This window comes from Anomaloglossus baeobatrachus, chromosome 3 (assembly GCF_048569485.1).
Source record: "Anomaloglossus baeobatrachus isolate aAnoBae1 chromosome 3, aAnoBae1.hap1, whole genome shotgun sequence".
NCBI lineage: Eukaryota > Metazoa > Chordata > Amphibia > Anura > Aromobatidae > Anomaloglossus > Anomaloglossus baeobatrachus.
The window spans coordinates 700726060-700777154 of NC_134355.1; the positions used below are offsets into that span (position 1 = coordinate 700726060).

At 49.2% G+C, this 51095-nt stretch overlaps 1 protein-coding gene across 2 annotated transcripts; it reads left to right on the top strand.

Annotated features, from left to right (window-relative positions):
* The first annotated feature begins 12171 nt into the window (after nt 1–12171).
* Nucleotides 12172–50494, top strand: LOC142297108 (uncharacterized). Of its 2 annotated transcripts, XM_075341372.1 has the most exons (11): nt 12172–12300; nt 27493–27634; nt 31519–31822; nt 32066–32235; nt 34076–34234; nt 34621–34684; nt 40100–40176; nt 42280–42334; nt 42427–42563; nt 42692–42800; nt 49931–50494. In XM_075341372.1, the coding sequence occupies exons 3-11, from the start codon at nt 31540–31542 to the stop codon at nt 50395–50397; spliced, it is 1521 nt and encodes a 506-aa protein (XP_075197487.1). In that variant the 5' UTR covers nt 12172–12300; nt 27493–27634; nt 31519–31539; the 3' UTR covers nt 50398–50494. The 2 variants fall into 2 exon arrangements, with proteins under 2 accessions (XP_075197487.1, XP_075197486.1); XM_075341371.1 differs by lacking the exon at nt 27493–27634.
* The last annotated feature ends 601 nt before the right edge of the window (nt 50495–51095 follow it).

Genomic DNA, 51095 nt, shown 5'->3' on the forward strand with positions numbered 1-51095 from the left:
TGTAGACTGTGAGCCCTCGCGGGCAGGGACCTCTCTCCTCCTGTAGACTGTGAGCCCTCGCGGGCAGGGTCCTCTCTCCTCCTGTAGACTGTGAGCCCTCGCGGGCAGGAACCTCTCTCCTCCTGTAGACTGTGAGCCCTCGCGGGCAGGGTCCTCTCTCCTCCTGTAGACTGTGAGCCCTCGCGGGCAGGGTCCTCTCTCCTCCTGTAGACTGTGAGCCCTCGCGGGCAGGGACCTCTCTCCTCCTGTAGACTGTGAGCCCTCGCGGGCAGGGTCCTCTCTCCTCCTGTAGACTGTGAGCCCTCGCGGGCAGGGTCCTCTCTCCTCCTGTAGACTGTGAGTCCTCGCGGGCAGGGACCTCTCTCCTCCTGTAGACTGTGAGCCCTCACGGGCAGGGACCTCTCTCCTCCTGTAGACTGTGAGCCCTCGCGGGCAGGGACCTCTCTCCTCCTGTAGACTGTGAGCCCTCGCGGGCAGGGACCTCTATCCTCCTGTAGACTGTGAGTCCTCGCGGGCAGGGACCTCTCTCCTCCTGTAGACTGTGAGCCCTCACGGGCAGGGACCTCTCTCCTCCTGTAGACTGTGAGCCCTCGCGGGCAGGGACCTCTATCCTCCTGTACCAGTCTGTGCCTTGTATTGTTTATGATTATTGTACTTGTCCCTATTATGTATACCCCTTTCACATGTAAAGCGCCATGGAATTGATGGCGCTATAATAATAATAATATATACAGTACAGACCAAATGTTTGGACACACCTTCTCATTCAAATACTTTTATTTTCATGACTTTGAAAATTGTAGATTCACATTGAAGGAAACAAAACTATGAATTATCACATGTGGAATGAAATACTTAACAAAAGAGTGTGAAACAACTGAAAATATGTCTTATATTCTAGGTTCTTCACAGTCGCCGCCTTTTGCTTTGATTACTGCTTTGCACACACTTGGCATTCTCTTGATGAGCTTCATGAGGTAGTCACCGGAAATGGTCTTCACTTCACAGGCGCGCCCTGTCAGGTTTAATAAGTGGGATTTCTTGCCTTATAAATGGGGTTGGGACCATCAGTTGTGTTGTGCAGACGTCTGGGGGATACACAGCTGATAGTCCTACTGAATAGACTGTTAGAATTTGTATTATGGCAAGAAAAAAGCAGCAAGTAAAGAAAAACGAGTGTCCATCATTACTATAACAAATGAAGGTCAGTCAGTCCGAAAAATTGGGAAAACTTTGAAAGTGTCCCCAAGTGCAGTGACAAAAACCATCAAACGCTACAAAGAAACTCAGTCTGTATATTTCCCTGTCTGTCTCTTTTCCCGTGTGTAACACAGCACACCCCATATCCCATAGGATAACATGGGGATTGTCCGTACATGCTGAAACCTGCGGATTTATCTGGAAAATATAATAATAATAATATTTATTCATTTATATAAAATCCAGATAAATCCGCAGGGCAAAATACACGGGTACAGAGTCCTGTGGGCACATAGTCTTAAAGTTATCCAGCTGTTTGGCAACGTTTACATGAAAGAGTCCAGGGGAGACACAAGACCCCTGAAAACTTAAAGAACTGTGCGGCGGTTTCAGTTTATTGTTTCGCATTTTGCGGTAGGTTGTGTTTTTTTTCCCAAGAAAAAAATAACCTGGAGGCCTGAACTGTCAAGTTAATCTTGACCCCAAGGGTCTGGAGTTCCCGTTGAGTATGTTATTAAAATATTTTTATATTGACGAGTATATGTGTACTTTTAATGGAGATAGAAATCTTATGTATTTACATATCTAATTTATAGAGCCTGATGACAAAGAGTGGATCTTCAGATCCCTTAGGCAGCAGGAGGGGAGCGGCTTGGTAAGTGAAGAAAAGGGGAATCGTATTGTAATATTTAGGGATGATTATTTGTTTCAGGCAACATAGAGGTGTACTCCATGGAGTGTTTGGCCGGGGACGGCCAAGGTTAAGGAGGAGGGAAAATGTAGGGGGTCGCAGATGCCACAACCCCTGTACTAATGTCACATTGCACTGTTCCTGCATTTGTATTAATAAAATGAAGTATGTATGTAGATGTGACCACTAGGTATCGATATTACACAAGGAACTCCACCCCTGGATTCTTGGGTTGTAAAGGGTTAAGATCAGGGAGGGCAGTAGTGCATATAAGCAACAGGAGAAAGGAAGAGAGCAGGAGTGTCCCCCAGTAGGAGCAAGACAAAAACCAGGATAATTGTGGTCTACTCCGTGCTGCTGTACAAAGAAATACTCCAAAAAATAAAAGCAATGTGGATGGTTTATTCTACGCGTTTCAAAGAGATATCCCCTCTTCTTCCGATATCCCTCTTCTTACTTATATCCACAGCTTGTTTCCTCTCTATTCCCCCAGTAGGAGCAAGCATACAGAGCCCAAGTCATAGAAATTGTGCTGACCCTCAGGGTCCCTCCCGTCACGGTCTGAGGCCTGGAACTGAGCCCTGTTGAGGGTAGATTTTGGACAGCGGGAACTGTATCCTGAAGAAGCTACCCTCTATTTTCCTGGTGCAGAAGACAGACGGTCAGTAAGCCCTATGATAGAGTGGGAGCCCACGTGGGAGCAGTCAGTGAGCTTGCCGTGTGTGGCGTGCACAGAGCAGGGGATAGTGGACGTGGAGGTGTTCTAGGAACCCCAGGAGCTGGGGGAGCAGTCAGCCAGTAAAGCGTACAGATTATGAAGTAATGGAGTCCCTAATGAACCCCGCTGGGGTTAGAGTTGACGCCCTTAGGGTGCAGGAGAAGAAAAGTGTGATGCAGCAAGATGAATGTGTTGTACAGAAGTTGCACAGTAAAGAGTTGAAGTTTGAAAAAAAGCTTCTTATCTCCAAGTCATTGGAAAAATTAGTGTGTGAACTGTTTTCAAGAAGAGCGGGGTGCGAGGGTTTAAAGTCCAGCCACGCTTCGGCCTCGCAGCCCCTGTGTAACGCCTGCCTGGATCCACAGACTCAGACAGGCTGTAAAGGATAGGCTAGAGGGAAGCCACTCACCAAGCAGGACCCCCAGAACCCTGAAACCCTTTAACCCCTATACAGGGATTTGGAATTACACAGGGCCCTGTAGATCACTACCTGTGGAAGGCTGCAGTCTGAGAGAGTAGTCGTCAGGCAGGGTTAAACCAGGAATTGCGGAACAGGGACAGAATCGGCAGGAAAAAACGTAATCAGAAACAAGCAGAGGTCAAAACCGGATCGGGCAGCGAGGTACAAAAACAGCAGCAGGAGGGTAATCAGGAAACAAGCGGTAATCAGCACACGAAATCACAGGACGAAACAGGAGCCAGAATTCTCAGAACTATCTCTGGCAGAGGTCAGCAGACAGGAGGGGAATTAAAAAGGGTGTGGTGTCTTCCCATAGGCTGTAGCTGAATGATGGTACCTCAGCTGGGAGACACCCGCCACCTACAGTCAGCCAGTGGCACTGCAGATGCCCAGGAAACCCAGCCCAGTGGATGAGCAGAGCCTGCACCCACTGGCACCGCTGGCATCGACTCCTCTCCCATCACCAGCACCATCCACAGCAAGAACCACGGCGTCGCCTGGCGATCGGAGCAAAAGTCGATGGAGCGAACTCCGGTGGTGACGTAACACCCTGGGAGAATGACTAGAGGAGCTCCCACTAGTCACCCGTACAAGGTCCCCCAAAAGCCGTGTGAAGACTGGTGGAAAGCGGCCAAGATGCAGGAAAGCTGGGATTAATAATCATGGTAATTCCACAGAATATTGATTTCTGAATCTTCCTGAGGTAACACATTATTATATTGTTGTGTGTAAATGATGATGACCTTGTGTTCTTTGCATTATTTGAGGTGAGAGCGCTGCGCATTCTGTGCATCCTGTGCATTCTGTGCATCCTGTGCATTCTGTGCATTCTGTGCATTATGTGCATTATGTGCATTCTGTGCATCCTGTGCATTATGTGCAGTGTGTGCATCCTGTGCATTCTGTGCATTCTGTGCATTGTCTGTTATTGTCACCATTTCTCATCTTCAGAAAATAAATACAGAATGAATGACATTTAAACTCGGAGACGTCGTCAGTAGATTATAGAATAAAGAACAATTCACATTTTACTCAAAAATATAAAGAGAAAAATCAGAAAAACTGAAAATCTGGAAGTTATCTCTTAATTATTGCCAGAGCTGTAGTTGGCGTGCCCGCACCTGGGCCGTGGGGTCACTCATTACCGGGCTGCGGTTCTGGTCGTGTGGATGCCGCGGTGGCCAGGCCCGGTTCCGTGACCCCGGCGATGTCGTTATAAAGAAAGGGGTTATTTACAAGGGATGATGATAGTTATTTGTGACGCCACCTGTGGTACTCGGACAGAGATGGGACCTCTGGGGCAGATGGTGACGCAGCTTGGCTGGTATAGCTCTCCACAGGTAGAGCTGTTGAGAGTAGTAGTCTATGATGGCGGGGGTGGAGGGCCGGAGGCGCAGGCAAATAACGGAGCGACACAGGGATGCAGTCTCAAGGTTTTTACTCACTGTAGCAGGTTCCAGGGTAACATGACATCAGTGACCGCCTTTGGAGTGCTGAGCTCTACTGTGATGGACTTCAGCCGATCCCGGGTAGTTTGGAGGTCAAGTCCGGTGCACCTTTCTTATGCTCCTTACCTGGTCGTCTTCCTGCGCTGACTTCTCGCCCACCTGTCTTGCGCCTACGCACACAATGCCCTGAGCCGGTGTCCACAGACCCTATAGGGTGGCTTGAAGCTCTATCCCTTGTCGCTATGTGGTCATCTTCCAGCGGATTCGAGTGTGGAGTTGGCTTCGGTCCTTGAAGTGTCCTTAGCCTTCGGTTTTACTAGCGGAGCACGTTGGTTCTTCTCGTCTAATCTAGAGTCCAGTCCCCATTCTGCGGCCAAGTCCTTCCACTCTGATGCTGTATGTGGAACAAGGCCACAGAGTATGGCACACTTCCCATGGTCTCTAGGACCCTTTCTCTCCTGTGCCTGGGCTGAGCTGCACCAGCTCGAGACCACAGGTCTTCACTCCTCCTTCCAACTGTCTAACTTTCTACAGGTAACTATAAATGCAAACAGTTGCACACTGAAAAAAAGCCAAAAATGTACTAGGGAAATATGGCACTGCATTACTGCAAAAGAGAGCTATTTAGTTTATGTATTGGCCAATGCATGTAAGCCCGGAAACCAAACGGCAAGGTGATCTCTGTAATCCGGGAACCTAACTTAAATGCCACTATCTAGGTTAAAAACATCCATATCTGGGAAAAATGCCACTATTTGGACTACAAACCTCCATGTATGGGCAGCTAGGCTCCTGCTATAATGGTTAGGAACAGTCAGGTCTTAGGGCGGAGTGCCCAGTCAGAAAAAGACTCACTAGAAATGTTTTTAACCTAGATAGTGGCATTTAAGTTAGGTTCCCGGAATACAGAGATATACCTTGCCGTTGGTTCTGGGCTTACATGCATTGGCCAATACATAAACTAAATATCTCTCTTTTGCAGTAATGCAGTGCCATATTTTCCCTAGTACATTTTTGGCTTTTTTTCAGTGTGCAGCTGTTTGCATTTGTAGTTACTATGTTTTTTCAGTTATCACCTGTTCACATTTGTTGGATGTGCGGGTCAGTTTTTTGATATTTCTAACTTTCTACAGGCTCCTCCCACTAAAGAGACTTCACCCCCAGGGATTAGGGGGATGGAGAAGCCATCACCAGTGGAGGCTATACATAGCATTAATGGCACCAAGCCCTAACCCTGACCCGGTGGAGAGCTGCTGAGAGTGTTGTGTGTTTTATGTGAACTGGTGGATGACCTTCTCTGTACCCAGGATGGAATACCACACCTTTGGCTGAGGTACAGTACCTCTATGGTAACTGAGGCCTCAGGGGCGCCACACCTCTGGCTGAGGCGCAGTACCTCTGTTGTGACTGAAGCCTCAGGGGCGCCACATCTCTGGCTGAGGTTCAGTACCTCTGTGGTTACTGAAGCCTCAGGGCAGGCCCGGCGTCAGCATCCGGCAAACCTGGTCAAATGCCGGGGCCCTGGGCTGCTGGGGGGGCCCACTCACAGCGCTGTCACCAGCCTCCCCCCACTGAGGATCACACTTTCAATTGTATCGGCATCGCAGTTGCCGATACAATTGAAAGCAATGAGGAGAGACGGAGCGGCGCACTCCCTCTCTCATCATTCTCCCTGCTGTGACTTTCGGCGCCTAATGCTATCTGGGTTTGCACTCTGCTATATGTGGGCTGTATACTACATGGGGGTGCCTAATGCTATTGTGGCGCCCTGGACAAGCCAGGACGTCACAGGTACTGCAACAACACACCCCACACCCCGGTTAGGCACATCAGCCGCACACACAAAATCCTTGTTGCCTCCCTCCAGGGACTGATGTCCACACCAGGTGGGGTGGAGCCAGGCGGTTGGCCCCACCCACTGAGGAGTTCACAGTCCTGGAGGCGGGAAAAGAGTTCAGTTGAGTTTGAGAGTTGAGTTAGGACAGTGAAAGTGAAGGAGTGAAGTGGTAAAGGAGCAGTCTGACCGTGTCCGGGTACGTGGCCCGGGCACAGAAACAGCAAGGTTGGCAGACGGTGGTGACCATCTGCAGGCGAGGCCGATTGAAGCACAACCGTAAGGACCGGGGACGGGCGGTGGCCCGCCGGTACCGGACCGGGGAGCGAAGAGAGGCCAGCACCATTCGTCAGGGCCTACGGACCCCGACCAGGCTTGGAGTCGCCGTTAAACCGGTCAAATCCGTCAGCGACGGGAACCTCCGGGGTTTCCCAGCAATAAAGACCCGACTGAAGGCAACCACTCAACCGTGAAGGGAAATACAGCTACCACCACAGCTAGAGTTCCCAGGGCCAGCGCCTGCGGGCAAAAGGGGCTCCTCCGGCAAACATACCGCTGGGGAGCGGGTTACCGGTGGGAAGCCATTGGGGCTGAGAACATCACATAACGGTGCAGGGAGAGACAGTTACCGCCAACCTACCGGGAGTGACCGTCGCAGCCGTCTGTGGGACTCGTCCATCCAGCCGTTTGTTTTACCAGAGACTCCGTGTGCGTTACTGGCTGAGTAAGTACCACCGTGCCGTCTGGCACTGCGCTGCCCCACGACCCTGCACCTGGTCAAGCCCCGCAATCCATCAAACAGCCAACCACTCCGGGACTACCACAACCCCCCTACCCACGGAGGGGAGGAAAACATCCCATCTGCTCCCTGTCACCGCTCCCGGGATCCTCGTACAGAGCAGCGGTGGTGCCCCAACCTCACCACACACCGTGGGTGGCGTCACAAACCGACACCCCAAACACCAACAAAACACCCCTTTCACTCACGGGCGAGGAGCGCCGCTCGAGTCCCCGGATCCGGCCCACCGTTCGAGCCACCGAGCAGCAGCGCCGGACCCGAGCGTGGTGAGCGCAGCGCCCCGCCGCCCGCGACACTATCTGGGTCTGCACTGTGCTATATAGGGGCTGTATACTACATGGGGGTGCTTAATGCTATCTGGGTCTGCATTGCGCTATTTGCGGGCTGTATATTACATGGGGGTGCCTAAAGCTATCTGGGTCTGCACTGTGCTATATGCGGGCTGTATACTACATGAGGGTGCCTAATGCTATCTGGGTCTGCGCTGTACTATATAGAGGCTGTATACTACATGAGGATGCCTAATGCTATATGGGTCTGCATTGTGCTATATGCGGGCTGTATACTACATGAGGATGCCTAATGCTATAATGGGTCTGCATTGTGCTATATGGGGGCTGCTTAATGTTATATGGGGGTTGCATAGTGCCATATGTGGGTGGCATTGTGCCATATGTGGGCTGTATAGTGTCATATGGGGGCTGCATAATACTACATGGGGGCTACATAATATTATATGGAGGACTTTGGGGGCTTCATAACACTATATGGAGGAATATGGGGGCTGCATACTACTATACCCTCAGAGTTGTATGGCACCTCCACCCCGGTGCTGTATACCCCCTCAGAGCTGTTTGTCAGCCCAACCCAGTGCTGTATACCCCCCCCCCGAAGCTGTATACCCCCAGAGCTGCATGTCACCCCCCCACCTCAGAGCTGTTTATCCCCCCACCCCAGAACCATTGCCCCCCCTAGAGCTGTATGCCCCCTCTGGAGCTGTATGCCCCCCATTGCGGTATACCCCTTTCCTCGGTAATATGTATGCCGCCCAGTAATGTGTATGTCCGCAGCCTCTCTTGTGATGTATATACAGCAGTGTCAGTGTGCTCTATGTGCGACCATGTCTGTTAGTGACGGCCACCAATCAGCGTGGCACAGACACATGCCCAGGAGGAGCTGGACGGAGACAAGCGGGGGAGGGGAATGAGGCTGATGCCGGCTTCCCAATGTTAGAATTTCTAGAAATAGATATAAATATATAAAAATATAAAAATAATGTGTCTGTGTGTGCCTGTATGATGTATATATCTATGTATGTCAGTGTATGTGACTGTCTAGATTTATGTCTGTTTTTATGTGTTTTCGTGAATTTCTCTTTAAATATATATGTGTATGTATCTGTGCATGTCTATGTGTGGATGGGGCCCACTGAGACTCTATCACCCAGGGCCCACAAACACCTGAAGCCGGCCCTGCCTCAGGGGCACCATATCGCTGGCTGAGGCGCAGTACCTATGTGGTGACTGAAGCCTCAGGGGCGCCACATCTCTGGCTGAGGCGCAGTACCTCTGTGGTGACTGAAGCCTCAGGGGCGCCACATCTCTGGCTGAGGCGCAGTACCTATGTGGTGACTGAAGCCTCAGGGGCGCCACATCTCTGGCTGAGGCGCAGTACCTCTGTGGTGACTGAAGCCTCAGGGGCGCCACATCTCTGGCTGAGGCGCAGTACCTATGTGGTGACTGAAGCCTCAGGGGCACCACATCTCTGGCTGAGGCGCAGTACCTCTGTGGTGACTGAAGCCTCAGGGGTGCCACATCTCTGGCTGAGGTGCAGTACCTCTGTGGAGACTGAAGCCTCAGGGGCGCCACATCTCTGGCTGAGGTGCAGTACCTCTGTGGTGACTGAAGCCTCAGGGGCACCACATCTCTGGCTGAGGTGCAGTACCTCTGTGGTGACTGAAGCCTCAGGGGCGCCACATCTCTGGCTGAGGTGCAGTACCTCTGTGGTGACTGAAGCCTCAGGGGCGCCACATGTCTGGCTGAGGTGCAGTACCTCTGTGGTGACTAAAGCCTCAGGGGCGCCACATCTCTGGCTGAGGTGCAGTACCTCTGTGGTGACTGAAGCCTCAGGGGCGCCACATCTCTAGCTGAGGTGCAGTACCTCTGTGGAGACTGAAGCCTCAGGGGTGCCACATCTCTGGCTGAGGTGCAGTACCTCTGTGGTGACTGAAGCCTCAGGGGCGCCACATCTCTGGCTGAGGCGCAGTACCTCTGTGGTGACTGAAGCCTCAGGGGCGCCACATCTCTGGCTGAGGTGCAGTACCTATGTGGTGACTGAAGCCTCAGGGGCACCACATCTCTGGCTGAGGCGCAGTACCTCTGTGGTGACTGAAGCCTCAGGGGTGCCACATCTCTGGCTGAGGTGCAGTACCTCTGTGGAGACTGAAGCCTCAGGGGCGCCACATCTCTGGCTGAGGTGCAGTACCTCTGTTGTGACTGAAGCCTCAGGGGCACCACATCTCTGGCTGAGGTGCAGTACCTCTGTGGTGACTGAAGCCTCAGGGGCACCACATCTCTGGCTGAGGTGCAGTACCTCTGTGGTGACTGAAGCCTCAGGGGCGCCACATCTCTGGCTGAGGTGCAGTACCTCTGTGGTGACTGAAGCCTCAGGGGCGCCACATGTCTGGCTGAGGTGCAGTACCTCTGTGGTGACTAAAGCCTCAGGGGCGCCACATCTCTGGCTGAGGTGCAGTACCTCTGTGGTGACTGAAGCCTCAGGGGCGCCACATCTCTAGCTGAGGTGCAGTACCTCTGTGGTGACTGAAGCCTCAGGGGTGCCACATCTCTGGCTGAGGTGCAGTACCTCTGTGGAGACTGAAGCCTCAGGGGCGCCACAGATCTGGCTGAGGTGCAGTACCTCTGTGGAGACTGAAGCCTCAGGGGCGCCACATCTCTGGCTGAGGTGCAGTACCTCTGTGGAGACTGAAGCCTCAGGGGCGCCACATCTCTGGCTGAGGTGCAGTACCTCTGTGGAGACTGAAGCCTCAGGGGCGCCACAGCTCTGGCTGAGGTGCAGTACCTCTGTGGAGACTGAAGCCTCAGGGGCGCCACAGCTCTGGCTGAGGTGCAGTACCTCTGTGGTGACTGAAGCCTCAGGGGCGCCACATCTCTGGCTGAGGTGCAGTACCTCTGTGGTGACTGAAGCCTCAGGGGCGCCACATCTCTGGCTGAGGTGCAGTACCTCTGTGGAGACTGAAGCCTCAGGGGTGCCACATATATCGGGCTGAGGTGCAGTACCTCTGTGGTGACTGAAGCCTCAAGGGTGCCACATATATCGGGCTGAGGTGCAGTACCTCTGAGGAGACTGAAGCCTCAGGGGCGCCACATCTCTGGCTGAGGTGCAGTACCTCTGTGGTGACTGAAGCCTCAGGGGCACCATATCTCTGGCTGAGGTGCAGTACCTCTGTGGTGACTGAAGCCTCAGGGGCGCCACATCTCTAGCTGAGGTGCAGTACCTCTGTGGAGACTGAAGCCTCAGGGGTGCCACATCTCTGGCTGAGGTGCAGTACCTCTGTGGTGACTGAAGCCTCAGGGGCGCCACATCTCTGGCTGAGGCGCAGTACCTCTGTGGTGACTGAAGCCTCAGGGGCGCCACATCTCTGGCTGAGGTGCAGTACCTATGTGGTGACTGAAGCCTCAGGGGCACCACATCTCTGGCTGAGGCGCAGTACCTCTGTGATGACTGAAGCCTCAGGGGTGCCACATCTCTGGCTGAGGCGCAGTACCTCTGTGGAGACTGAAGCCTCAGGGGCGCCACATCTCTGGCTGAGGTGCAGTACCTCTGTTGTGACTGAAGCCTCAGGGGCACCACATCTCTGGCTGAGGTGCAGTACCTCTGTGGTGACTGAAGCCTCAGGGGCACCACATCTCTGGCTGAGGTGCAGTACCTCTGTGGTGACTGAAGCCTCAGGGGCGCCACATCTCTGGCTGAGGTGCAGTACCTCTGTGGTGACTGAAGCCTCAGGGGCGCCACATGTCTGGCTGAGGTGCAGTACCTCTGTGGTGACTAAAGCCTCAGGGGCGCCACATCTCTGGCTGAGGTGCAGTACCTCTGTGGTGACTGAAGCCTCAGGGGCGCCACATCTCTAGCTGAGGTGCAGTACCTCTGTGGTGACTGAAGCCTCAGGGGTGCCACATCTCTGGCTGAGGTGCAGTACCTCTGTGGAGACTGAAGCCTCAGGGGCGCCACAGATCTGGCTGAGGTGCAGTACCTCTGTGGAGACTGAAGCCTCAGGGGCGCCACATCTCTGGCTGAGGTGCAGTACCTCTGTGGAGACTGAAGCCTCAGGGGCGCCACATCTCTGGCTGAGGTGCAGTACCTCTGTGGAGACTGAAGCCTCAGGGGCGCCACAGCTCTGGCTGAGGTGCAGTACCTCTGTGGAGACTGAAGCCTCAGGGGCGCCACAGCTCTGGCTGAGGTGCAGTACCTCTGTGGTGACTGAAGCCTCAGGGGCGCCACATCTCTGGCTGAGATGCAGTACCTCTGTGGAGACTGAAGCCTCAGGGGCACCATATCTCTGGCTGAGGTGCAGTACCTCTGTGGAGACTGAAGCCTCAGGGGCGCCACATATACCAGGCTGAGGACCTATACACCAGGAGGGGCGCAGTTTCCTGCCGTCACCTGATCTCATGGCTTCTATTTCTTAAGGCATTTAGAACATTGTGATGAATGATCACCACAGAATGGAAGCTTTAACCACATCAGCGCTGGATCACACCATCAATGCAGCATTCACTTCTGAGCTCCGCCCTCAGTCACATGATGTGATGTCACCACAGGTCCTTTTTCTACATTTTTCGATTCTGAGCTCCGCCCCTCGGTCACATGGTGTGGTCACATGGTGTGGTCACATGGTGTGGTCACATGGTGTGACGTCACCACAGGTCCTTTTTCTACATTTTTCGATTCTGGGCTCCACCCCTCGGTCACATGGTGTGGTCACATGGTGTGGTCACATGGTGTGACGTCACCACAGGTCCTTCAGCTCTGTGCAGTGCAGGCTGTTGTCTCTGGTGTCAGCCGCTGTATCCCGGGTATATAAGCAGCTCCGGCTCTTCTGTATACAGAGGACGCACAGGCTCCGGGGGAAGGTAAGAACCGCAGAGGATTGTGGGAATGTGACAGGAAGAAGCCAGAACCCACTCACATCTATAGAGGAGTGTACACACCCCGCTCACATCTATAGAGGAGCGTACACACCCCGCTCACATCTATAGAGGAGCGTACACACCCCGCTCACATCTATAGAGGAGCGTACACACCCCGCTCACATCTATAGAGGAGTGTACACACCCCGCTCACATCTATAGAGGAGCGTACACACCCCGCTCACATCTATAGAGGAGCGTACACACCCCGCTCACATCTATAGAGGAGCGTACACACCCCGCTCACATCTATAGAGGAGCGTACACACCCCGCTCACATCTATAGAGGAGTGTACACACCCCGCTCACATCTATAGAGGAGCGTCCACACCCCGCTCACATCTATAGAGGAGCGTACACACCCCGCTCACATCTATAGAGGAGCGTACACACCCCGCTCACATCTATAGAGGAGCGGACACACCCCGCTCACATCTATAGAGGAGCGGACACACCCCGCTCACATCTATAGAGGAGCGTACACACCCCGCTCACATCTATAGAGGAGCGTACACACCCCGCTCACATCTATAGAGGAGTGTACACACCCCGCTCACATCTATAGAGGAGCGTACACACCCCGCTCACATCTATAGAGGAGCGCACACACCCCGCTCACATCTATAGAGGAGCGTACACACCCCGCTCACATCTATAGAGGAGCGGACACACCCCGCTCACATCTATAGAGGAGCGTACACACCCCGCTCACATCTATAGAGGAGCGGACACACCCCGCTCACATCTATAGAGGAGCGGACACACCCCGCTCACATCTATAGAGGAGCGGACACACCCCCGCTCACATCTATAGAGGAGCGTACACACCCCGCTCACATCTATAGAGGAGCGTACACACCCCGCTCACATCTATAGAGGAGCGTACACACCCCGCTCACATCTATAGAGGAGCGGACACACCCCGCTCACATCTATAGAGGAGCGTACACACCCCGCTCACATCTATAGAGGAGCGGACACACCCCGCTCACATCTATAGAGGAGCGGACACACCCCGCTCACATCTATAGAGGAGCGGACACACCCCGCTCACATCTATAGAGGAGCGGACACACCCCGCTCACATCTATAGAGGAGCGGACACACCCCGCTCACATCTATAGAGGAGCGTACACACCCCGCTCACATCTATAGAGGAGCGTACACACCCCGCTCACATCTATAGAGGAGCGTACACACCCCGCTCACATCTATAGAGGAGCGTACACACCCCGCTCACATCTATAGAGGAGCGTACACACCCCGCTCACATCTATAGAGGAGCGTACACACCCCGCTCACATCTATAGAGGAGCGTACACACCCCGCTCACATCTATAGAGGAGCGTACACACCCCGCTCACATCTATAGAGGAGCGTACACACCCCGCTCACATCTATAGAGGAGCGTACACACCCCGCTCACATCTATAGAGGAGCGTACACACCCCGCTCACATCTATAGAGGAGCGTACACACCCCGCTCACATCTATAGAGGAGCGTACACACCCCGCTCACATCTATAGAGGAGCGTACACACCCCGCTCACATCTATAGAGGAGCGTACACACCCCGCTCACATCTATAGAGGAGTGTACACACCCCGCTCACATCTATAGAGGAGCGTACACACCCCGCTCACATCTATAGAGGAGTGTACACACCCCGCTCACATCTATAGAGGAGCGTACACACCCCGCTCACATCTATAGAGGAGCGTACACACCCCGCTCACATCTATAGAGGAGCGTACACACCCCGCTCACATCTATAGAGGAGCGTACACACCCCGCTCACATCTATAGAGGAGCGTACACACCCCGCTCACATCTATAGAGGAGCGTACACACCCCGCTCACATCTATAGAGGAGCGTACACACCCCGCTCACATCTATAGAGGAGCGTACACACCCCGCTCACATCTATAGAGGAGCGTACACACCCCGCTCACATCTATAGAGGAGCGTACACACCCCGCTCACATCTATAGAGGAGCGTACACACCCCGCTCACATCTATAGAGGAGCGTACACACCCCGCTCACATCTATAGAGGAGCGTACACACCCCGCTCACATCTATAGAGGAGCGTACACACCCCGCTCACATCTATAGAGGAGCGTACACACCCCGCTCACATCTATAGAGGAGCGTACACACCCCGCTCACATCTATAGAGGAGCGTACACACCCCGCTCACATCTATAGAGGAGCGTACACACCCCGCTCACATCTATAGAGGAGCGTACACACCCCGCTCACATCTATAGAGGAGCGTACACACCCCGCTCACATCTATAGAGGAGCGTACACACCCCGCTCACATCTATAGAGGAGCGTACACACCCCGCTCACATCTATAGAGGAGCGTACACACCCCGCTCACATCTATAGAGGAGCGTACACACCCCGCTCACATCTATAGAGGAGCGTACACACCCCGCTCACATCTATAGAGGAGCGTACACACCCCGCTCACATCTATAGAGGAGCGTACACACCCCGCTCACATCTATAGAGGAGCGTACACACCCCGCTCACATCTATAGAGGAGCGTACACACCCCGCTCACATCTATAGAGGAGCGTACACACCCCGCTCACATCTATAGAGGAGCGTACACACCCCGCTCACATCTATAGAGGAGCGTACACACCCCGCTCACATCTATAGAGGAGCGTACACACCCCGCTCACATCTATAGAGGAGCGTACACACCCCGCTCACATCTATAGAGGAGTGTACACACCCCGCTCACATCTATAGAGGAGTGTACACACCCCGCTCACATCTATAGAGGAGGGTACACACCCCGCTCACATCTATAGAGGAGTGTACACACCCCGCTCACATCTATAGAGGAGCGTACACACCCCGCTCACATCTATAGAGGAGCGTACACACCCCGCTCACATCTATAGAGGAGCGTACACACCCCGCTCACATCTATAGAGGAGCGTACACACCCCGCTCACATCTATAGAGGAATGTACAGACACCGCTCACATCTATAGAGGAGGGTACACACCCCGCTCACATCTATAGAGGAGCGTACACACCCCGCTCACATCTATAGAGGAGTGTACACACCCCGCTCACATCTATAGAGGAGCGTACACACCCCGCTCACATCTATAGAGGAGCGTACACACCCCGCTCACATCTATAGAGGAGCGTACACACCCCGCTCACATCTATAGAGGAGCGTACAGACCCCGCTCACATCTATAGAGGAGCGTACACACCCCGCTCACATCTATAGAGGAGCGTACACACCCCGCTCACATCTATAGAGGAGCGTACACACCCCGCTCACATCTATAGAGGAGCGTACACACCCCGCTCACATCTATAGAGGAGCGTCCACACCCCGCTCACATCTATAGAGGAGCGTACACACCCCGCTCACATCTATAGAGGAGCGTACACACCCCGCTCACATCTATAGAGGAGTGTACACACCCCGCTCACATCTATAGAGGAGCGTCCACACCCCGCTCACATCTATAGAGGAGCGTCCACACCCCGCTCACATCTATAGAGGAGCGTACACACCCCGCTCACATCTATAGAGGAGCGTACAGACCCCGCTCACATCTATAGAGGAGCGTACAGACCCCCGCTCACATCTATAGAGGAGCGTACAGACCCCGCTCACATCTATAGAGGAGCGTACACACCCCGCTCACATCTATAGAGGAGCGTACACACCCCGCTCACATCTATAGAGGAATGTACACACCCCGCTCACATCTATAGAGGAGCGTACACACCCCGCTCACATCTATAGAGGCGCGTACACACCCCGCTCACATCTATAGAGGAATGTACACACCCCGCTCACATCTATAGAGGAATGTACACACCCCGCTCACATCTATAGAGGAGCGTACACACCCCGCTCACATCTATAGAGGAGCGTACACACCCCGCTCACATCTATAGAGGAGCGTACACACCCCGCTCACATCTATAGAGGAATGTACACACCCCGCTCACATCTATAGAGGAATGTACACACCCCGCTCACATCTATAGAGGAATGTACAGACACCGCTCACATTTATAGGGGGGGAATGTACAGACCCCGCTCATATCTAAAGTTGAAACCCTTAGTTTCCCTCCACTCTGTATAAAAACACATCTACAGGTTTTTCCCTCTGTGACTGGGTATGTGACAGAGCAGGCAGGGTCATTAGGCCGAGAAACAATCTAACGAGATTTATTGAGGCCGAGACCACACAATCCCACGTGCCAGCCGATCTTCACTGTTCAATATTCCATACACAGGCACCAGGACCTGCCCTCAGCACAGATCCTTGACCCTTCACCAGAGACTGCATCAACTAACTAACAAAACATGTGGCTGATTTGCTCACACCCACCCCTTTAACATTTGCTACTTGTAGCTCCTAATATAAAGAAGTTTCCAGAAACTACAGGCTTGTATTGGATGAGTCCCATGCGGAGAAGAACAAAGACACGGTCGCCCACTAGATGTTGACCTAGGCCTGATTACATTAAAGTCCAGACACATAAGGTACATTCACACATAGCTGCTGAGTCAGAGATTCAGATTGGAGGTCGCCGCTCGCTCCGGCCTTTTCAGCTTTGTCCGTACATTTTCCATAGGATTGAGATCAGGGCTTTGTGATGGCCACTCCAAAACATTGACTTTGTTACCCTTAAGCCACTGTCTAACCAGATTGGCAGTAGCTTCTGGTCATTGTCCATTTGGAAGACCCATTTCCGCCCAAGCTTTAAGTTCCTGGCTGATGTCTTGAGATGTTTTTCAGTATTGCTACATAATCTTCTTTCCTCATGATCCATCTATTTTGTGAAGTCACCAGTCCCTCCTGCAGCAAAACAACCCCACAACATGATGCTGCCGCCCCCGGGTGTCACAGTTGGGATGATGTTCTTAGGCTTCAAAGCTTCTCTCTTTTTCCTCCAAATGTAATAAAAGAGAAAAGGAGTGCCGCAGCACCCCCTCTCCCAAGCACAGGTTTTCAAAGTCAGTGGAGCGGCCGGCAAATTGAGCATAGTAAGGAAGGGATCTAAGAAAGTGCTTAAGTTGCCTTGATCTCCAGCCCCCCCAGAGTGACTGGCACCGAGCTCTCCTCAATGGACCTCAATGAAGGCTAGTCTCCCTCCATACCCAAATGGCGAGCACGGAATCCCCCCCCCCCCCTTTCCCACTGCCAAAAGACAGGCTTGGGTGAAAGTCCAAGGAACCGATCACAGGTGAGAGAAGAGAGGGCAAAAGAAGCAACAGCAAAGAACAGCACTCCAGTGTGGCCCCCCAAGGTGGGGTGATGTCTCAGACTAGGAAGGGGCAAATGCAATATCCAAGGGGCAGCCGAGAGAGGGACCTCAGTGAAACTTTACTCCAGAGATACCCAGGGCTTCACAAAGGAATGCCAACACCAATCAATAACTCTAACCATGTGAGAAGCCAATAGATCTTCATATCTGGGATTCCCCAGCCTCCTCTTCTCTTAGACCTACTCAGCAAGGAGCGGGAGAGTCAAGCTGGCTTATTAGCCCAAATGAATTTAGTTTGGAGAGACGCCAGGTCTCTAAAGAAGGACAGGAATCCTTATAGGGAGAGCCTGGAGAAAATATAGGATGCGTGGAAAGACATTCATCCTAAAAATATCACATCTCCCAAACCACATAAACAGACCTTTGGCCCACCTCGCGCAGTCCTCGTGGACATTCTGGAGAAGGGGGAAGAAGTTCAGTTTGAAAAGAAGATTGGCATCAGCCACCAGGTGAATCCCCAGAGGAGGGAGAGTTATATTCAGGGCCTCAGACTTGGACATATTTATTTTGAAGTTGGACAGGACAGAATATTTTTAAAATTCCGGCAGAAGGTTAGGTAATGAAACCCTGGGCTTAGTAAAGAAGGATAGGAGATCATCCGCATAGGCCGCAATTTTAAATTCATTTTTTTTTTTACCCAGGGTCCAGAGATATCCCCATTTCCCCTAATATGGCATAAGAGAGGTTCCAGAGTCAACACAAATATCAGAGGAGAAAGGGGGCACCCCTGTCTAGTCCCGTTAACAATAGGAAACCTGTCCGATAAGAGACCATTCACCCTGACCGCCGCAGAACGAGAACTGTACAGAGCCAATCCATCTCAGCATGGATCCACCCAACCCCACCGCCCTCAGAACTTCAGACATGAACGTCCAATTGATCCTATCAAAGGCCTTTTCCTCATCTGTGGAGAGAAGCATCATAGGTAACTTCTCCAAGTGGGCCTTATGCATGAGATTCAGGGCTTTGGTTGTTTTGTCCCTCGCTTCTCTATCCCCCATAAACCCAACCTGATCAGGGTGAATGATCTTCCTCAACAGTGGGGACAAGCTATCCAACTGAATTTTTGCAAAGAGTTTCAAATCTGTGTTGAGGAGGGAAATAGAGCAGAAACTTGCATACTGTGTTAAGTCCTTGCCCTCCTTGGGAATTACCACTATATTTGCCGCCGACAAGTCACGAGGCACCGAAGGCACGGCAGAAAGGGCAACATTGGTGAAGGCCCGTAAAAAAGGGGCAAATAAAGTGCCCAACATTTTATATTAGACTAAGGCCCCTTTCACACGTCATTGATTCTGGGACGTTTGTGCTTTTTTTTAAACGTACCAGAATCACTGACATATGCAGACACATTATAATGAATGGGTCTGCTCACACGTCAGTGATTTGTCACTGCACGTGTCTCCGTGCGGCGTACCCGCGTGTGCGTGATTGCTGCATGGAGACATGTCCATTTTTTTCTGGCATCACTGATGTCCCACGGACCACGCAGTGGTGTGGTCCGTGAGACACGTGCCAGAAAAAAACATGCTTTTAAAATAAAAAACATTTTAACTCACCCGGCGTCCAGCGATGTCCTCTGCAGCCCGTTCTCCCTGCTCCTTCTGAGCCGGCTGATTACTGTCGCGCATATTCATTATCCGCGACACAGCCGAACCGGAAGCAGCTCCTGCAGGGGTCACCGCCGGCCGGCTGCTGCGTCGCGGGAGCGATCAGCACCAAGGACAGCGGGAGCGCGCACAGGTGAGTGAATCTCTAAGTGCAATTACGGGCAACGGAGAACGGAGCCCGGATTGCACTTAGACAACCCACGTGTGCCGTGATTTTCGGCACACGCAGGGACATGTGCGTGTTTTACACGCCAGTGAAAAACGTCTGTTTTTCACTGACGTGTGAAACGGGCCTAAGGGAAGTCCGTCCGGACCCGGGGCCTTCCTGGTGGGCGAGTTTTTAATGGCCTCGAGGAGTTCTGCCTCGATGATCGGTCTTTCCAATAGCGCCACATCCTCAGACTTGAATTGCTTCAACCCGAGCTTTGAATGTAGTTCTGTATTCGGGAGCGGAAGTCCACCAAGGCATGTCTGGAGTGGGGATTATCAATAGAGTAAAGAGAGGCATAAAAATCTCCAAAAGCAGAGGCAATATCTCTTGGCCTAACGGCCATTGTACCTCCCTGTAACCGGATCCCTGGGACATAACTCTGTGCCCTCTGCGCACGTAGCGCTCTCGCCAGGGTTCTGCTACTCTTATTTCCGAACTCCTAGAAATGCCTCCTGCACTTTACTAGGGCGCCCTTTGCTTTGTGATTCAATAAGGTTTGCAATTCCTCTAGTTTTTTTTTAATCAAAAAAAGGCCAACCGTAGGATCTCGAGTCCCCTTGTGCAGGATTTCCAATCGGTGATTTTAGGAAATCAGAGCGTCCGTCTCAGCCGTACGTTCCCTCTTCAGATGCGAGCCATGCTTAATAAATAGCCCCTGAACCACACACTTGTGTGCCTCCCACACTATGTTAGTGGACACCTCCCCCGACACATTGGCCTTCAGGTATTCAACCAAAGGCGCACAAACCTCTCCCATCACCGTCGGATCTCCCAGCAGCGAAGCATTCAAAATCTACTGGCACTGTCAGTTGGGCTGCGAACAGCAAGTGTTTATAGTTATCAGTGCGTGGTCTGAAAAATAGATGCACTCGATCGAAGCAGCACCAGAGAATGAATATCGCCATGTTTGACGAAAAGATAGTCCAGACGAGAATAGCTATCCTGGACCGCTGAATAGTACAAAAAATCCTTCTCCGATAGGTGCAACAACCGCCATGCATCTATCAGCTGAGAATCATGGAGACCCTGCTTAATCCGACGCAATGCCCCCTGTGAGAGGTGGGATACCCCTTAAGAACTGTCCAACTGTGGATCTAAGGTGACATTGAGGTCTCTTTCGAGGACTAAGGTACCCTCTGAAAATTCATCTACCAACTCAAGGTATCACAAGCTTGTTCTTAGCAACATCAAAGGTCAGGGACCCGTAACCAAGGAGGATTGGATATCATGCAGAAGGGCAGATTGTACAATACCCTGTGGCGAACTGATAGGCCAGGGCGTCACAGGTTCAGCAGGACTAAGCGCTTCTCAGGATTGTGCACACCTTTCACATTCAAGGAGCCAATCCGCACCTCCGCTCTCGGCTGCTGCATCTTGGAATGTTGAAAACCCCCGGAGGACCTAGCAAAAATGATAGAGGGAGGAAGGAGAGGAACCCCGGAAGGGGGGAAAAAAGTTGGATCAGGCAAAATGTTCACTCACTAGGAAAAGAAGGACTGAAGAAAGATACAGCCAAAGATCCACTAGGGAAGAAAAAGATGGGGACAAGCACAGCCCCGTGGAGAATTACAAGCCCTGGCCTGCCCATATTTAAACCAAACATTTCCCCCCACCCAGCCCACCCACCGACCACGCTTAAGTCCAGGAAAACGTATATATTTCCCCACAGGAATAAAAACTAAGGCAGATTAACAAGAAGAGATATATGCAAACTCAATTTACGCCGACGTCCCCCGAGATAGGGACATCAGGTCGGCCCGCTAGGACAAACCCCAGCACAGTAGCCGAGCCGGCCCTGGAGGACAGCTGGCCGCCAGGCCCAGGTAGGGGGCCATATTGGAACTCTCCCATCCTGAGGAGTTCTCAACCCTGCTCGACGGTCATGGCTGAAAGGTCTTCTCCTCTCCTCTTTTCTCTCTCTGAATGGAAGGGTCCACCGGCTCCCAAGCGAGCCAGTCCGGAGGTGACATTGCAGAAGACCCCAAAAAGTCAAACAGGCAAGGCAGATTTGAGGGCTGCTTTAGTTGTTATACAGCATCCCCTTTACGGACAATAAGGTGGAAGGGATGGCCCCAGCGATATGAGGCATTCTCCTCCTTGATCCGAAGCAGAAGTGGGTGTAGTTGCCGTCTCATAAAGAGGGTGCGACCAGAGACGTCCGGAAACAGTGACACTGTAGCTCTGTCCAGTTCCACTGGGCCATGTGCCCAGGCCCCTTGGAGAATCTGCTCCCTGTCCCCATAGTAATGTAAGTGGCACAGAATGTCTCTGGTAGAGGAGGGTGCCCGGGTGTTGGGTTTGGCCACCCTGTGGATCCTATCAAAGAGAAAGGTGGCGTCCAGAGGTATGTGCGTGACCGTATTGAAAATGGCCAGGACGTTAATGCGGAGGAGATCTTGACAACAGTCTTCCGGAATGCCCTTTTAGCCTTATGTTGTTTCTCCTGCTTCTATTCTCCTGGTCATCTAGAAGCGGGGCTAATTCTCGCATGAGATGGTCGTGGGATGCACAGTCTCTCTCCAGCCTATCCATGCTTTCCTCCAGGGATCTCTTGAGTCTGCTCTGTTGCCTTAATCCTGTCCTCAATCACCCCCATGTCCTCACTCATGAACGTCAGAGCATTAAATTGCGACTGCTCAATTCTGGCCACTACCTCCTAGATGTCGTTTACTGGGGAGGGCCATGATGAGCTCTTTAAGGGCCCAAACGCCCTGTGTATTGCGGGGGGTGCATTACAGGGGTTATAGAGCCTCCCTGTGTGCCCTCCCATGAGTTGGGGACCCCAGAGGACCGGAACACCGCCAGTATTCCAATGTCAAGCGTGCTGCCTGAATCCAGATTCCCGTTGCCCCCAGACTGCAGGCCGGCCTGTGTGATGACAGCGAACTGACCCATTGGGGAGGAGGGGGGGGGCGGCCATCTCACCCACTGGCTGTACAGGTGAAGCGAGCCCCTTCGTCTCCAGCGGGCTCCTGGGCAGGGGATCTGCTGGGATTTTCCCTGAGGTGTGCGCTTAGCTCCGGCCGGCGCCATCTTGCTTCTGCCTGCTCCTGAAGTACTCGGGGCAGAAGGAGATAGCAAGCCAGCCCTCCCGGAGGACCTCCACACACCGGAGACGGGGGCCAGAACGGACACCAAAGCAGGCTTCTTCTTAGGGGACATTGGTAGCGTGGTCGGTGAGGGGAAGAAATTTATGCGGTGGTCACGGTGGCTCCGAGGTAACGCGTCCTCACTCCGCCATGTCCAAGGCCCGCCCCCCAGTGAACATGTCTTAAACACCAGGTCCTTCTGTCATGTCGGCCGTGTGCCTGTGACATTTCTCCAGTGTGCTCCAGCTTGTCTTTTTCTCTTGGAGATCTCCAGTGCTGTCTGCTGCAGTTTGTCTGCTTTTTGGATGCAATTTTTTGCATTTTTTCTTAGTCATCCTGATCTCTCCTTTGGAGCGTGGGATAAGTACTTTGTTTTCTTTGCTGTGACTGAGGTTTTCCTGCATTTGTCTCTTTGGTGCAATGTTTATTTGATTCTGCTTCAATTTGTTTTGAAATGCTATGGAAACTGTTCATTGTCAGTGGAAAAACACTTTGTGGAGTTTTTTTTTCTGTCTGAACATTGTTCTGCGTTTTTTTTCACTTAAGCCCACTTTACACGTTGCAATTAGTTGTACAATCGCATTTGCGATGTGACACGCCCAGGTTGCATACGGGATCTATGAGATTTCACGTTGGTCGTTCATTTGCTGTCACACGTGCGTTAGTAGTCTATGTTAAATTGGTCAATTTTGTGTGCGATCCTTTAGATCATGTGTTCTGTGACGTATGCATTGGACACCTTTTTTTTTTTTTTTTTTTTTTTTTTTTTTTTTTTTTTTATTTATTGACTTGCCAAGCGTGTGTAATGTGTAGGGATGCGTTTTTACTATGTCATCTGCCATTGAGCTCTGCTACATGGCCGCTAACAGCAGACACAGACAGCCATGTAGCAGAGCTGAATGGCAGATGACAGCAGACACAGACAGAGCCGCACAATCAGAATGAACTCGGGTGAACTTCACCCGACTTCATGGTCATGCTGCGGCTCTGTCTGTGTCGCGCCCTAATTAGCGGTCACCTGTGAAGGACTCACCGGTGACCGCTAATCTCCTAAATTACTGAAGTTAGCAGCCCTCTCTCATACTCACCAATCCCCGATCCCCGGCGCTGCACGGCATTCACACTGCTCCGGCGGCTTTTACTGTTTTGAAAAAGCCGGCCGCCCATTAAACAATCTCGTATTCCCTGCTTTCCACGCCCACCGGCGCCTGTGATTGGTTACAGTGAGACACGCCCCCCACGCTGAGTGACAGGTGTCACACTGCACCCAATCACAGCAGCCGGTGGGCGTGTCTATACTGTGTAGTGCAATAAATAATTAAATAATTAAAAAAAACGGCGTGCGGTCCCCCCCAATTTTAAGACCAGCCAGATAAAGCCATACGGCTGAAGGCTGGTATTCTCAGGATGGGGAGCTCCACGTTATGGGGAGCCCCCCAGCCTAACAATATCAGCCAACAGCCGCCCAGAATTGCCGCATACATTATATGCGACAGTTCTGGGACTGTACCCGGCTCTTCCCGATTTACCCTGGTGCGTTGGCAAATCGGGGTATTAAGGAGTTATTGGCAGCCCATAGCTGCCAATAAGTCCTAGATTAATCATGTCAGGCGTCTGAGACACCCTCCATGATTAATCTGTAAGTGACAGTAAATAAACACACACACACCCGAAAAATCCTTTATTAGAAATAAAAAACACACACATATACCCTGGTTCACCACTTTAATCATCCCCAAAAAGCCCTCCATGTCCGGCGTAATCCAGGATGCTCCAGCGTCGCTTCCAGCGCTGCTGCATGGAGGTGACCGGAGCTGCAGCAGACACAGCCGCTCCGGTCACCTCCACACAGCTAATGAAGACAGCCGCGCGGTCAGCTGCTGTCACTGAGGTTACCCGCGGCCACCGCTGCATCCAGCGCTGGATCCAGTGACAGCGGGTAACCTCAGTGACAGCAGCTGATCGCGCGGCTGTGTTCATTACGTGCGTGGAGGTGACCGGAGCGGCGGTGTCTTCTGCAGCTCCGGTCACCTCCATGCAGCAGCGCTGGAAGCGACGCTGGAGTCACCTGGATTACGCCGGACATGGAGGGCTTTTTGGGGATGATTAAAGTGGTGAACCAGGGTATATGTGTGTGTTTTTTATTTCTAATAAAGGATTGTTCGGGTGTGTGTGTGTTTATTTACTGTAATTTACAGATTAATCATGGAGGGTGTCTCATAGACGCCTGACATGATTAATCTAGGACTTATTGGCAGCTATGGGCTGCCAATAACTCCTTATTACCCCGATTTGCCAACGCACCAGGGCAAATCGGGAAGAGCCGGGTACAGTCCCAGAACTGTCGCATCTAATGTATGCGGCAATTCTGGGCGGCTGTTGGCTGATATTGTTAGGGTGGGGGGCTCCCCATAACGTGGAGCTCCCCATCCTGAGAATACCAGCCTTCAGCCGTATGGCTTTATCTGGCTGGTTTTAAAATTGGGGGGAACCGCACGCCGTTTTTTTAAATTATTTAATTATTTATTGCACTACACAGTATAGACACGCCCACCGGCTGCTGTGATTGGGTGCAGTGTGACACCTGTCACTCAGCGTGGGGGGCGTGTCTCACTGTAACCAATCACAGGCGCCGGTGGGCGTGGAAAGCAGGGAATACGAGATTGTTTAATGGGCGGCCGGCTTTTTCAAAACAGTAAAAGCCGCCGGAGCAGTGTGAATGCCGTGCAGCGCCGGGGATCGGTGAGTATATGAGAGAGGGGGATAGACTGACATGGACAGAGAGTGAGGGACAGAGATAGTGACCGACTGACAGAGATTAGTGAATGACAGACATTGTGAGGCGCTTCAGAACGCAGCTTTTCAGCTGCGCTCTGAAGCAGACCTTTTATAAGCTGCGGTGCAGAGCGCACACCTGCGCACATAGCATCAGACACCGAAATCGTATGAGGGATGTCACACGTTACAGTTGACTAGGTTCGTGCAACAAAACGCTCAATTCTAGAGAATGATACGATGTGTTTGCGATCAACGGTTTTGCGTTCAATCCTGATCGCAAGTAGATGTCACACGCAGATACCTCACAAACGATGCCGGATGTGCGTCACTTACAACCTGACCCCAACGACGGATTGTGAGATATATTGAAGCGTGTAAAGCGGGCTTTATGTATGCGTTTATGTTCCATTGTGTTCCCACTGATGATCTTTAACAAAGCACATTACTGAGAATCCAGTGAAGGCTTTTTCCATGATTTTTGCATATTTACTTTCTGTTGTATACTGCTCCTATATACTGCTCATTATTAGGCTACTTTCACACTTGTGTTGTTCTCCTTCCGTTACAATCCGCCCTTTTGGAAAACAGCGGAATCCGTTAACGGATTCCGCTGTTTCCCATAGACTTGTATGGATGACGGATTGTACCAAAAGGACCTGTGTTGCTTCCGCTGGGCGATGCTCCATTGCTTCCGCCCAGCGGGAGGAAAGCAGCATGTAAAGTTGTTTTGAGCAGCGGAATCCTCTGGATTTCACTGCGCATGCTCTTCCCTTTTTTTTTTTTTTTCTTTAAAATCACAAACTTTATTTTGGCTCACGGTGGCCGAACGTTCAGCTGAGCGCCCGCCTGCCAGCACGCCCGGGCGCCGTCAAGTGACAGCGCTCAGCTGATCACCCGGCGGCCGGCTGCAGGGAGCGATCAGCTGATCACCCGGCGGCCGGCAAGTGACAGTGCTCAGCTGATCACCCGGCGGCCGGCTGCAGGGAGCGATCAGCTGATCACCCGGCGGCCGGCTGCAGGGAGCGATCAGCTGATCACCCGGCGGCCGGCTACTGGGAGCGATCAGCTGATCACCCGGCGGCCGGCTACTGGGAGCGATCAGCTGATCGTTCACAATAGTCTGCCGCCGGTAAAACTGTAAAAAAAATAAATGAATAAAAACGGATTCCGTTGTTTTGCAGCATCCGTTGCATCCGTTGTGCCACTATATGCAACACATCCGTTGCATCCGTCACACAACGCAATGCAACGGATACCGTTCAACGCAAGTGTGAAACTAGCCTTTGTCCTTTTGGACATTTAATATTCTTCTGTCTATGGAAATTGCTACTTAGCCTAGTTTTCAGATAATCTCGCTTGTATATTATCCTGCCTGGTATCTTGCACAAGAGTTCCCTGATGTAGTGGGTGAAGGATCATGTGGTTCTAAGGGAATGTTGATCATCAGGAGTTGGCTTATATTAGGGTTTTTGCTGGCAACACCCAGTGATCTATCCTATCCTTTTGTGTCTTAGAAGGGCCTCTCTTTGCTTAATTCTATCCCTAACAACCTGTGTATTGTTTACTTCTTATATCATCGTCACTATATGTTGGGGGCTTTTTTTGTTTTGTTTTGTTTTGTTTTTTTTCTCCTGACTATTGGGGTTGTAGTTCTTGGGTTGCCACTTTCCTTGTATTGAGAAGGAGTTTACCCTTGAATGGGATATTTACAGGAATGTCAGCGGTCTCCTGACCATAACAGTCATGGCCACACTGTTCAATATTAGTTTCGTCAGACCACAGGACATGTCTTCAAAAATTAGGGTCTTTGTTCCTGTGTGCATTTGCAAACATTAATTTGCCTTTTTTTATGTTTATTTTGGAGTAATGGCTTCTTCTTGGCAGAGTGGTCTTTCAGCCCATGTTGATACAGGACTCGTTTCACTGTGGATAATGGCACAATCTTACCAGCTTCCGCCAGCATCTTCACAAGGTCTTTTGCTTTTGCTCTTGAGTTGATCTGCACATGTCTGACCAAAGCACATTCATCTCTGGTACACAGAACGCGTTTCCTTCCTGAACGGTATGATGGCTGGACATTCCCATCTTGTTTGTACTTTATGTAATTGTTTGTTTGTACAGATGAACGAGGCATCTTCAGGTATCTGGAAATTGCACCCAAGGATGAACCAGACTTGTGCAAGTCCACATTTCTTTTCCTGAGATATTGTCTGAATTATTTTGACTTTCCCATGATGCTACACAAAGAAGCCGTGTGTTTCAGGTGTGCATTACAATATATCCACAGGTGTGTCTGTAATTAACTTAGATGTTGTCAATAAGCCTATCAGAAGCTTCCAAAGACATGACATCATCATATGGGTGGTCCCATATTGTTTAAAGGCATAGTACTCTTAGTGTATGGAAACTTCTGACTTTGCAGAAAGTAATAAAAATGCCTGAAAACATTTTTTCTTTCTTTCTTTCTAAAATGGGAATTCTTATGTCCTGTTAGCTAGTGAGAAAAAACTGCAGATATCACGGAGTATGTAATGACAGGTCAGGGGCCCATAAGCTGGTCCTCAGACTCGAGCCCTTCGCTGTCCCTTATCTCGGAGGTAGGCTTGATGGTAGCCAGGTCTAAGCCCCAGCGTGAGCATGACTCCTGTCCAAGCCCTGATATTACTTCCTCTCCCCAACTTTTGGGGCAGGCCGGAAAACCCAATAATGAAACGACACGGACGAGGGAGAACAGAAACTCGTAGACCCTGCACTCAAAACATATATATGTACAGTAGCGCAAAGAAAAAGTTAATGAAGTAACGCACAACAGTGAACATTCACACCACTCAATATCGCAACAAAGATTACCATCAACAGTTTCACCGGTATCGCTTGGCGCTAAAGCTGAATCTATAATCGGCACTGAGTAATGAGATTCAGGATGTTATATATATATATATATATATATATATATATATATATATATATATATATATATATATATATATATATATATATATATATATATATATATATATATATAAATGTGTGTCTTTGATTGGCAATGGGCAACCTGAGCTCCTAGCACAGTTCCCCAGGAATTAACTCCTGCTGGACTGAGGAACAGAACACATTAAACAGCCGATGCCCAGTTCTGGCTGAACAACTAAGAGACAACAGGTTGCCTGTCAGGCTCTCCAGTGTGAACAGAGCCTGACGCTGTCGAGACACCTAGTGAGTCTGGACGTTAACACCGCATGACAGCAGATGTGTATTTTTAGATAGTAGATGATAAATTCTGGTTTCAACTGTATGAGGGAAATGTACAGACCCCACTCAGATCTATAGGTTAGATGTACAGACCCTACTCGCATCTATAGAAAAAAAATTCTACGAAAATCTAATATATAAAGCTGAATGTGTGTATGTATGTGTGTATGTCCAGGATTGGCATCTGCACTGTTGCAGCTACAGCCACAAAATTTTGCACACTCACACGTCTGGACCCCGAGAGCGTCATAAGCTATGTTTTGAGGGGAAATTTTAACCCCGCGCTTTTGTTATTCGCCAAAGAACCTGCCTCCATTAAAGCAAATGGAGCTGGGAGCCACAGTGCAGCCAGAACTTCAGAAGAATGCGCAGCCACGCCCTTATATGGAATGTTGGCATGTCACAATGCAGCCAGGGAAAGAGGCAGACACAGACGGAGTAAGAAACAGACATAGACAGGGTAAGAGACAGACACAAAGAGACAGACACAGACAAAGACACAGACAGGTAAAGAGACAGACACAGGCAAAGACACAGACAGGGAAAGACAGAGACACAGACAGGTAAAGAGACATACACAGAGACAGAGACAGACACAGGGAAAGAGACAGACAGGGAAAGAGAGGGAAAGAGACAGACAGGGAAAGAAACAGCGAAAGTGACAGAGATAGACAGACAGGGAAAGAGATCGAGACAGATGGAGAAAGAGACAGTCAGAGATAGAGAGATATATACAGAGGGGGAGACAGACAGAGAATGGGAGATAAACAGAGACAGTTACTATCCCGGGCAGTGAATATTGTGTGTAGAATAAATTTTTGTTAACAGCAGTTATTAACCCGGGCGAAGCCGGGTAGTACAGCTAGTGTATTTCTAAAGCAGCTATTGACGTAAGTTTCCCACCAGATGTCGGTAACCACTCATCCAATGCCCACAGGCAAAGAAATCAGACCATAATGTTAATAAATTATGTGTAATGATGACAAATGACACAGAGAAACAATATTGAACACGAGAAGAAAAAGAGGTGTTAAAAGTGAGAAAGTCCTGATCTCTCTCAGTAATTAGGAAGCAATCCTGCCACTAGTGACCAATATCAGCTGGATCCGCTGTGTGGTGGATCCCTACTTAGGGAGGGCTGTGGGGAGACATTAGGGGTCTTGCATGTTTGCCGGTTGTGACCATATCAGGGTGTGGCGCGGTGGTGGAGATGGATATTAAATGTAAATTGCTGAAATCACAGGTCTACAAGGGTGAAATTGTTTGAAAAGTAAGACATGATTCTTACAGACTTTAAATTGATGAACTGTAAAAATATTGGAAAAATTCCATCACGTAGAGGTTTATCACAAACACTGACGCAATCTGCTTCCAAAAGGAATTCCTTCCGTACTTTTTTCAAGACGGTGATCTAATTTATGATGATGATGTTCCTGGATCGATGGAAAAATGTAACATAGAGTACAATGTGAGCGAGTGGAGACTTTATTGATTAATACAATAAGAAGTCTGAAAGACGTTTCTACACAAGGGCAGCGAGTATGTTCACTGTCTGTACGGAGCTCTGCGCACTGGAAGGAAACTGAGAGCATTTAGACTTTCTTCTCAAGAAACTTAACTACAAGGATCAAGGATGGTCAATGTGTGTTGATCTGAAAGTTCTCTTTGCTCCTCAGGCAGTGAGGAGGACACATGAAGTCCCCATGCTTTTTGTTTGAATGGGACAGACTGGATAGGACTCATCACTGGAGCCAAAAAAGTTGGCCAATGAGAACATCTTTGCAACCTGGAGTTAAGAACATGGGCGTGGAAAGTTTAGTTGATCCCAGAATAGTTCTCATGCCACCGCTCCACGTTATGCTTGCACTGATGAAGCCGTTTGTAACAGTATTACCAAAAAGAGAGCCTTTAAGGCTGCTTTCACTCATCCGGTTTTTGCCGTCTGGCACAATCCGGCAAAACTGATGCAACGGATCCGTCGCATCAGTTTATTCCATGCGTTCCTTCAGTTTTTGGACGGATCTGTTGTGCTACTGAGCATGCGCAGTTAAAAAATCGGATCGGTCGTTTGAATTCCGTCATATGCCGGATGATGACCGACTCGGTGCCCATAGGATTCCATTATACAACATGCTGGACGGCGATGGATCCGACGTGGTCCAGTTTTTTGCAGGAGATAAAAAACACTTCATGCTGCGTCCTTTCCGGACAAAGACATTTCGCCGGATCCGGCGGACGCCGCATGCAACGCACAGCCATCTGGCACTAACATGTCAGTGGGGAATAAAACTGATCCGGCGCCGGATCCAGTTTATCCGTTTTTTGCCGGACGGCGAAAAACGGATATGTGAAAGCAGCCTTACCTGTGTACCAAATTTCAGTAATTGTCAAAAGCAAAACTAGAGAAAGGCATTTTTGTAGGTCTGGATATTTGGAAACTCATGAAGGACGACGTGTTCAATACAAAATTGGAAGCTGTGGAGGAAGGGTTTGGGCTTTTTTTTAAAGAAGTCGTGAGGAAATTTGTAGGTAAGAAACAAAAATCCAAAATGTAAGTCCATAATGGAAAAACATGTGGAAACGTTTCCAAGCCTTGGGTTGTCTGATGAATTAAAAAAAAAATTATTATTTTTTTTTTTTTTTAATTCCCATTTAGGTGACTTTCCTGAAATTTTGATGCTGTTGGCGAACAGCAAAGAGATTTCATGAGGATTTTGAGGAGATGGAACGACGATACGTAATACGTGATGGTTAAAAATAGATATGTTTTTTAAATTGGGGTTTATCAAAGTGAGAATCAGTCATTGGATTTGAAACCGTTTTCATAAATCCAAACTTTGCATACATGTGAGTCAAATATTAATCTTAACTATAACAAGGTGTCTCGTTTCTAAGGTGCCACACAAGAAACATCTCATGATGGGTAAAACCGGTGAGCTGTCTCAACAACTCCGCGACCTTATTGTTGCAAAACATACTGATGGCATCGGTTACAAAAGAATTTCTAGACTACTGGAGGTTCCAGTGACCACTGTTGGGGCCATAATCCGGAAGTGGAAAAAACATCATTTAACCGTAAACCGGCCACGATCAGGTGCTCCCCGCAAGTTTTCAGACGGAAAAGGGAAAAAAATGTCCAGAAAAGTTGAAGAGCTAAGGACCACCTGTGGAGAGCTCCAGGAGGACACAGAATCAACAGGTATAATTGTTTCTTACAAAACATTAAGCAAGGGGGCCTGTATGAACGCTTATCACACAAGGAGGTGTATGATGTGTATACAGTGTAATGTGTATATATATGATGCCTATATAGTGCAGTGTGGCTGTGATGTGTATACGGTGTACAGAGTTGTTGCTAAAACTGTTCCAACTTCTGAGAAGCCGTATCTCTTCATAAGCAACATACTCCACTAATAACAATCTATTCTCCTGTGATTTCCAGAACCTTACTCAATGATAATGACACCTGCGGGACCCGATCCCTCCAGATTATCAAGTTTTATCGAATCGCCATCCAAAACGCTCCTCAAAGACTCACAGAGAATGGACAAAGAGATCTCCAGAAGCATCATAGACATCGCCTTGGAGATCATCTGTGTGCTGAGCGGAGAGGTAAACTCCTGTATATTCTATATTATCTGCTGAGTGGAGGGTAAACTCCTGTATATTCTATATTATCTGCTGAGTGGAGGGGTAAACTCCTGTATATTCTATATTATCTGCTGAGTGGAGGGTAAACTCCTGTATATGCTATATTATCTGCTGAGTGGAGGGTAAACTCCTGTATATGCTATATTATCTGCTGAGTGGAGAGGTAAACTCCTGTATATTCTATATTATCTGCTGAGGGGAGAGGTAAACTCCTGTATATTCTATATTATCTGCTGAGTGGAGGGGTAAACTCCTGTATATTCTATATTATCTGCTGAGTGGAGAGGTAAACTCCTGTATATTCTATATTATCTGCTGAGTGGAGGGTAAACTCCTGTATATTCTATATTATCTGCTGAGTGGAGGGGTAAACTCCTGTATATTCTATATTATCTGCTGAGTGGAGGGGTAAACTCCTGTATATTCTATATTATCTGCTGAGTGGAGAGGTAAACTCCTGTATATTCTATATTATCTGCTGAGTGGAGGGTAAACTCCTGTATATTCTATATTATCTGATGAGTGGAGGGGTAAACTCCTGTATATTCTATATTATCTGCTGAGTGGAGGGTAAACTCCTGTATATTCTATATTATCTGCTGAGTGGAGGGGTAAACTCCTGTATATTCTATATTATCTGCTGAGTGGAGAGGTAAACTCCTGTATATTCTATATTATCTGCTGAGTGGAGGGTAAACTCCTGTATATTCTATATTATCTGCTGAGCGGAGAGGTAAACTCCTGTATATTCTATATTATCTGCTGAGTGGAGGGGTAAACTCCTGTATATTCTATATTATCTGCTGAGCGGAGAGGTAAACTCCTGTATATTCTATATTATCTGCTGAGTGGAGGGTAAACTCCTGTATATTCTATATTATCTGCTGAGCGGAGAGGTAAACTCCTGTATATTCTATATTATCTGCTGAGTGGAGAGGTAAACTCCTGTATATTCTATATTATCTGCTGAGCGGAGGGGTAAACTCCTGTATATTCTATATTATCTGCTGAGTGGAGAGGTAAACTCCTGTATATTCTATATTATCTGCTGAGTGGAGGGTAAACTCCTGTATATTCTATATTATCTGCTGAGTGGAGGGGTAAACTCCTGTATATTCTATATTATCTGCTGAGTGGAGGGTAAACTCCTGTATATTCTATATTATCTGCTGAGTGGAGAGGTAAACTCCTGTATATTCTATATTATCTGCTGAGTGGAGGGTAAACTCCTGTATATTCTATATTATCTGCTGAGTGGAGGGTAAACTCCTGTATATTCTATATTATCTGCTGAGTGGAGGGTAAACTCCTGTATATTCTATATTATCTGCTGAGTGGAGGGGTAAACTCCTGTATATTCTATATTATCTGCTGAGTAGAGGGTAATCTCCTGTATATTCTATATTATCTGCTGAGTGGAGGGTAAACTCCTGTATATTCTATATTATCTGCTGAGTGGAGGGGGTAAACTCCTGTATATTCTATATTATCTGCTGAGTGGAGGGTAAACTCCTGTATATTCTATATTATCTGCTGAGTGGAGGGTAAACTCCTGTATATTCTATATTATCTGCTGAGCGGAGAGGTAAACTCCTGTATATTCTATATTATCTGCTGAGTGGAGGGGTAAACTCCTGTATATTTATATAATATCTGACGTCCGGTGCGTCCATGGACTGGAGATTCCTCACTGAGATATTTATACTTCAAGAAAGATGAAGGAAGAGAATATAATGAGGCAGGAGAAAGATCAACCAGTATATTTTGTCTATAGAGATAATCATCAGCGTCTCCTCCACAGGATTACACTGTAGTGAGGACGACGCCGGGGAACCTGAACCAAATCCCGAAGCCATCTCCGACCTCCCTGATACCTGAGAGGAGGGAGAAGATCCTGGAACTGACCAGCAAGATCACCGAGCTGCTGACCGAAGAGGAGACTGCTGGGAGATTATACAGTGTACACTGGAGGATTCTGGGGGATGAGAGGAGACTGCTGGGGGATTATACAGTGTACACTGGAGGATTCTGGGGGATGAGGAGAGGTGACTGCTGGGAGATTATACAGTGTACACTGGAGGATTCTGGGTGATGAGGAGAGGAGACTGCTGGGGGATTATACAGTGTACACTGGAGGATTCTGGGGGATGAGAGGAGACTGCTGGGAGATTATACATTGTACACTGGAGGATTCTGGGGGATGAGAGGAGACTGCTGGGAGATTATACAGTGTACACTGGAGGATTCTGGGGGATGAGAGGAGACTGCTGGGAGATTATACAGTGTACACCAGAGGATTCTGGGTGATGTCGGCCTCCTATAACATGTGGTGGTTTCTCCCTTCAGACCTCCTACCACGCTGGACACCAGGACGTTATGATGGAGGATTGGCGGCTTTTTCTGTCACACGGTAAGGACAGATCGGTCTATATCTGGTGGAGACTCTCACACGTCCCTTTTAGCGCTCCAGTCGCCTCTGGATCTGAGTCTTTCCTGTACTAATGTAGAAGGCAGTGGGCTGGCGGTGGCCTCTGAAAAGTCTTCCATCCTTTTTCCTGACTGATGCTTCTCTAATTTTGCTACTATAACTGCTGTTTCCATGCGGCCGTCGGTGCTGGTGCTGTGGTGGCCGTCGGTGCTGGTGCCGGGTGGCTGTCAGTACTTATACCATGCGGCGCTCCCTGCAGAGATTTGGTTTCTCCATGATGTAGCAGTCACACATGCCATCACTGGAAGGTTTGCAGTGTCTTCCACCACAGTCTCCAGAGCGTCCAGTAGACACGGCCGTTACATGGAGAGAGTCGGGCAGGCCTGTAGTTGGGCATCGTACTAGGACTGGTATCTGCTCCTCTGTGTGAGGAGGAACTGGAAATAATCTCTCTGGCAAAGCCGTATAAAAAAACCTTCCGCAGAGTCTGGTGACGCCAGAAGCCAGCACCATGAGGACCCCCCTCTAACCAGCTCCCAGCCAGCACCAAACTGCTCAAGCAACATTTGCCAACAAACACCAGAATTTTCAAGACCATAAATATGCTGCTGGCAAAGTGGCCAGGCAGGTTCTGGTAAAATATCAGTAATGCTATCCTTGAATTTGGGGGTGCAAGAGGTGGAAGACCTGAGAAGACACAAACTTCAAGGCTTCACTTTAACAGAGCAACTTCAAGGGTCTAAAGGCAAGGGTTGGTAGAAATCCATGGCACCTAATTCTTACCCACAAAACTGCACACGAAGGATGGGAAATCTTCCGTAAGGAAATCCTTAATGCACAAGAACTAACAATACCTAAAAGGAAGAAAAATGGGAAAGTCCTAAAGAAACCAGGATGGATGAACAAAAAATTATATCACCTGCTAAAAAAGAAAAAGGAAACCTACATCAAGTGGAAGATGAGGGTTAGACCTAGGGAGGAATACATGGCAGCCGGCAGACTCTGCAAGACAAGCGTCAGAGGAGCGAAGGCCGAACAGAGGATGGCAAAGAGTAAGGTAAAAGGAAAAGAAAAGTGAAGGCGACCTTTGGAGTCCTGCAGAATGAAGAAGGTGAAACAGTCAGCAAGGAGGAGCAGCCGGTGGAGAAACTACATCCATATGTCAGATCTGTCTTCTCCCAAACAACTAATGCAAGAATGAACAATAACCATGATAGAAGTAATGGTCAGGAGGAGTCCAAGGTGACAATAAGCGAAGGAGAAGATTCAGCCAAGTTATAGGAAACCAAGTCCCCCGGTCCAGATGATTTACACCCCAGAGTCCTGAAAGAGGAAATAATAGCATCGCTGCCATAATCTGCAATAAGTCATGGGGAACAGGAGAGGTCCCTCTAGATTAGAGAAGGGCAAATGTGGCTCCTCTCTACAAAAAGGAGGAAAAGGAGGATCCATGGAATTACAGGCCAGTGAGCCTGACCTCCATAGCAGGGAAAAGGAGGATCCAGAGGATTACAGGCCAGTAAGCCTGACCTCCATAGAGGAAAAGGAGGATCCAGGGGATTACAGGCTAGTAAGCCTGACCTCCATAGCAGGGAAAAAGGAGGATCCAGAGGATTACAGGCCAGTAAGCCTGACCTCCATAGAGGAAAAGGAGGATCCAGGGGATTACAGGCCAGTAAACCTGACCTCCATAGCAGGGAAAATCTTCGAGCAAATTGTCAAAGAACATTTATTTAGGTCCCTGGATGTGAAGGCATTAACCAACCAAAGCCAGCATGGATTAATGACCAATAAGGAGTACTTTGCACGCTGCGACATCGCAAGCCGGCGACCCGCCTCCTTCCTAAGGGGGTGGGTCGAGCGGCGTCACAGCGACGTCACACGGCAGGCAGCCAATAGAAGCCGAGGGGTGGAGATGAGCAGGATGTAAACATCCCGCCCACCTTCTTCCTTCCGCATAGCCGGTGGAGACAGGTAAGGCGATGTTCCGCGCTCCTGCGGCTTCACACACAGCGATGTGTGGTGCCGCAGGAACGAGGAATAACATCGTATCTCCTATTGGTGCGACATTATGGAAATGACTGGTGCTACACAGATCACCGATTTTCAACGCTTTTGCGATCGTTTATTGGTGCATCTAGGCTTTACACATTGTGACATCGGTACCGGCGCCGGATGTGCGTCACTTTCGATTTGACCCCAACGATATCACAGTAGCGATGTCGCAACGTACAAAGTACCCCTAAATCTTATCAGACCAACCTGATCTCCTTCTATAACAAAGTCAGTGAATGCTGTGGATATAGCATATACCTGGACTTCAATAAGGCACTCTGTCATGAACAGCCGGGGAAGACACTCAGAAATCCGCAGCTGCTCACTGATTTGTCAAACACGACTACTCAGCAGTGTTTAAAAAATATACAAGAATTTACAAAAGGGAACAATACAAAATACAGTAGACAGTTACATTAAAAATAAAAGGTATAAAACGTGAAACTTACTAAGCTTGTGCCATAGCAGTAGCGTCTACTTAGGGAGTGGGAGGTCTCCAAAGGAAGAAGATGGTAGAAGAATGGCCAGCATCACCTCTTACAGATGCCTTCCAAATACTAACTGACCCCCCAGAAAGGAGCTAGTTCCTATTATGCCTTAGCTAACCCCCCTTTCTCTGTGACATCATTTTATGGTCTCTTGTGGGCTGTGCTCCAATGGTCACACAGTTCCATAATTCTAGGGTTTTTCATATCTTTGCTCCTGGGTCACACAGGTGAAAGATATTAGCGTCATATTTTATATCTCGATTTTACAGTTACATTGATACCAAATACAACGCCTCTAGTACGATTTTACTGGTCAATACTAATTGGTCGTGATCCCGGCGATCTCCCAGTGGAACTAGACGGTGCGCTGAGTTCTGCACGACACAGGGATTCTGGCAATATGTTTTTCATTTTTCTAGCATTAATGCAGCGCTTAAAACCTGCTTTGGAAGTTTTCCCGCCAAATAGCACAAAGGATTGTCTTTCTCTGCAGTTTTGCTTTCTGTAGATATACCATCACCCATGTCGTAAAAGCTTCCAGGCCGATTAGATAATCGTCATGACGATCTGTGGCTGATGGTGGAAACAAGTGGCGTGACTTCCCTTCCACAGTTTTACATGACACACTCTATAAAGTATCACATGACATCCTCATTGACAAAATGATCAAGTATGGAATAAACAAAAAATCAGTTAGATGGATTCACAACTGGCGTAATGATCGTGCACAACGAGTAATACTAAATGGATACACATCCAACTGGGGGAAAGTCAAAAGCGGGGGCCGCAAGGCTATCCAGTGCTGTGTAATATCTTTATAAATGATCTGGACAACGGAATTATTGGGAAACTCATATAATTTGCAGATGATACTAAGATATGAGGAGCAGCCAACACTAGAGAGGAAAGATATCGTATTCAAAAGGATCTAGACACTGGAAAAATTGGTTTGAGGAGAACAGAATGGGGTTTACCAGGGACAAATGCAAAGTAACGGAATGTAAAAAGCAAATCTAGTATGGGAGGAATAGAACTAGGTGATAGCATCGGGGAAAAGGACTGGGGCATAATAGTGGATCCCAGATTCATCATGAGCCAACAATGCGGAGCTAAATACATAAGATCCAATAATGACAAGGAGCGCAGATGTGTGAATCCCTCAGGGGATATCACACACTGTGCAGAGCTACTCAGATAGCAATAGAAAACAGGAGAAACGAGTAACTTGCTTCAAAAAATATATGTATTTTATTATTTTTTATTCTTTATATTTCATATACTTATTTTTGATAATATTTTTTGTTGAATAGATACAAAATACATATAACCATATATAAATAGATAAATTACAGCAATTGGATGGCCGAGAGGAGAGATGTTTAAAAAAGGCACAGGTTAATCCTGCCAAACTCGAAATATATAGTACTTTATAAATGACATAGTCACATAAATACAAAAATATTTCATATGAAAATATCCACGTGTTCCTACGTGAAAAAGTTAATTGTTGCGCTACATCAACAAGGGTAAAATGGCAATTTCCCTAATGGGGATTGTGCAGAGAGCTCAATAGACATATTGCACACACTGCCACCCATACCGGTCAATCATGATCAGAATGTCCTAGTACAATATAACCTCATATCCAAAGGGAGGGCCAATCAGTGGAGCAGTGTCAGCACATGTCATGAAAGAGCCCACGCACACCTTGCTAGAAGGAACACAACAATAAGGTACGGTATCAGAATCCAAGGTTTCACCAGCAGGGGTTATCAATATATATAAAAAAAGACGCATATAAATTGCGTCAAACGAAAATTGTGCATGATGTTCCGATCAGAAGTTGCAAACACTGCTGACCACATTAGTTATAAGGGGGCATACATAGCAATCACCCAACCTCGGTACAGCAGTGTGAGCATATGTCTCAAAAGGAGCACCCGCACACCTCATAGACAGATCCCAAAGCTGGAATGTTCTATTGGAAATAACAGTCATGCAGAGGTCCCACCCGCATAATACAAGAAATGCTGCGAGGATGGTCACCACACACTCTTACTATCCAGGCATCAATATACCATAACCATGATGTGCCTAAAATTCCAACATAGCAGCAATTGAGTACATGCAAATGAGGGACCAGCTACATACCGTACAGCACTGTTGTCACGTGAGGAACAAAACGGCAGGCAGGAAGATTAGATGAGGAGGGGATTAAACCCAAACAAAGACTCCAATGCGGAGCTGCAGCTAAAAAAGCCAACAACATTCTGGGATGTATCAAGACAAGCATTGAATTTAGATGAAGAGAGGTCATTATTCCCCTATACTCTGCCCTGGTCAGACCCCACCTAGAATACTGTGTACAAGAAAGACATCGATATATTGGAACAAGTCCAGAGAAGAGCAACCAAGGTGGTAGAAGGTTTGCAAACCATTTCATATCAAGACCGGCTACATGAGCTAAAGAGAAGGCTGAGAGGAGACTTAATAGCGGTCTACAAATATCTGAGAGGTCGCCACAGTACAGAGGGAACTATCCTATTCTCATTAGCACAATGAAGTACAAGAAACAATGGTGGAAACTAAAAGGAAGGAGATTCAGATTAGACATTAGGAAAAACTTTCTAACAGTGAGGGCAGTCAGGGAGTGGAACAGGCTACCGCGGAAGATGGTGGAAACTGGATAAACATATAGCTGGGATGATTTAAGAAAGCCTGCACTCACAGGGGGTTGGACCCAATGGCCCTTGAGGTCCCTTCAAACTCTACCATTGTATGATTCTATGAAATCTACCTATAGTGTGTACTGACATTTGCGGGTCAATGTATTGTCGCTGTGTGTCTCCCACAGATGGATCCTGGAGAAGAAATCAACCTGAGGGATGTTCTACTCTCTATTCCCAGGACTGCCCAGAGGAAAATCATCGGGTAGGTGGTGCCTTCCCCTCCCCCACATAAGAATGTAAATGACTAGTGATTGGTGAACTTGCAGATAAACGGGATCAGCGGGTCCCTATTATCTGGTTTTTAAAATCCAATTCCGGGCCGGAATCCTGTCCCCATATAAGTCTATGGGGACCAGAATCTGACGACTAAAAATGATGGTAGAAGGGATAGAGGGATAGGAACAAGCGTGCTGTACTTACCAAGGCTCCAGCACAGCTGTACTCTGCTTCCAGGCCGCGCATTCACTTCCGGGGCCACGCATTACGTTGATTGAATATGCACTGCTTTCCCCGGCCACTAGCACCTGTGATTGGTGCCGTCAGAAGCACCCCCACACTGAGTGTCAGCTGACTGCTTCCAATCACATTGGAATTGTGGAATTGTCTGTGGGTCTATCATGGTATAAAAATAAACCGGAGAAAGAGGAACCGCATGCTACTTTTTATTTATTTACTTTTAATTATTTACATTTTTTTAAAAAAAACAAACGACCTGCGGTCCCTCCCAATATTTGTACCCAGTCATGGTAAAGCCCAACAGCTGGGGGCTGGTATTTTCAGACTGGGGAGGTCCATGCTTATTTGGCCGCCCCCAGCCTAATAATAGCAGCCTGCAGCTACCCAGAATTGTCACATCCATTAGATACGACAATCCCAGCACTTTACCCAGCTCTTTCCTATTGCTCTGTTGAGGTGGCAATTGGGGTAATAAGGGGTTAATGGCAGCTCACAGCTGCCACTAAGCCCTAGATTAATAATGGGAGGCATCAATTAGACCCCCCATCACTAATCTGTAAGTGACAGTAAATAAACACAAACACCGGAAAAATCCTTTATTTTAAATAAAATACAGCACCCACTAATCCACACAACATCCCACGACAGTCCTGGCTTAGCTACATCCAAGCCTGGAGAGACCAAAAACATGTCTGATCTCTCCAGGCACTGGGAAACAGTGACTAGGGGACACAGCTGTCAGCAGTGACGTCACTCAGTTCACCGGAGGTCATACATGGGTTCCCAAGGTATGACCCCTGGTGACCTGAAGCACTCTGGTTTAAAGTGCAGGGCCATGCACTTTAACACTGACAGTTCTGGCCAGGGAGTGCGGGATGTAGCAGAGTCAGGACCGTCATGGAATGTTGTGTAGTTTACAGTGGAAATTCAAGGGTCTTTTTTTGGGTTAATAAAGAGGATGCTGTATTTTATTTAAAATCATGGATTTTTCTGTGTTTTGTGTTTTATTTCTTTTTACTTTGGAAATAGTGATGGGGGTCTTATAGACCCCTACCCAATACTAATTTTGGGCTTGACAGTTGTGTGCTATCATTAACCCCTTATTACCCCAATTTCCCTGGTGCGGTGGCAAATGAGATGAACCCAGTAAAGCGCCAGGATTATCGTATCTAATGGATGCAGGCTGCTATTCTTAGGCTGTGTGGTCCCAATAACCATGGGTCTCCCCAGCCTTAGAATACCAGCCCCCAGCTTTCGGCTTTATCTTGGCTAGGAATGAAAATTAGGGAGACTGCACGCCATTTTATAAAATTATTAATTTAAAAGCCGCATGCAATTCCTCTTATTTTGATACACAGCCAAGATCTGCAGCCTGCAGCTGTGGCTTTCTGTGCTGAGTATCATAATATGGAGGGGCCTACGCCAAATATTTTATTTATTTTTTACTGTATGATATAGACCCATAGAAAGCACCTGTGATTGGTTTAAGGGAGATGCTGTCATACAGGCTGGGGACACTACTGCCTGCAACAATCAGACGCCAGTGGGCGGGGAAAGCAGTGCATATGCATGAGCCAAATGTGCGGTCCCATAAGGGAATGGGCGGCCACGGGAGCAGTGTACAACCACAACGGCGCCTCAGTAAGTATGAAGCGCTTGCTTCATTCTCATTTTCTTTATTTTTCCTTTTTTTACTTCCCGAGTTGCCAGATCCAGATCAACACCCGGAATTCCGGGCTCGGCATTTGGATAAGTTTCAAACGTGTGGAACCGGACTTTTAGAGTCCGGGTCCGACCAGCACTATAAATGACTGATTTGTGCCTCATTTTATTTTTTCTTGTATTTTAGGGTGAAGATCTGATTCATGAAGAAGGGAAGACGGATTTCATGGCCGAGCAGCAGTGTAAGGAGGGGAGACTCATGTCTGTTAGAGGGTCACCTGGATATGACTCCATTATCACATGTAACTGTCTCTTGTGTCGCTGCTTCCTACAGATGGACTCAGTGTAAGAAATCCCACAGAACGATGTCCGGCTCCTCTGTATCCCCCGGAGAGATGTCCGGCTCCTCTGTATCCCCCAGAGCGATGTCCGGCTCCTTTGTATTCCAAGGACTGTCTGGAGGATCATCAGGTAGATGAAGCTGCGCATTCTCCCACCCCCTCCCCCTCTTCACATCTATATGGGGCCACACTCAGATATTTCAGGGCTTCTGCTGATATGTCTGCTGTATTGTAATGATCTGGTCTATGTGACATCAGGGCAGAGATCTGACCATCATTAAAGTGGAGGGTGAAGAAGAGCAGATGATGGACGATCAGCCGTGTATGAGTGACGTGAAGGAAGAGATTCCAGACGATGATCCTGCAGGTATGTAATAATGGGATCACCGGGGTCTTCTGGTGACGGGCCACCTGTAGGCGATGTGTCTGTATCACATCCGGTAGTAGTGATGGATTGAGGTGTGTGAACAGGGGGTGAGATGCTCATAGTCTCCGTCTCCTACTCTGTTTATCCGGTCCGGACTCTGGCTTACAATCAGTGTTTTGGACACTGTGAGTTTAATGGAAATCTCCGATAGGAAGTCGGAAAGGTGATTGAGGTAAAGTATGAATTCCAGTAAGATTACTCCAACGACTGGGACTGAACCCTCGGATAAACTCTGTAAATAAAATGTTAAAATCACACTTCTTACCCTGTGAGGACTTTGGTGCCTAACCTGACCCTAATTAGAAAACGCAGGTTAGGGTGAAAGTTAAAGGGCTACGTCAATCTCCAAGATCCTATCCCAATAGGCGGAAAGGGTGGTGGTGGTATACTTCTCTTGATTAGCTGTTGCTTACCTCATGTGCAGACCATTGCAGTAGCCTAGATATCTGTGGTTGAGACCACGAGTAACTGTCACTGTATGAGTGGTAGTAGTACAGTATGGAACATAATGGAAAGATGCCGGTCTGTAATGCGGCAATGATAGGGACAGCTGCAACAGGATAGTTTTGGATCGTGAAGAAGCAATGGCTTCTTTTAGCCGTGATTAAATGTTCATGTTTTTGGTAGCAGTTTAAGGTTGTTTTTTAGTTATGTTCTCCCTGTGTAGGTACATTTCAGTCCCTGGAGCAGGATGACAGTATGACTAATGAATATATTAATCTTGCTGTGAAACATTTTCTTTTGTGTCATTAAATTCTCTCTGCCCTGCATAGGGTAAGAATCTTTACAAGCCCCTGCTGCTGATCAGTATGGAACATGATGGACAGGCAGGAGATATCCCACTGTGCAGCGGCAGTTGTAATGGCAGCAGTACCATATGGAACATAGTGGACAGGCACAAGATGTTTGGCTGTGTAAGGGGCAGTAGCAATAGCAGCAGCAGTACAGAATGGAACATGGACAGGCAGGAGTAATCCCACTGTGCAGCAGCAGTTGTAATGGCAGCAGTACCATATGGAACATAGTGGACCGGAACAAGATGTTTGGCTGTGTAAGGGGCAGTAGCAGTACGGAATGGAACATGGTGGACAGGCAGAAGATATCCCACTGTGCAGCGGCAGTTGTAATGGCAGCAGTACCATATGGAACATAGTGGACAGGCACAAGATGTTTGGCTGTGTAAGGGGCAGTAGCAATAGCAGCAGCAGTACAGAATGGAACATGATGGACAGGCAGAAGATATCCCACTGTGCAGCAGCAGTTGTAATGGCAGCAGTACCATATGGAACATAGTGGACCAGAACAAGATGTTTGGCTGTGTAAGGGGCAGTAGCAGTGCAGAATGGAACGTGATGGACAGGCAGGCTGTTCCAATAGCATAATTAGGCTAGTGACAAATGGCCAGTGTCCACTGTTAGAAATAGTAGAGCTAATCAATGGTATCAGACCGAGTCGTGTGGAAATCCTTAAGGATCCATGTCTGATTTTGTTTTCACCCATGACAACACCAGGAGAGAGAGGGTGGATCCACCCTTCAAAGAAAGAAAATTAAAAAATAAAAGGACGGAGCCTGTATCCTACATATTAATTGGTTTCCCTTCTGTTGGAGAAGTGTTCAGCTGTGGCTGAAGACAGAAGATAAGGCTCTTACTCAGGCTCTGGGGCTGTCACTTGGTTAGTGGCAATGGACTGCAGCAACCAGAGCAAGGTGGGTGGGGGGATCCTGAAAGCACCAGCAGCTCTCCGAGGGAATTCTGTTGGTGTGCAGACTGCGTGTTGTGGATGTGTGGCGCCCTAGGACCTGGTCGCCACAACAGCATTGCCCTCCCAAAGGGTTAATGCTGAGCCTGGAGGTAATTGGGAGATCCATTGGCCAGCAGGTTTAACACCCAACACAGTTCTCCCTCCGGCCAGCAGGGGGAGCTCTGAACCTGGAATTCCAGGGAGCCTTCCTCTACCTGACCAGAGGGAGGAAGTGAGTCAGTCTGAAGGGAGTAGTGGAAGTGAACAGACGCAGAGTGAGCTGTCCTGTGAATCTGGGGCCTAGAGCTGGAGCAGCTTGGCCCAGAGAAGCAGGAATAGCTGAGAGGCAGCAGAGAGACTCAGACATCGGAGTCTGTGGTTGCCAGGGTATAAAATCCGTCCCTGGTAGCCGAGTCCGAAGGGCAGGAGAGCTGCAAGCCCCTGGCCCAGAAACATCCAAGGTACAGCTGCAGCATCAGGGCCCGGTGTGGACTCCAGCGGAGAAGCACCAGAGAGAGGGTCTGCGCAGCCACCTACAGAAAGAAGGGACGTGCTATTGGTCCCAGCAGCGAAGAGGGCCATTGCTGGATTCAGAGAAGCAGGGTCCTATCATCACAAAGCAAAGTACAGGAGTAGGCCTCATACTCAGCTGGCCAGAAAGATCATCCCAAGTACTTCCAGGCCGACCGGATCCCCATTACCACCTGTAACGGTCTCCCAGGACTGGACTGTTCCCAGAGTAAAAGAGGAGAAGGTAAAGAGACTGTTGTTTGTGCCTGGTTCTTTCCTCGCCTGTCGGCCCTGCACCGTGTTAGCCACACAACACCATAGACTTTCACGGGCACCAACGGTATCCCGGGGCATCGCTCCACCTGTGGGGAGCAGTACCATCATAGCTGCCATAACATCACCCCGGAGTTCTCCCATAGCAGCGGCGGCTTAATAGCCGCATACCACAGGTGGCGTCACGAACATTAACTTTAACTCATCAGCCACATATTCAACTGACACCCACCAGGGCCACGGAGCCGGGCCCAGCCACCACTGACTACCACCGGACTAGTCCGGCCCGGCACCGGGTGTCCCATAGCCCTGGGGTGGGCGAGTCAACTTTTGGCGTCACGAACAGGATTTCGTGCCCGGTCACACCGGGTACTGTGCGCCTGAAGAATTGCGCTTTAAAGATTGTATTACTGCGTGTTTCACTGTTTGAAAACTGCCGCCGCCATTAGCCTCACTGAGCGCAGGAAGAAGGGGGGCGTGCCTGACAAAGAGCGCGAAGGGAGCGCGCCATCAGAGCAGAGCGCTGTTAACCCCGCGCGACCCAGAAGGAAATTTGAAAAGTGAACGGAGCCTGGTAAGGTTCACTAAGGGGGAGGAAGATGTCCGACGCAGAGGGAGGGCAGGTGGCTGCCATAGCCCGAGACGCCGCAGCACCAGCCGAAGCGATCCCTGTCGCCGTCGCCCCATCCCCCGCTGTAGCGCCGGTAATGCCGATCACCATGCCGTACATACCGGGCGCAGAATGGCTTCCGCAGTACTCCGGGGAGTCCCATACCTTGAGCGACTTCAGAGAAAGCCTGCACAGCTTGTTCCGGGTGTATCCGCTGACTGAGAGCCAGAAGGTGGGCATATTAATGGGACAGCTAGCCGGCGCAGCCCAGCGTGAAGTGAAGTCCTGGCCTGATACAGATAAAGGGACAGTAACCCAGATACTGGCCAAGCTAAAGAGTACTTTTGACACCCGCACCGCAGCAGAGATAAAGATGAGATTCTTTGGGTGCAAGCAGCGGGCCACAGACAGCATAAGGGACTATGCCTTAAACCTGCAGGAGGCCCTGAAAGCAGTTAAACAGGTGGACCCAGAGAGTGTACGTGAGGAACACAAACTCCTAACTGAGCAGTTCATAGAGGGGCTCCTGTCAGATGCCCACAGGACCCAGCTGCGTATCATGGTCCTGCAGAACCCTGCTCTGGACTTTGCAAAGTTTAAGGACCAGGCCATCCGGGTACTGAGAGAATCTACACCGAATGACCCAGTACCCCTCCGGCCTCTTGCTATCACGTACCCCGGGGTGGTGCCTGCAACACGAGCCACTGCAGGGGCTGAGGCGCAGTCCCTGGATAAGGATCCCACTGCAGAGCTCAGACAGCAGGTCCAGGAGCTGACCAAGACTGTAGCTGCCCTTGCCAAGACCGTGCAGTCTCTACAAGTGACCCCATCGCCTGCAAGAATCGAGTTGGCCTCCAGCCCAGATGACGTCCCATGGATGCGACAGAGGAGGGTTCCGCCGACCCGAGGCAGAGACACAGACCGGTATGATTCGACGGGACAACCGATCTGCCGCCGCTGCAGCCAGGCGGGCCACATTGCACGATACTGTCCTTTAAATGGGCCGAGCCTGGGGCCAGGAGCCGACCCCCAGGTGTAAGGAAGCCCGGCTCAACACCCAGCCGCAGCAAGTATGTGGGAGGACGACCGGTCCTTCCTATTGTGCTGGATGGGATCCCTTTGAATGCCCTCCTGGATACGGGGTCCCAGGTAACAACCATCCCCTACAAACTGTACAAAAGATATTGGGCTGATGCAGACATTGACCATGGCCCAGATGATGATTTAACAATTGTGGCCAGTAATGGTCAGCCCTTACCTCAAATTGGGTACAAAGAAGTAACCATTAAAGTGGGGCGGGTAGAATTGCCATGTCAGGGGATGATAATTGTAGATATTGATCGCAAAGAATCTGACCCATTGGTAACCATTGGTACAAATGTGATAGAAAATTGTGTTGCCGAAGTGATAATTTTGTTGCAACAGGCGTCTGAAACTGCCAGCTCCGGGCAGCAGCGTGCCCTACAGAGGGAGATCAGAGCCCTGATGAGGAGGCAGCAGGTAGAGCTGGCCGGAGGAGAAATTGGCAGTGTGAGGGTAAGTGACCCCCTCCCCATTGCAATACCCCCAAGAAGTGAAATGTTGATATGGTGTCGGGCAGCAATAGGCCTCAAGGGTCAGGATTACCATGCCTTGGTAGAACCGGTGTATTCAGACAGCAGGCCTGGAGTCCTGATAGCCAGAGGGGTAGCAGACGTCCGCAAGGGGAGAGTGCCCATCCGTGTCCTGAATTGTGGGGAGGAGGAAGCCAAATTGCCCCGGTACGCCACTGTAGCAAAACTGTACACTGTCAGCAACAACACCATCAAAGCAGTGGAACCCTTGATCCCGTCCGACCAGGCGGAAGACAATGGCTCCAAGGGGCAGCTGGAAGACTGGTGCCAAAACTTACATGTGGGCACCGACTCCACCCCCTCACACCAAAAGCATGGGGTTTACCGGGTGGTACAGGAGTACGAGCGGGTCTTCAGCAAACACCCCCTAGATTTTGGGCAGGTGAAAGGGGTTAAACATCAAATCCCCACGGGTGATCATCCTCCCGTTAAAGAGAGATACCGCCCTGTACCCCCCGCACAGTATCAGCGTGCCAAAGAAATGTTACGGGAAATGAAGGAGGCTGGGGTTATCAGAGATAGTTGTAGCCCCTGGGCAGCTCCACTAGTGCTCGTAAAGAAAAAAGATGGTACAATGAGAATGTGCCTCCCATATTGGGATGAAATGTATGACATGTTATGTTTTGTTTCCACAGTCCGGGAGTACTGAATTTAACTAAGGGGGAGTGTGGCGCCCTAGGACCTGGTCGCCACAACAGCATTGCCCTCCCAAAGGGTTAATGCTGAGCCTGGAGGTAATTGGGAGATCCATTGGCCAGCAGGTTTAACACCCAACACAGTTCTCCCTCCGGCCAGCAGGGGGAGCTCTGAACCTGGAATTCCAGGGAGCCTTCCTCTACCTGACCAGAGGGAGGAAGTGAGTCAGTCTGAAGGGAGTAGTGGAAGTGAACAGACGCAGAGTGAGCTGTCCTGTGAATCTGGGGCCTAGAGCTGGAGCAGCTTGGCCCAGAGAAGCAGGAATAGCTGAGAGGCAGCAGAGAGACTCAGACATCGGAGTCTGTGGTTGCCAGGGTATAAAATCCGTCCCTGGTAGCCGAGTCCGAAGGGCAGGAGAGCTGCAAGCCCCTGGCCCAGAAACATCCAAGGTACAGCTGCAGCATCAGGGCCCGGTGTGGACTCCAGCGGAGAAGCACCAGAGAGAGGGTCTGCGCAGCCACCTACAGAAAGAAGGGACGTGCTATTGGTCCCAGCAGCGAAGAGGGCCATTGCTGGATTCAGAGAAGCAGGGTCCTATCATCACAAAGCAAAGTACAGGAGTAGGCCTCATACTCAGCTGGCCAGAAAGATCATCCCAAGTACTTCCAGGCCGACCGGATCCCCATTACCACCTGTAACGGTCTCCCAGGACTGGACTGTTCCCAGAGTAAAAGAGGAGAAGGTAAAGAGACTGTTGTTTGTGCCTGGTTCTTTCCTCGCCTGTCGGCCCTGCACCGTGTTAGCCACACAACACCATAGACTTTCACGGGCACCAACGGTATCCCGGGGCATCGCTCCACCTGTGGGGAGCAGTACCATCATAGCTGCCATAACATCACCCCGGAGTTCTCCCATAGCAGCGGCGGCTTAATAGCCGCATACCACAGGTGGCGTCACGAACATTAACTTTAACTCATCAGCCACATATTCAACTGACACCCACCAGGGCCACGGAGCCGGGCCCAGCCACCACTGACTACCACCGGACTAGTCCGGCCCGGCACCGGGTGTCCCATAGCCCTGGGGTGGGCGAGTCAGATGCGTCTCCTGGTCACCATGTTGTCCCGGGTCTGTGCATGCGCGCCAGCTCAAAGGCACCTCCTGATGAGTGCGCTGGTGACATTTGAGCTGGAAGTGAAAGGTACTTCTGGGTTAGGATGGAGAGGTGTCCAATCAGAGGCTGTGCTGTGTGCAAGGCTGGTCCAGTGTTGAAAATTCAGAAGCAGCCAGTGGCGAGCAAGGTGTTCATTCCTTTCAGTAGCATCACCAAATTGCAGTGGTTGTAGCCATGCTGGGACGATGAAAAAAAAGCCACAAAAAGCCCAGCAATTTCTAAAAAGAAAAATCTATCTGTTGTAGAAAGTGTTATAGGCTGGAATGAGGCCGGCAGTGTACATGGCAGTGATTACGGCAGGTTTTCTGAGCACCAGACACTGCCACACGTATGGAGGCTAGTAAACAGGTGGGAAATGAACAGAAAGTTTTTATGCTTTTCCTTTCTGCTGTGGCACAAAAAGCGTTATCAAGATCTGCCTGTGTGTTTCCATCCTAAAAGGAATAGTATGAATGTATCTACTTTGTGGTTTCAAAATAAAAAGTCCTAAATTAATTTTTAATCTTTACAGAAGACTCCAGAAGGAACATGTTATCAGTAAATTGTAAAATAGAAGATGAAGATGTCCTGCAAAACTCTTCAGAAGAAAACCGCCTCACCCTTAATATCCATCCAAAACCTCACGGCACAGACCTGTCACATCATTCTACTCCACGAGGGCCTTTCCCTGATCCATCGCAGATTGTTACCACCAGTACAAGTCAGGACCACATTCAAGGGTTTCAATGTGGGGAGTGTGGAAAGCAGTTTGCGAAAAGAGCCAGTCTTTCTATACACCAAAAATCTCATCTGAGAAAGAAGCCGTTCTTCTGTACAGAATGTGAGAAATACTTTACATATAAATCCAGTTTCATAAAACATCAGAGAAGTCACACAGGAGAGAAGCCGTACTCATGTTCACAATGTGGGAAGTGCTTTACGAACAGGTCTCAGTTGGTTACACATGAAAGGAGTCACACAGGAGTGACACCATACTGATTTTTTTTCAAGGAAATCAAATATTTAAAATTCAGACATAGAAGAAACCATATTTTTCTTATTTATAATATGTACAATTCTTAAAAGGCAAAATAAATGTCTCATATTTACAGATGTTGTAGCTGTTCTGTTTTGTCACAAGTCAGCTTATGGGATCACCAGTGAGGTCCTCTTGAGTTAGGCCTCTTCAAACCTAATCAAGATCGAGCGCTCGGAGAGAAAAGACCAGCATCCATGTGGGCATGATCAATTTCTTCTGTTTATTTAATCAAAGTACAGTTTATTTATACCATTTACAGATCAATGTGATATTGCAAAAGAAAAAGAAAAAACTTCGAGCTGAACTTTACTAATTGTTCATATGACCTTTAGGTTTTAGCAAAACAAAAAATGTAGAGTCATGCATATGAGATAAGAAGAACATTTAGAAACCATAATAATCCTTGAGTCTGTCTCTTATTCAGTAGGCTCCATAATGACTATGAACTACCATCAGATATACGCTGCACACTGAACAAGTTGCCCATGGCTTCAACTTATTCCCACACAGCCCACCTTTCTGAAAATGCCCTCTCAGTGTCCCTGAACCTTGTTAACAGGCCACACGTCTCCTGGCAAGTCAGAATGGGCTCTCAAGTGGTAGCAAGAAGGCTCAATCAGCATTCACTCTCACCTGCTACACTTGTAGGGCGTATTGG

Bases quoted from the DNA above. Each gene is read 5' to 3' on its own strand.
- LOC142297108 (XM_075341372.1), top strand. From the start codon at position 31,540: ATGATGGGTAAAACCGGTGAGCTGTCTCAACAACTCCGCGACCTTATT. The intron at 34,235-34,620 runs GTACACTGGAGG...TTCTCCCTTCAG, and splicing joins CTGCTGGGAGATTATACAGT to ACCTCCTACCACGCTGGACA. The intron at 42,564-42,691 runs GTAGATGAAGCT...ATGTGACATCAG, and splicing joins ACTGTCTGGAGGATCATCAG to GGCAGAGATCTGACCATCAT.